This window comes from Simochromis diagramma, unplaced genomic scaffold (assembly GCF_900408965.1).
Source record: "Simochromis diagramma unplaced genomic scaffold, fSimDia1.1 OVJJ01000344.1, whole genome shotgun sequence".
In the NCBI taxonomy this organism is placed as follows: domain Eukaryota; kingdom Metazoa; phylum Chordata; class Actinopteri; order Cichliformes; family Cichlidae; genus Simochromis; species Simochromis diagramma.
In genome coordinates, this window is record NW_024387375.1 from 10,969,775 (window position 1) to 11,038,605 (window position 68,831).

General features: G+C 39.1%; 7 protein-coding genes across 15 annotated transcripts in view; 2 read left to right on the plus strand and 5 right to left on the minus strand.

The window, feature by feature from the left end:
• The first annotated feature begins 1,204 nt into the window (after positions 1-1,204).
• On the plus strand, positions 1,205-7,192 carry LOC120719977 (sodium- and chloride-dependent betaine transporter-like). 2 transcript variants are annotated; one of them, XR_005692767.1, is made up of 7 exons: positions 1,205-1,619; positions 4,712-4,827; positions 4,904-5,041; positions 5,194-5,296; positions 5,459-5,556; positions 5,633-5,793; positions 6,616-7,192. XR_005692767.1 is itself a non-coding variant. In XM_040009535.1 (6 exons), the coding sequence occupies exons 2-6, from the start codon at positions 4,756-4,758 to the stop codon at positions 5,660-5,662; spliced, it is 441 nt and encodes a 146-aa protein (XP_039865469.1). In that variant the 5' UTR covers positions 1,205-1,619; positions 4,712-4,755; the 3' UTR covers positions 5,663-6,571. The 2 variants fall into 2 exon arrangements, 1 of the variants encoding a protein (XP_039865469.1); XM_040009535.1 differs by lacking the exon at positions 6,616-7,192 and having other exon boundaries at positions 5,633-6,571.
• A 1,429-nt stretch (positions 7,193-8,621) lies between these two features.
• si:ch211-132b12.7 (uncharacterized protein LOC564531 homolog) lies at positions 8,622-16,349 on the minus strand. 2 transcript variants are annotated; one of them, XM_040009232.1, is made up of 5 exons: positions 16,066-16,349; positions 14,945-15,083; positions 11,609-11,791; positions 10,809-10,999; positions 8,622-10,681 (listed from the first exon to the last, which is right to left on the minus strand). In XM_040009232.1, the coding sequence occupies exons 3-5, from the start codon at positions 11,781-11,783 to the stop codon at positions 9,647-9,649; spliced, it is 1,401 nt and encodes a 466-aa protein (XP_039865166.1). In that variant the 5' UTR covers positions 11,784-11,791; positions 14,945-15,083; positions 16,066-16,349; the 3' UTR covers positions 8,622-9,646. The 2 variants fall into 2 exon arrangements, with proteins under 2 accessions (XP_039865166.1, XP_039865165.1); XM_040009231.1 differs by having other exon boundaries at positions 8,622-10,684.
• Positions 16,350-17,078: 729 nt separating this feature from the next.
• On the minus strand, positions 17,079-21,374 carry LOC120719441 (cyclin P). Of its 2 annotated transcripts, none has more exons than XM_040008598.1 (9): positions 21,214-21,374; positions 20,560-20,685; positions 20,253-20,328; positions 19,908-20,077; positions 19,651-19,749; positions 18,897-19,052; positions 18,050-18,208; positions 17,783-17,961; positions 17,079-17,642 (listed from the first exon to the last, which is right to left on the minus strand). In XM_040008598.1, the coding sequence occupies exons 1-9, from the start codon at positions 21,292-21,294 to the stop codon at positions 17,483-17,485; spliced, it is 1,206 nt and encodes a 401-aa protein (XP_039864532.1). In that variant the 5' UTR covers positions 21,295-21,374; the 3' UTR covers positions 17,079-17,482. The 2 variants fall into 2 exon arrangements, with proteins under 2 accessions (XP_039864532.1, XP_039864530.1); XM_040008596.1 differs by having other exon boundaries at positions 19,908-20,080; positions 21,214-21,372.
• Positions 21,375-22,056: 682 nt separating this feature from the next.
• Positions 22,057-32,729, minus strand: akt2 (v-akt murine thymoma viral oncogene homolog 2). 3 transcript variants are annotated; one of them, XM_040008594.1, is made up of 14 exons: positions 32,025-32,299; positions 30,594-30,770; positions 30,209-30,340; positions 29,999-30,110; positions 28,969-29,122; positions 28,022-28,153; positions 27,859-27,924; positions 27,686-27,754; positions 27,317-27,439; positions 26,899-27,027; positions 26,394-26,608; positions 25,651-25,738; positions 25,474-25,576; positions 22,057-25,340 (listed from the first exon to the last, which is right to left on the minus strand). In XM_040008594.1, exons 2-14 carry the CDS (start codon positions 30,637-30,639, stop codon positions 25,261-25,263), a joined length of 1,449 nt encoding a protein of 482 aa, XP_039864528.1. In that variant the 5' UTR covers positions 30,640-30,770; positions 32,025-32,299; the 3' UTR covers positions 22,057-25,260. The 3 variants fall into 3 exon arrangements, with proteins under 3 accessions (XP_039864528.1, XP_039864529.1, XP_039864527.1); XM_040008595.1 differs by lacking the exon at positions 32,025-32,299 and adding an exon at positions 32,341-32,729 and having other exon boundaries at positions 22,061-25,340; positions 30,594-30,673; XM_040008593.1 differs by lacking the exon at positions 32,025-32,299 and adding an exon at positions 32,341-32,728 and having other exon boundaries at positions 22,061-25,340.
• Positions 32,730-33,003: 274 nt separating this feature from the next.
• Positions 33,004-40,541, minus strand: dhx40 (DEAH (Asp-Glu-Ala-His) box polypeptide 40). Its single transcript, XM_040008592.1, has 18 exons — positions 40,382-40,541; positions 39,717-39,925; positions 39,405-39,550; positions 39,132-39,251; positions 38,414-38,650; positions 38,214-38,280; positions 37,983-38,114; positions 37,781-37,880; positions 37,605-37,691; positions 37,341-37,523; positions 37,151-37,231; positions 34,949-35,106; positions 34,623-34,737; positions 34,392-34,500; positions 34,210-34,304; positions 34,036-34,105; positions 33,714-33,942; positions 33,004-33,213 (listed from the first exon to the last, which is right to left on the minus strand). Exons 2-18 carry the CDS (start codon positions 39,886-39,888, stop codon positions 33,092-33,094), a joined length of 2,223 nt encoding a protein of 740 aa, XP_039864526.1. The 5' UTR covers positions 39,889-39,925; positions 40,382-40,541; the 3' UTR covers positions 33,004-33,091.
• A 22,682-nt stretch (positions 40,542-63,223) lies between these two features.
• Positions 63,224-67,253, minus strand: LOC120719442. Its single transcript, XM_040008599.1, has 10 exons — positions 66,914-67,253; positions 65,603-65,929; positions 65,329-65,427; positions 65,155-65,226; positions 64,505-64,603; positions 64,202-64,387; positions 64,057-64,104; positions 63,899-63,961; positions 63,759-63,788; positions 63,224-63,667 (listed from the first exon to the last, which is right to left on the minus strand). The coding sequence occupies exons 1-10, from the start codon at positions 66,984-66,986 to the stop codon at positions 63,609-63,611; spliced, it is 1,056 nt and encodes a 351-aa protein (XP_039864533.1). The 5' UTR covers positions 66,987-67,253; the 3' UTR covers positions 63,224-63,608.
• A 1,509-nt stretch (positions 67,254-68,762) lies between these two features.
• numa1 (nuclear mitotic apparatus protein 1) overlaps positions 68,763-68,831 on the plus strand; it is a 15,318-nt gene continuing 15,249 nt past the window's right edge. For 2 of the 4 annotated variants that reach the window (XM_040008591.1, XM_040008589.1), the window contains exon 1: positions 68,763-68,831. This exon is cut by the window's right edge and continues 289 nt beyond it. The gene's annotated coding sequence lies outside the window, so the exon portion shown is untranslated. The other 2 variants (XM_040008588.1, XM_040008590.1) reach the window with 1 other exon arrangement.

Sequence of the window (68,831 nt, forward strand, 5' to 3'; positions counted from 1 at the left end):
CCAGTGTGTGAATGTGAGAGTGAATGAATAGTGGAATTGTACAGCGCTTTGAGGGCCCTGAAAAGCGCTATATAAATGCAATCCATTATTATTATTATTATTATTATTATTATTATTATTATTATTATTATTCAAGGTTCCAAGATTATGAGCTTTGCCATGATCTTATCTTTAAGGTCAGTTCCTGTTGTACTCAAGAATCCTTCTGTCGTACTTGGCGCTTGGTACCCAATCTCGGATGGGAGGGGTGATGACAATATCTCCCCCCTGACCTGTCGTGCTGGCTCCCCCTTGCCATAGTATTTGTGTTTTACCTTGTCAACCTCCAGCCATATTAAAGCAGTTCCTTCTTCCGAATGATGTAAGACTAAGCTACAAGTTGTCAATCTGGATTCTGTGTATCAAAGACCCCATACGTCTCACATCCTATTCATGTAACCGCTTCTCCTGGGGTTACTTGCTTAGTAGCATTCCAACAGTGCCATGTTGTCTCTTGCCCACTTATGCCTTCTTGTTCCAACATCGCAACAGACTCTGTCCAATGAGAAGTGTGTGTGATTGTCTGTCCTACCGCACTGTTTGTACAGCAGAAGATTGCAGTCCATCAATGTGTGAATGAGTGTGTGTGTATATGTATATGTATATTGTCTCCTAGTATCTTGGGTTTCTCAATGGTGCTACTGGGTAGGGATGTATAGAGACATCCAACGGTGGTGCCAGGAGTGTGAGCGATGCCAGTCGGCTAAAGATGCACCAACCCATCTTAATGTGTGTGTGGGCCATTTGCCCGCACCCCAACCGAAGCAAATCCCTGTAGCTGATTGGCGTAAGACGCGCCACGACCAGCAAGCCAAGGATGCTCCCCTGCGAGAAGGTCAGCTGGTTTATCTGAAGAAAGTTGGGCTCAGAGGTCGTGATAAAATTAAGGGTGCTTCGAGTTCAGTGGTGTATAAAGTGCTTAAGGCCCCTGACCAAAATGGGTCCATGTATACTACTGCCCCAGTAGAAGAACCGATGCAAGGTGGCGAGTGTTTTTTATTGGTCTCTGAACCTACTCCAGCCCCAAACAGTTGCCAACCAAGACCAGAGAATCCAAGCCCTCGTAGACCAGACGAGCTAGAACCCTCAACATCCCCCATGGTGTCGGCTTGCACTGATCAGCTGCCAGTTATGGCTGGTGTTCATAACAATATAGCCCCTCTACGTAGGACTACCCGTGGTAATGCTGGGACGCACTCGAATCTGCATCATTTGCCCCAGGTAGCAGGAAGTAGAGCAATAGGGGCTGGGCACTCCCAGGCACCTGTGCCTAATACAGTTACCCTGTTTAGACCTTGGCAGTGAGTGTCAATCGTCGGGATGATGATTCAAATCCCGGGGGTAGATTGTAATGAAGTTGATTCTGGGGTAGGATTTTACATGATGTCCACAAACGCACCACTGACATCCACGCCTTCCCAGCCGATAATTAGCAGGCTTATAAGAAACAGCTGCACTTGACTACCAGAGGAGGCATTTGGCAGTCTTGTCCATCCAAGGTGGCTGAGAGCATTAGGCAGTTAAGCGCTGCAGATCTCTCAAGGAAAGCTACTCAGTTTAGTATTGCCCTTTAGAGAGTGGTAAGTGGGACTCTTGTGTTCATCATAACGTGGCATATAGTAGGGTGGACTTTGACAATTGTTTCCCTCTTTGGTTGCAGGTTTGCACTATACTGCTGCTGTCTTATCATATGCTGTTTTGTTTGTTATGTGATGCTTTTATAACGAACAGTACTTTGGGGTGTATGTGTTTTATGTAGATCTTTTATTAATGTGTGTAATGTTTTATGCTTTGTTTTATTGCTTTAGTGGAGGTGCGGCCGCTTGCTGAGGGGCTAGGCACGTGAGGTGGAATCCCCTTCCCGATACATGCGAGTGTACACACCGGGCATAGGTAGATTGCACCATTTAGAGTTTAGTGTGAGTGACAGTGAGGTCTGCAGTGAAGTTACACGGGTGAGTAATTGGTGGCACCCTTGGGCACTCCTCCCTGTAGGTTGCCTCCTCAAGTGGCCGGTCTCCACTACTTTGTTTAGTTATTCTTTTATCATGCTGTGATTGTTTTAGGGTAGCATCGTGGTAGGGAGTCTGGTCATTTTAATCATCGTTTGTTAATAAAGTGTTTTAATTAACTATTTTGCTGTCTCAACCCTGCTACCCTAGGTGCCTTCCTGATTTTATAGTTATGTTTTTAGTAGTTCCTCTTAATAAATTCTGATTTGTAAACTTCCTTTGTCTCACCTCTGCCGTTAATAACGAGTCTGTGGGCTTTGGTAGCCAGTGCAATACGTACATTGGCTAGAGAAATCTTTCCTGGGGTGTAACGCCCTCCCCCAGGTGGCGTTGTCAATATCTTAGTTGCCATCCCCGGTTATTCCTCATCGCGACATCACATAAGGAAGCAGCATAAAGTCTCCTTACAATTATTTCCCATAAAACTATTTTCAGCTGCTCTAACCATCTACAGCTTTTCACAGGGTAATGACTTGGTTAGCGATCTAATTTGCATAACTAAAGTGCATTTCAGAAGCTATGTCCTAATTCATAGGCCGCATTCTTCCGAGGACCCAGGCTTTTCGGCCTATGTGGGCCGGGTCCTTTGAAGATTGAGAAGGCCGGAAGTGCGAGGCTGTGAAATGGGACGATCTAGCCTTCAGATTTGCATCACCAACTGTCTCGATGGAGTTTAGCAAACTCGTCTGGTCTTCGCTCGCTAATATATATAACAGGACATTGGAGTAAATTCTCGACCATCTCACACTTCTGTTTAATCAGTTTTCTGTTTGACATTTATTCAGCTGTGTGAAAACTTGAACTTTAATCACAGCCAAACCGATTTACTCACGAACACATAAAACACTGAAAAAAGCCAAACTGTAACATTTTTAAGTTATGTAAGTGACTTGTATATCACGTTAAACCAGAGTAGCGAAAGACCACGGGGGGTTGAAAATGATGTGCCAGGAGTAGAGTGGGGCAATATGACCATTTTTGGTCATATTGCCCCGCAAATTGGGCACAAATTGGATGACATCTCGGGGAGGCACACTGCAGTGAGTTCTCAGAATCGGCTCCTTGCGCACAAGAAATGACAACATCACAGAACACAAGTATGGCGAAGCTCGCGGCTCTCCAACGAGAGATTGAGAGACCAGTGTTGGACTGTAGAACTGCTTTGAAATTCATATGAGCTGTTCGCACTAAAGTAAAAACCACCATCACTTCATGCAGATACACTCTCGGCACCAGCTGCGGTCTCAAGGCTGGAGCCGAACAACAACACCCTGATAACAACTGTGTTTAGTCTGTTCCTTCCCATTCCATGCAAGGCCACCTGGGTTGGCTGGAAGACTGTTTACTTAGCCTAGCAGAGCGAAGGACAATATCTCAGCTGAACTATGGACACGCGCGCATGCACAAACTCATCCCCCGTCCCTTTCCAAACGCCTTCGATGCTTATTCCCTTCTGATGCTGCACCCTTTACCCACCCCTGTTGCTTGTCATGTGTTTCTTTGGTGTATTAAGAGTTTTTTTTTTTTTTTTTTTTTTTCATGTGCTATGTGCAGAGGTGTGGGTTTTTTGTTTTGGTTTTTTTTTTTTTTTTTTTTTTTTTTTTCCCTGTTCTCTCCCTGTTGGAGCTCAGTCTGGGGGAGTTATTTTTCTCCTTATCTTTCCTCATGTGGTGCATTTTCCATTGTTATACCTCTCTGACCTGTCTTCCCCATGTGATGGTTTGTGTAATGTATGTATGGTTGGAGGGTAAGATGGCGCCGCCATTGCGTGCAATAGGTCGACAGCCTTATGAAATTTCCCCTTGTGGGACTAATAAAGGTATATCAATTCAATTTAACCACTCATGTGTCTAATTAGCCACATTTAGCTTACCGCTGTCGAGTGGGATGCTCAGTGTTTACGTGACGCCATGGCTCAGTAAACTCCCCGTTTTCACTCTGTACTCTACAACAACCAATGCAAAACCATACTTGGTGAACAATATCAATTTAAATGGTATTTCACTTGTTAGAGGTTATTTTCTCCAGCTTACCAATAAAAAAAGTTTTAGCCCGTCTGCTGTGCTCGGCTGTAGAAAGCAAGAGACGGAAAATATGGGAGCTGGCGCTGAGGGAGAAGAACTGCCTAGAGCTTAAACAAGAGGAGTGGAATAAAACAATAGGCTCTCACCAGAGCTCATCAACACTTGGAAAAACTTAACTCTTGTTTAGCCAAAACACACATCACATATAAATCTGTGTCCCTTTCATGCTTAAATAAATATATTTTGTTTCACTGTCATTAAAGGACAGTAAGAGCAGAAACAATGAACATGTTTATTTTTTTTATTTATTATTTTTTTTTTTTTTTTTTAAAAGATGATTTTTAGGAACTGGTTAACGGTGTCCATGCTTTCTCCCCCCCCCAATGGTGAAAACAAAATTCCATACAAATCAAATCTCAGCCTCTTGCACCATCTTGTGGACAGTCAAACATGAGTAGCAAAGTAATATTTGTTAATATAAGCAGGCACAGGTGGCTGTTCAATTTACTGCATTGCTGCTGTCATATTTATGCCATTACACACCACAAACTGTCCAAACTAAAACACAAACATTCAACACTGGCTGGCATGTTTTATATAGGAGCTCCGTTTTCTGGCATCATGCTGTTGTGTCAGGTCCAGGCCTGGCGTTCATACCAGGATACCCTCAGGCTGTAGCCATGATGCCCCTGCCTCAACTGTGGTCCATCTGTTTCTTTGTTATGCTCATTCTCTTGCGTCTTGATTCACAAGTAAGACACACACAACTTTGAAACTTTGCATTTATGTGTTGCTATTTACTAAGTGTTTTGTCCATTTTCTGCACAGTTTGTTGCCATGGAAGTAGTGATGACGTCCTTTGTCGATATGTTTCCCAAAGTGTTGCGCAGATCCGGCCGAAGGGAGATTTTTCTCCTTTTCTACTGCCTGATATGTTTCTTCTCTCAGCTTGTCATGGTTACTGAGGTCTGTATGTAATGTATCACTGCCAAAAAATGTTTTAGAAATGTGTGTGGGGGGTCTGAAAGAAAACATTTAAAAATTATATATCCTAAGTTCCTGATTTTAAATTTAAAACTAAACACATATGAAATAAATATCTGTGTCATTGTGTCTAGGGAGGAATGTTTGTGTTCCAGTTGTTGGACTACTATGCTTGTAATGGAGCCTGCATCCTCTTTCTATGTGTGTTTGAAACTCTGGCACTGGGTTGGATATTCGGTAGGTGTGCTCTTCCATATCGTTCCCTAGTGATGTCGTGGTGATGACATGATCAGGGAAATTTTCTCAGATTTATCTTTTGGACACTATAGACATTATAGTGCCGTTTAACACAAAGTGTGATCAATATATGTTGTTTATCTTGTTTGTTCTCCTATTAAGGAGTAGATCGGCTGTATGACATAAAGGACATGACAGGAACACGAGCCAACTACTTCTTTAAACTCTGCTGGCTCTACCTCACACCACTGGTCTCACTGGTGAGTTGGGCTTTAAGTGTTAGGATGTCAGCACTCAATTCTCCACCAGCTAAACCATCTCCTTTTGATTTCTCAGGCTATTCTTTCATTGAGTACCAGCCTCTGACCTTTAATCGGTGGTACATCTACCCATCCTGGGCATATGTGCTGGGGTGGATACTGGCCCTCTCCTCCATCCTGCTTGTTCCAGGATGGGCCCTGTATAAGCTGGGCACTGGGACTGGGATCCTCAGTCAGGTGGGATGATTGTGGTATAAGATTAAATACAGTGTGGGAAATAATTTTATCTTCTTCTGAATTTGAAAGTTTGTTCACTTAGAAAGAAATGAACAGGCTTTATTTTTTATGGTTGTTTCATTTTAATAAAGACACAGAATATCAACCCCAAAATTAATAAAATAACGCATTATGTGAAAGTTATAAATGATTTGTATGTCACTGTTTTAAATAAGTCTTTGATCCCAAAGCAAAAATGGGAGTATATTGTTCGTGGCAAGCAAGGTGATTGAACATTTCTTGTTGGTAGTCACCAGATTTGCACACTTGCCAGGAGGGATTTTGATCCACTCTTCTTTACAGAAACTCCCTAATTCGTTTAGATTTAAAATGTGCTTATTTAGGTGCTGCTTTGTTACCTTGGAAGTATGTTTTGAGTGACTGTCATGTTGAAAGACCCATCTTCAGTGTTCTGGCTGAACGAAGGAGGTTGCCGTCCATGATTTTATGATACATGGCTCCAGCCATTGTCCCCTCAATACTATGAAGTCATCCTGTAACCTACCTTACGGTTTATTTCTTTGTGAGCAAATTTTTAAAATTCAAATAACTATGTACCCCACTGTATATTGTTAAACAAAAATGTATAGCTTACGTGCCTACACTGTAATTTTTAATCACAATATGCAGCCATCCAGCTAACTAAATGTAGCTGCCTATGACAAGATTTTAATGACTCACATTGCAGCTTGTTATGTTGTAGCCTTTCAGAATTGTTATTAAACTTTAAGTATGATACTGTCACAAACAAACCTGTTTATGTATACTTCCTACATTTTGTAGCGTTTCTATCATCTTTGCCAACCAAATCTTGAAAACTCAGCGAACCAAAGGAAAGAAACTGGGGAGCAGAGCATCAGAGAAGAACTTCTGCTGTAGTTCAAACTCAACTGAGAGGAAAAGGTCATCTGGTCCTTTGGTTTTTGCTACAATTTGGAGCTGAATGTGATGTGGCTTTCCCTGTTTACCTTTATACAACTGATTGTATAAAAGATAAAATGTTAAAATTTGAATTGCAAATGAGATTGATTTAATGGTATCCACCAAGAAAAGTGTAAAAAATACAAAGAGCTGATTGAGTTACAACTTTAGTTTCGTCTGAAGCACTTAGAGCAAGAAATCAACAAAACATAAAGGCCCAGATGTGGACCCTATAAAGAAATTTAAGTTTTCATTTTTATATATCAGTCCTTTTTCATGTATGCCTTGTTCCAGTATCCAATTTATCTTCGATGAGAGATATTGACATGGACCTTGTTAAGCCAGGTGATGTCTGTAAATATCACACTCATGATCCTCACTCATAGGTTTGGGCAGCATGGGGGGCACAACCTGGGGACCCTTACTGGATCCATGCTCTGGCCAAAACCCCTGACCAACTGTTCGAAAGACTGTGGTGTTGCCACTACACTATCGAGCTGCTATTTTTAATTCCAAAGTGGTTGCAATGGTAAGAAGAGCATTAGGAGTTGTAACCCCAGAACTGGAAGACTGACTCCAACACATTCCAGGCACGAAATCAAAGGTCTCTGTGGACAACAAATTCCCAAACTCGTGAAGATTTCTCACACATCTCACACGCACAAAATGGAGGACATGCAAATCAATTTAGGTTACTTATACTTTATCTTTTAGTAGGGTTAAGTTTACTGGTGATTCTAAATAGCTCCTACATGTCTCTCTGTGTTAGCCCAGCAACAGACTGGTGACTTGTTCAGGATGTAGCCTGCCTCTCGTCAAATGGTGGTTTCGATAGGATCCAGCCTATATTTTCTCCCCATTACAATAAAACTACCATAAAAACCATATTTAGTATGATGCCTAGCAACCACCCATTTAATATAGATAAGAACCTTAAGAAGTCTAAGCCATTCCTGTGTGCCAAGTATGATCGCTGAACTCCAGACTGTGTAGGAGCTGGCAGTCAAAACAAAATAAAAAAAAAAAAAATAAAAAAAAAATCATCACACACAGAGACAGACTTCATGTGTTATGATAAGATGGTAAATAATCGTTTTCATATAATTTGTAAATGATTAAGTAACTAAAACATTCAGGCCACATAGAGACCATTTTAAGCTTTATGAAAGCGCCATGCATATGCCTAAAATCCCATCCCTGGTACAGTGCTTAGACCCTAGAGGAGTAAAATAATCGAAGGGGGTGCCACATCTGGTCTATACTTTGATTAAATATCAAGGACCAATAGTATAAATTGCTCACTCTTTCCAACGGCCTCTGTACATAGTGTACTTTTCATATGTCAGAAACCCTAGCTGATTGGGACCCACACCCAGTTTCACACCTTGGCTCAGGCGATTAGAGGATCATCAGGGGGTCCTTTTGTCCCTCTTTGGGGGGGGATACTCCCACTAGGTTTAAATCTGGGACTCCCCACCATTTGACCTTAGAACTGAAGAAGCTTCTCGGATGAGAGGTGAAACGTCTTCAAGCAACTTAAAGAAGTCCAGACGCTTTTCTTTCCAAGCTCCTTTGACTACAATGACCTGGATGACTGAGAACCTTCACAGACATATGTCAGCATGTTATTTCATTAGAAAAAGAACACAGTGTAGACAAGAGTTACAATCCACACAATCCAGCAAATGGAAAGGAAACTATTTCCATGGCTTTCAGGAACCAGAGACAGTGCTGCACTTCTACCACATGAAGCATCCTGTCAGTTTCCATAGCAGCAGCTAGAATAACTCAAGGTTAAGTAAACATGTGGCACAAAAACACAACAATAATATGAGACTCACCTTGAAAAGCTCCACACTGAAATAAAGACCATTTTCCCATATTGTTTTATTTAAATAGCTTAATTATGAAAACTTAGCATTAAAAACCACCTTAAGTTTCACAAATGTGTTCATATGCAGAAAGAGAGAATAATCTTGCACATACCCCATGCATTAAAAAAACAAAACAAAAACAACAGCGTTTATACTCAAATTTTTACATTTATAAACCAAAGTGTGGTTTTCTACGAGCAAAAACAAATGACCATATAAAAGCAACAATTAGTGGCTTGATCAAAAAAAAGGAAAAAAAAGTAAGACCAAAGTAAAAAATAAAGCGGCTACATGAGAGGATGTGGTATGACTGGATACATAGAGCTTGTTGCAGAATTGCTTCCATTATCATGAGATGTGTGCTGTGTTTGTAAAAGAAAGAAAATTGTTATAACCAACAACAACAGCATGATAGCCTGTGATGTAAATGTGCCCCTGTTTAAAAAAAGAGAAAAAAAAGCTTTAAGGCTTTGTGGAAAAGAGACTGGACAGAAATCCACATGTCCAGTGTAGTGTTGAGCCGTTTATATTTTGAGTCTTTAGCTTCAGCTGTGCTATCAAAGGCACAGAATAATCACACCGATGTTGGTGATACAGGTATAAAAGAACTGTTTCTATTCATCTTTCCCTGAATGTGGTTGGTTTGAAACAACAGCAAAACAACCAAACTTGATAATATATACTGCAGATGTCACCACTGCATGAAGTGCCACTCCCCTTCCCTTCTCCCAGGGAAACACGTTTTTTTCTCTTCTTTAAGTGCATCTCAAGCAGACACCGTACCATCATCTGTCATCAGATGGTGAATCTGGTCTTTGATTGCACTCAAGTGCATTAAGCCATTAGTTAAGTCCAAAAACTGTGACATGCACAGTAAGAACTAAAGCTACGTCTGTGTTTGATTTCCATGGACCTACAGAGATTTTCTGCATGACTCCTGTAACGCTGGGTTTAAAATATTCATAAAACTAAATGTCCACAACTAAAACTCACCCTTCAAAAAGGCACTGCCAACTGGGCTAACCAGTAGAACTGTCAGGAGGTGTAAAGCTGGCTTTGTCTAAGCATGTCTCACTGGCCTTGAGCTTCCTGTCTTGTTTTGACTGTTGTTGTACACCACAGTGTTGCTCTGGCATGGTGCTGAGAAGGCACATTGGCAGGGCTTGTGTGGTCTCAGCAGCTTGTGGCCTGTTGGTGTCTCCTTTGGAAATCCTTTCTGATGGACTGGCAGAACCTGGCACAGTTGAGATTTGGATATTCTGCAGGATTTTAAGGTTGGGATAATTTCCTGACTCAGCCATAGCTTGATGGAGGTGCTCCCAAACAGTGATACCATTTAGATTGAGGCTGGGGTTGCTGGCAGCCTGGCACAGCAGCTCTGTGTGCTGCCGCAGCTGGGAGAGGTCCCTCTCTGTGGCGTTGCTCTGACGCATCAACTCCTTTGTGTGCAATGTAATGTCCAGCAGACCGGACTGTCTGAGGATTTTTACTGTGTTGAGAAAACGTCGGTGGCGAATACTGGTGGTGGCATCTCTGTTAAGTCCAGCCGAACTGGTTGTGAATAACGAGTAGCTGGTGTCCTGACTGGATACAGATGGGGATCTCTGGCTCATGGAAGTAGGGGTGGGACTTGAGGCAGACAGTTGATCTTGGGGTGGAGAAGAACACGGCATGCCAGTCACTGAGAGTGCCAACTTAGGTTGTTTATGAAGGTGCTGCTCTGGCAGATTTCGGGTCACAGACGGGCCATCACTCTTTTGTTCTGAGCACACCCTCTTGCTGAGACTCTGGGATTCGTGGATCGAATATTTATCCGGTGGTTTCTTGCTGGGATGTGGCGCTATGCGTGGGTAGGAGTTCAGAATGGGTAAGTAGGAACCAGGTATTTTCCTTTCTGAGACATTAAACTTTCGGGACAAGGGCTTTGATAGCTGGAAGGTAGCAGGCAACAATCCTGGCTGCTGGAGAAGGATTATTTGACGAGAACCCGAATGGTTGATGTCAGTGACGCTGTTTCTCCAGAGAAGTTGGCCTCTTTTCTGGGTCACATCTGACTGCTGGAACAAAACAGGAAGAGAAAAGTCAATATGACACACTGGTGAGGAGCTCCACCGTACATCTGATGTGAACATTATTTTTCTTTCTGAAAGACTATCCTGTGTTGGTTGTATCCTTCTTTACCTGGTTGAGCATCGTGTTCTTGATCATGTAAACAGATGGCTGGTCATGACCATCAGGCATCACAGAATGCTTTCCAAGATTCCTTTGCATACGTTCTTGGTTTTGTGACGTTTCTGCATGTTCACTGGCTCTGAACTGGCTTTTGTTTCTCTTCTGGTCCTCCACATCTGCCTGTTGCCAGTCTGAACCATCTGCAGAAAAGTTATTACAGGAAGAAATGCTAACAGCTGAACACCACATTCAAGAGGATAGTTGAACTTTTTGTGACACAAAGCAGCAGAAAGATGTTTTTTCTTCCCCTCACTACCTTATCAGGCAGTACCAAATCAAACTAGGCAAACATTTGCTTTATTCTCACAAAAGGGAAGACAGGAGAGACATGCATGCTTTCCTACAGTCAACACTTCTTTTGTGGTATCAGTAACACAGTGTTCGTATTTCCGTTTTATTTATTTTCTTATTTGTATTTGAAATTAAAAAGAAGTGCATTAGATGCTCTTAAATGACTCAAGCCACACAAGAACATCCAACAATACTCATTGCATTATGATTTTCTTCTAATCAACTTTCACCGTGTCCCTTAGGAATGTCACATAGATGAAAATCTAACCCCAAAAGCTAAAACTATATATTTGTAATAACCTTTTCACTTTGAATTCAAGGAGATGCTTTAGACATTATTCCAGCAAAGTTGAAGTGAAGGTATCAATGCTTGCACTGGCTTGTATATAAATCTAAAAAGCATGGTGAATAGCTATGAAATAAAATATGAAACGTTCGCTATATCGACTTGGACTCACCAGAGAAGCCAGAGTCCTTCTCGGAGCTGCAGTGGGAGCCCCTCCTGCTTGAGTCATCTTTGTCTTTAATGTCACGTATAGCCAGTAGAGCTGTATTGTTGCTCTTATCTTTAACTTTCTTGCTGGGTGCAGCACAAGGGCTGTGCTGATCCAATGGAGGCTGTTCCTTTGGCATACTGGACCCTATCAAGAAAATCAGAGAAATTTAGATAGCTCCTCTGTGCTAAGATGTAGGAAATAGTAACCCTAAACAGGTTTACCATATATATAATCCACAAATAAACAGCAATATCCTCATACTTCATACTATAGGAAGGTAACTGTTTCAGTTTAATTTGTAAAATGGAATACTCTGTTTCAGTTGATGTATGGTTAAAATTCCTTAGACAGCAACATTAACCACAGTGTTGAACAGATGGTCCTAACATCACTCACTAAGACACAGTTAGACAGATACTTTTTAAGTCCTAACCATAAACCAGATCTTGACATACATTTAGGACTCTATTAAGCCATGTACATGCCCATATGTTTTTTTAATTAATTAATTAATCAATTTAAAAAAAAAAAAATCACAAAACTGGATTTTAAACAATCAAAGTGTGATTGAAGCACATACTCTCAACTTTAACAAAAATGTTGCACAAATTCAGATTCAGAGGCTCAGAAGCAATTGGACAAATCCCTGATGCCAGGTGCGTCCCAGCCCTGTGTTTTTTTTCCTTGAGAAATTAAACAGATAAACAGATCCATGGTTAATTGCAAGAGCTGTTTTTCACAGGGTGTCCTTTCACTGGAATGAAGGTCCAAAGAGAGAGTGTTGCAAGTGAGGCTGGAAAAAATGAAATCAAATTAAAAAAAAAAAAAAAAAAACTATTAGAAGGATAGCATACAATGTTTACCAACAATTTGGTAGATTCTTGCACGGGTCAGTGTTTCCTGAAAACCCTCTCCTGTCTGATCATTTCCTGATAACATTTACATTTACAATAATTGATTACACAGCAGTGGAGAGTAGACTTTATCAAAGCAGATGTCTTTCTGAAAGCGCTGTAATTAAGTTTCTAAAGTTAGAAATATCCTGTCTCAGAGTGACGCTGAAAAACTAGTTCATGCATTTATTACTTCCAGGCTGGACTACTGTAATTCATTATTATCAGGATGTCCAAAAAACTCGCTGAAAAGCCTTCAGTTAATCCAAAATGCTGCAGCAAGAGTCCTGACAGGGACTAGAAAGAGAGAGCATATTTCTCCTGTTTTGGCTTCCCTTCATTGGCTTCCTGTTAAATCCAGAATTGAATTCAAAATCCTGCTCCTCACATACAAGGTCTTAAATAATCAGGCCCCATCTTATCTTAATGACCTTGTAGTACCATATCACCCTATTAGAGCACTTCGCTCTCGCTCTGCAGGCCTACTTGTGGTTCCTAGAGTATTTAAAAGTAGAATGGGAGGCAGAGCCTTCAGTTTTCAGGCCCCTCTTCTGTGGAACCAGCTTCCAGTTTGGATTCGGGAGACAGACACTATCTCTACTTTCAAGAGTAGGCTTAAAACTTTCCTTTTTGCTAAAGCATATAGTTAGGGCTGGACCAGGTGACCCTGAATCCTCCCTTAGTTATGCTGCCGGGGATTCCCATGATGCATTGAGTTTTTCCTTTCCAGTCACCTTTCTCACTCACTATGTATTAACAGACCTCTCTGCATTGAATCATATCTGTTATTAACCTCTGTCTCTCTTCCACAACATGTCTTTTATCCTGTCTTCCTTCTCTCACCCCAACCGGTCGCAGCAGATGGCCGCCCCTCCCTGAGCCTGGTTCTGCCGGAGGTTTCTTCCTGTTAAAAGGGAGTTTTTCCTTCCCACTGTCACCAAAGTGCTTGCTCATAGGGGGTCATATGATTGTTGGGTTTTTCTCTGTATCTATGAAGCGCCTTGAGGCGACTTTTGTTGTGATTTGGCGCTATATAAATAAAATTGAATTGAATTGAATTAAAGACGACTAAGGCTAAAAGAAGATGACTAAAGACCATGATGACATCATTTCCTTGGTTGATAGGAACTTGACAACAGCTAACCAGGTGAAGAACAGAGGAAATAGGTGAGGCAATCATTGTCAAGGTAACAATCAAAAGACACATTTAAGAATGGAAATACAGAGCTGATTACACTCAAGAACAGGAAAACCAGATAAGACTTTACAAGAATATACCAAAGTTAGTCTGCACCACAATGTTGAGAAAAGTATTCTCAAAGACAAAAACAGTCCATGAACCAAAGCATACTACATCATCTGTCAAATATGGTGGAGGGAGTATTATTCCAGTGGAACTAGGTCACTAGGATTTCTTGATGAGATGTTTGCTGATAGAAGAGGCAAGAGGAAACGTCTGTCCAGATTCTGCACCTCACAGTGCAAATGGATACGTACCCAAAGCCTACTGCAAAAGCAACTCAACAGTTTCTAATGGCAAAGAAATATTTTCTTCAATAGCCAAGTCTGTCGCTTGAGCTCAGCTCAACAAAGCAATGTTCGATCATTTAATGCAAAACTGAATACAGAAAGGTCCCCAAACAAGCAGTGGCTGAAAATGGCCGCAGTAAAGGCCTGGAAGAGCATCTCAATGAAGGAAAAACAGCATTTGGTGATGTCCACGGGTTCTAGACTTCAGGTAGTCATTTAGTGTGAAGGACTTTGGTAAATAAATAACACAAATAACAATTCTTATATTTAAAATTGTTTGTCAAATTATTTGTAAGTCTCTTGTAATAGTTGTAATTCCTAAGTAGTAAATGCAAATTGCATTTAATTTTTGCATGCCTTCAGCTTACTCCAACCACATATTGACAGTTTGATTTATAACAAACTTCTACAGAGGGAAAATTACAAAAAATTCTTTACCCAGTAAATTGCTGACCTAATTGTATAAAGCCCAATGCCTTTGGAGTTAGTCTACAAAAAAAGTACTGTTGTTTGCACCACAGTACTCCATGGTGCAAACAACCAAAATTTCTGCCAAAGGCCTGTGAGAAATACCATCAAACAGACATAAATGTTAGTTGATGGATCTTTGCTAAATAAATAAAAATAATTTTGTTTGCAAGACACTTACTGACAGGGCAGTATATGTGTAAACAATAGTTCAAGATTATAGGAAAGACAACAGAATTACATACCAGCATGACCAAAATATCTGATCTTGTTATTCAATTAGGACTCAACTGTACCACGTATCAGCATACAACTACATATAATTATATTAGGAAGTTAAAGAAAAATTGGTTTCTGGTTTTCTAACTTTCCAACAACACATTTCACACACATGTTTGCAGCTTACCTGCTTGACCCCACACCACTGTCTGCTCAGCTGTGATGTGTACTCTGCTTCATGTGCTGCAGACAGTCACTCAGCTGGGAAAAACTATGTGCCAGCACCATTTCTAAATTGCCCCAAGCATGTCACCCTGCATTATGTTCTGTAAAACAAAACGTAAAGGACGAAACAAGTAATCATATCAATTCATACTGTACAACGCAGGCACCGAATATAAATAAACTGACATGATAAAGCTCGGCTTTAATGAAGATACTAAAATGACTTACAATTAGGCTGTAATACACAGAACTCCTCATGTTGCCCACAAACTGTAGCTACAATCTGATATTATCCCTCTGTGCTCTCTACTGTGATTTCTCTGTCTCAAAGATGAGTTGAGATGATAACGATTTAACTACAGCAGCATGCATGGTTGTGCAGTTGAAGGACTTGTAACTTTAATGGCTGCTCTTTAAGAATTTAAAGATATTATCCTACCAATCGGGTGGGCTTGACTGATGACATCATCACAGCATTTATGATATTATCGGGCTGGTTCCATGAAGGCACCACAGCCCGCTGTCAGCTGAACAACACCACTCCTCCCCCCACCCCCCGTGTTATGTAATACCCAACTTTAAGTCCGGCCCTCTTCTTACATACACTTCCTCTCACACAAACAAAAACATAAAAAATACATTTAGTATCCACGGTGGTGGCAATATAAACGCTGTGTGTAGATTATCTGTTGACATAAGCTAAACGTAAAACCTCTGTACGTAAAACAGCCAATTATACCATTCTAAGGCTTGTTTTCTAGATTCTCTGCTTTTTTTAATGCTGTCCATAAACGCTCAAATGTTGTAGCTGTTGTATATCCAGTATGTATATTTTATTATATGTGCTTTGTCAAATTTGACGTTTTAAAAAAAACTAGGGTTAAAACGGTTTGAAATTAGGCAACGTCCATCAAACTGTTTAAGTTGAACGCCATATGCGATAAATTTCAAAATAAAACGCTCAGCTTTAAAAAAAAAAAAAGTAAAAAGACGCGGTTCTGTGAATAGTATCACATATTTTATACACTACTCAGTGCAATATATAGTTGTTTGTTGAGTTTAGGTTCTTCCGTCACTACTTACCTGTACTTTTATCCAACCGGACAAACTGCGACGCTTTTGTTTTGAAATTACAGTGGCTAAATTTTTCCTAGCTTGACGTCGCCGATCCCAGAAACGATCCGAAAAAGTGAAAAAAAAAACCATAACCAGTGTCCGCACGCTATCACTCGAGCCTGTAAGTATGAACAACACTGTGGGAGGACAGCCCAGCGGCGACACAATTAAACGTGTGTTCGTCCTGTTTTACCTTAACTGAACCCACAGCTGCCTGTTGGACCACCTACCAGACACACACGAAACGAGCTCTCTCCGCCAGCTAAGCTCCCATTGGTCCGTGACACAACTCCAAGAGCCAATCATAGGAAACACGTGCGCAGGAAGGCAGCGCTTGTGCAGGAAACCAAGAGGGTCAAAAGACACATTTGCGAAAGGACAGTTTTCCAATTTCATTGTACTACTGTACTATGTATGACTGTGCAATGACAATAAAGAGTTCTCTTATATATACACAGATGTAGTCAGGATGATTCGACAGTAAGTGTTTAATTTATGGAATAATGAACCTAGAGTACCTAGGTCAGATGATCCCAAACACTCTGCTAATGCAGTGAAAGCATTGATAGTGTTCCATTGTGTGTGTTGGTTTTTTTGGTCTTCCTAGAGTTTGGGATCATCTTGACAGAACAGAACAAAAAGACAACCAATATCCAAAGATCGCTGCATATCCGTCAATAAACCATTCCTGAAGACTCAAAGAAATTAAGAGTGTTCAGGTTGTGTTTAAGAATAAATGTGGTCAAAGCAAACATTGACAGACAAGTTCCAGTTTCCTGTACATTGGCACATGGCTCGATACGTCTCTGCACCCATTTCCACTTTTTCTAGCAAAATATAAAGAAATTAGAGGTGGCTTCAGACTTTTACACTTTTTTTATTAAACATTCCTGTGCCACTGAAAAGAAACACTTTCCAGGTGCCACTGGACTTAAATTTATTCCACATTTATACAAAAATGAATAAGTCGGATGTCAATACTCAGCACCAGACACTTTATTTTTTTTTTTTACATTAAAACTTTCTCAAATAACTTGGCATTCAGACCACATCCTCTCCACAAAATGGCAAGACAAGGACACATCAATACAGTTCAAATATATATTTCTTAAATCAGCTACAAGATAAGTTCATAAAACAGGTGTGCTGCAAAGTTGGTCAGTACATATGTCTGGCAACAAATCTTACTTGTTTCTTTACCCAATTACATGTCAACACTTCATGATCCATAGTCAAGATGATACTGCTTTGGTTGCAAGTTTTTTGTCAAAGGAATGACATTCTTGAGTTATACTAGTGTAGTATAACTAGTTTAAACTAGTTTGCACAAGTTTAGCACCTTTGAAGCTCAAGAATGTAATTAAGTTGTTTCAAATCAGGTATGTCAACTGCATACACCCAGTAGACTGGAGGTATTTTTCAGTCCTGGGTGTCTACTGACATGCATGGTTTCTGGAGATGAAAATTTAAGAAAAGTAGCACAGGTGTGAGCCTTGGCAGCAGCACTGGCTAGAATATGCATGATCTTCATAAGAGTAGCTTCACTGAAAAGAAAGAAAGAAAAAAACAAAAAACAAAACAAAACAGCACAGACATTAAACTAACCACTACGAAAGTAACAAAGCTTTGTATAGATGTAAATGTGGTAACTAATTAATTTGTGATGAATAAATGTGTTGCCGACCTGCCAACATGAATGCTGGAGACTAAACACCAGGCAGCCTCTCCCTCTGGTGTTGTAGGCTCCTGCACAACTTGGCGGGCCAAACAGAGTGCGGCTCCAGCAAGCTGAGCGGGCAGAAACACCACACACTGGCCCTCCAGGAGCGACAGCTCCAGCAGATAACGAGCCATCCACACCACCTAGTGCCACAAATAACAGGATGGAGTGACACTGGATCTTTCTGATCAATGTGCACAAAACATCTTGACAAAAATGTTGTCCATCTACCATGGCACTGCAGTGAGCAACGGAGGCAAAAATAAGCAGGAAATGAAGAGGTTGAGAGTAGGATAGCTCAAACTTGAGGCCGGAGAGGACTTTGCGTTCCATTCGCAGAAACTGATGCTTAGTATAGGTGTGATCCATCAGGGAGCAGAGTCCAGACACCTGGAGCAATCACCACAAGATAGAACAGCTTTAGAAAAAAAGTTTGTCGTCTTAACTTGAAAGATTAAAAATAGTAGTGAATCTCAAAAGATCATAAGGTGAATGGTTTTTTTGTATTCAACTGAAAAGGTAAAACTTTCATATATTCATTACAAAATGTGAAATATTTCATACACTTCATTTTTATTGTTATAGCATATAGCTCGTGAAAAATCAGAATTCCAGTATCTCAAAATAATATTTCTTAAGATGAATACCAAAAAAAGAATTAAAAAGTTGAGCTTCTGAAGAGTATGTATATACACTCAGCACTTCGATAAGGATTATTTAGCACAAACTAATGAATCAGTGCTGGATGGCATGTGGGTGATCAGCTTGTGACACTGCTGAAATGTTACTGAAGCCAAGCTGCTTTGATAGCTGCTTTCAGGTCATCTATGTTTTTGGGTAGGATATCATCTTTAGGTAGTTTGTTTTCACCTTTCTCTTACACAAACAAACAAACAAAAAATCCTATGCGAGCTTCAGGCCAGATGAATAGGCTGGCCAATTAATCACAAAAAACAAGAGGACATAAAATATATTTATGAAGGCATGCCAAATTACACTGTATTGAACATGCTCACGGCTTATTTAGAGATCCAAGGATGCTGTATCTGTTCAGACATGGAGTGCTGAGGCAGCATACCTCAGGGAGAAGACACTCTTCTTTCTTGGCAGCAATGAAGAGACAAACCATGCCAAGGAGCTGCAGATTGGCTGTGGTCACCTTGATTAGTCGCAGTGAGTGGTTGAGGAGGTGTATAGCCAGATAAAGGGTCTCATCTTGAAAGTGCATAATTTCCTGGGAAAAAAACAAAACAGGACCTTCATACTCTATATGGAAGATGTACATACATAACCACAGTGATGCCATCCATTAATTTGTACACTACCAATTTAAAAGCATTGCTGTTTAGCTTTTCACATATTTCCATCTTGGCCTTTTTGGAGTTGAACATGAAGTGCAGGTTTATCAGCTAATGCGAGCAAGCTGTATGAAGCCTGCTTCCCTCAGGGAAATGCTAAAGATGCATCAGCACAAAGACCCACAGACTCACAGAAAAGAGTTTTCTTCAACTTCTACACGCACCGATAACACAGTCCCACCCCTGCCCCCCAACTTTCCCCATTTCCCTCTAAACCACCACTGTGCAATACCAAATTCTATGTGCAATAACCTGAACTGTATATAAATAACACCATTTACATATTTACAACTTACAATATGTATGCTCATAGTTTTTTTTAGATATAGATTAACCCAACATTATCCACTTACTTTGATGTGTTTTCATGCGTGTCCTGTGTGCCCAGTACCCATTTTACTTTTTACAAACAACCCAACAAAGGGATACAGTCTTTGATTAGCTTAAAAGTAATATACTTTAAAGGGGACTTACATGAACCTGAATGAGCCAATCCACCAGAATACCTCGAGTGGCATTAGTAAAATACCTGGGGAGGTCAGCACTGGGAAGAGAGTTCTGTGTTTGGGTTCGCTAAAGGATGAAAATAGACAGAAGGCACATTAAAAAATAAAGGATCAGAGTGCAATAATAAGTGTGTGAAGTCACATTACAAGTGACCTGTGCACACAGCCCGCTTGAAAGACAAGGTTAACTCAGATAAGACATTAAGGGGTTTAATGGTGTCTCACCATCATGTCTAGAAACATCTCCCAGGCATATGTCCGGTCCCATATGACATCTAATTTCTCTAATGCCTTCTCTATTTCATGGCGCAACAAACTAGGAACCAGCACTTGTAGGCTAGGAAGACCCTGCAGGCCACAAGGATAAAGCAGCACAGGATCTTCTACACACCCTTCTGCTATACAGGACAGCAAGAGAAGCACAAGTTTATAAACGTTGAGCAGATTTAAAACGATATTCCCTCTTATGAGCACTGACAATTCAATTTTATTAACCATTCATCCTATATGTTGGCACCACGTGGTTTTATGGCTCTGATCTTTCAAAACAAAACATACAAATTAATTTACCAGGTGACCATGCTCTACTGTCCTCATGAAACCCCATGATGATGCCATCACTGGTTTGCAAGGACAGCCTCCTTTCCTGCAGAGAACACATTTGATCATTGCAAAATGCTGCTTAATTTGCAACTCTTATGATCATGGCAAGGAAGATAAAAGCACCAATTCTAACCCAGACTTTTTACTCCAAAGGAGAGGAACTTTACATCCACACAGAATTCCTGCAACTATTCTACACTTAGCTGGCAAAAGAATACATTAAGTCACTTTAAGTACATGAAGTCATGTTAGTGTTGGGAGACAAAAAGCATACCCATCTGCGTTCTGGTTCCATTTTAAGCAAGTTCATCCTGGACTCGTCTGCTTCTACAGGCTGCCAGCGATCTATAGGCCCAGAGGCATTAGCCCAGGTTCTTAGTGGGGCTCGCCTTTCATCCGCCTGGAGGGATCACAGACGGTAACTGACTGACACTTTCTGATTCTGACATTAAAATTGAATGGCTATGCATTTCTCCCCCCCCAGTACAGTTTGTGAGACAATCTGCTGACAGTATATCTCTGCAATGATTTGTTCAAAAAGCGTGTCTCACATCAAGGTCCTGTTATAGCCACATGGACTCATGGCAGGTGAACACAATCAGTCTAATAACAGAAACTTGTAGACTTTGAGAAAGGTGACTGCAGTGCAGTAAAAAAAAAAAAAGTTTCAGACTCATCTATTTATGTTGCTGTGAGATGATAACGGGGTGCAATAACAAAGGAATGTGATTAATGAGGTAAAGGTTACTTTTCCTTTTTCACTTCTCCACCAGCTTGCCCAAATTCTCACCGCATTTGAGCAAGCACACCAAGGTTTAAGGCAGAAAAGAAATGAAGCATGGAAACTGAAGAAATTTCCATGCTTCATTTTAACAGTTGATTTTAGAAGTATATCACATATGTTTAAGACTGGGTCTCTGGAGCAAACCTTCTTGTGTAAGTCCAGCAGAGGCTTGGTGTCGCAGAACCCAGTCCTGGCCATGGTCACAGCCGAAGACAGAGGTCTCATGCACGGCCGCTGCAGCTACTTATCCACGGGTGTCGACGGAGGCCTGGAGCAGAGTCGTGCAGCCAGAACAGCCATTAATAAAGACAGGTGAGCCCACTGATTGGGGCGGGGTCAATGGTGTGATGGGCAGGTTAGAACTTCCGGTGGATAGCCAGATAGATGGATAAATAAACAAATGGAGATTGCGCAAAAATGCATATTGTAGTGAAAACGTCAAACCGTGAGACATTCATGGGTCCTTAAAAGCTCATAAAATTCATCTGCGTAGTTCAAGGAAAAAGATGAACTTTAAGTCTTAAATGAAATGTTTTGTCCACCGCGACTTACGTTTTAGTGAGATCGAACAATGCTAACGGTTATATTATACTCTCATAATTGGGGCATTTTATGCAACCCCACGAAGGTCAACGCGAGGCCATGTTCCTTCACTAGTTTTATAATACAAACAAAGCTATCATAGTGCAATCGTCGAATTACAAAATGATGTAATAATTGAGTTGCTAGAATTGGCTTGTAGGAAATGTCCTTTCTCAAATAATTGCACAAATGGTATTTCAAAGCATCTCATGGCTTCAACTAGGTCTGGGTTGAATTTATTTCTGGCCTAATATGCATCAATATTTAAATTCTAATAAATAACACTCATTGTGTAACATTAATCTAAACGTACAGTCCCTTTAGTTGACAACCTTATCCAGGAAATGGAGTGCATGTATATGTAGCTTACACTGACCAAGTTCATGAAAGAAAAACACACACAGATTTCTTCAGTAAAAATGTTTACTGGCACATTATAGTTGCAAATGTTATAAGCTACCATACTGTAGCAGGTATCACCCGTTACATTGTAAAGTCTTGCAAAAGGGGGCTGGAAATGCCTTCCAGGACAAAGTCCTCCCCTTAGAGATTGCTTTTTTTCATTGCCCTCTGAGCCTTAACTAACAGCAACAAGCAAAAAAAATATCTATATTAAAAAAAAGGGGGGGGAAAAATCTTTTATACCGGCATCAGGTGTGACATTCCTGACTGCTGATCACATTCAAATATACAAAGAAGCAAGATAACCATAGTAAAGCTGCAAATCAAACACTACGAAGCTGCAGGCCTCCCCTTCTACTAATGCTGCATTCCCCATCTAACTGCTTCTCTTTTTTTTTTTTTTGGTATTTACAAAATAATAAAGAGGCACTTGTTGTGCCCGTGTACGCCTACAGGAGAGGTCAGGGGTATTAACTTGCATGTTTAGCATTGAAGCATTGCTTAAAGCGTGGCCAGCAGCGAGGTTCAGTGTATGGCTTCACAACCAATATCAAAAGAAGTCCAGCAGCACCCCCTTATGGCCGTGACAGCAATGAAGGCAAGTCCACAGTGGAGTCCATCAGTGCAATGGTTCTGATATCTGATCCTGCTGTTTCCAAAACGCAGGACGCTAGGCTAGAGTATGATGGCTGTGCCTGAGCCAGTGAGAAGAGGTGCTGGAGTTGTGAACTGTAAATCAAAGCCATTTGATCACCACATAATCATCATCATTTGAGGAGCAGGGGCCTTTAGATTCTTGTGTCCATTTCACCACTTTCACTCACAGGCACGCTCTGTCACACCACAACATTCACACAAACTTAAAATTGAAGAAATAAAGATGTGACATGACACGAGGGATGTCCCAGAGAATGCTGATTTGTTGCAGAAAATATTTATATACACAGTAAGTTCAGTCAAGTGCTGCTCTTGGCTTGTTCACAATTAACCCATTTTGGGGCAAATGTCTCTTTAAGTAAAAAGTGACAAACTTCCATTTTTTCCCTCCCCTCAAAACTATTCTAATATCAGCTTATTATTATTATTAATAATAAAACCATTAAATTCATTTTTGATGTGTCTGATGTGACAATGCAAGTCAAATTGCTACATAAGCAATCCTCACGTGGAATCCCCTTGAAATGAAGAACTTAAAAGAAAGTGGTTTAAAAAAAAGTTTAATATATATCTTATATAACGTATACTCAAACAAGACAATGTGTCTTCAAAGGTTTGAGAAATAGATGGGGGGGGAATGAAAAAAAACCAAACAAAAAATGATGACATACAAAAAAAAAAAACCAAAACAAAAAAAACAATAGTTTTGATGTTCCTTTAGTTAAGTTCAAAGAGCAACCAGCATCCTCTTCCAGCATTATGGAATACACGTTCATCAATTTGAGTACTCTTTCAATATCATGTTCAGGGCTTTTATTATTTCACCATCAGCGCTCGCGTTTCCATCAGTTCCTCCTCTTTCGCAGGCTGAAGGTCGGTCAAACAGCTCACGCAGCTTTTAGTCTGATTGTAAACCTGCAGACTGTTGCTCCAGATGTACAGCTACACAGATTTAAGTGCTTCAACACAGAATTTAAGAAAAGAAAAAAAAAAAACCCTAAAAACACAAAGACTAAACATCAAAGGTGGAATCATGTGAAGTGTTTAACAACTCAGTCAAATTTTGGCCTCTTACCAATGATTGAACGCTCATTCTCTAAATACAGGGGAGACACCCACAGGCTAAATTTAAAAAAAAAAAAAAAAAAAAAAAAAAAAAAAAAAAATTGGTAATACAGATTGAAAATAAACGACTGGTACCAAATTCTCCAGTGAGACAGTGAGAGCAGTAGATGTCTATTCTCCTCTAGATTGGTCTCTGTAGACAGGTTGGGGGGGGGGGGATTTCTTTCTATTCCTACTGCTTCAACATGGAAGTTCGGCTAGCCTGAAGGAAAACTTGCTTAGACTTTCAACTGGCTACAAGTTAGTCGCACACTTTGGATGCTAAGAGCTTGTCTGCTGCATCAAGATAAATTTAATGCAGTATTTTAAAGCAAATGTGAGCCATACACACGATCCCAGTTTATAATCCAGACTGATTCAACTTAGCAGTAAGCCAGCCAATCATAAATGACATGCCTGTTCCCTTAAGAAAAAACAAAACAAAAACAAAACACCCAGCGTGTTTAGTGTGCTCGGCGGCGTCCTCTCTTGTCCATATTCCAGCAAAAGTTCAGAGTTAAAAACAAAACCAAAACATCGTGCATAAAAACAGACACGAATGGATGGCTGAGACTCAAAATGGTTGTTCATACATTCTCTTGCACCCTATATGCACATACGTTCACACATCTGCTCGACCATTTGCATACACACACGCACACACACACACGCAGTGCAAACAGTAATGGCAACCCCTCCTTACCCTTCTCCTCTTCCTTATTGCCCCCCTTTAACCCAACTGTAGGGAAAATCCCACTCTTGATTTGTAACAGCAAGTTCCAGAAAGAGCACTTGTTAAAAAAAAAAAAAAAAAAAAAAAAAAATGCAGAAATATGGCTTTACATTTAAAACCGTAACAAGTGATGAAATCAAACTTTGTCTCCCCCATCATCAAATTGCTGTGATTTTCCCAATCTTGATTATACTGTACTTGATAGAGTTTGTAAAACTCTATCAAGTACATTTATGCAGTCTGTGCATGAGTTGGTAGATTTTGGTGTGTGTTTATTTGTGTGTGTGAAGCATGGAACAGCTGGTAAAGAGGTGTTACTTGCTGGCATAACCTGGTTTTCAAAGTGTCAAGGCTCTGATGTGTTGCAGCAGAGGTCCCGCAGGGAAGCCTAACGCAAGCCCTGAGAGGACTTACAGAGACAAAGCTGCCAGTCTATCCACACCAACCTGCTGAGGTCAGTCATTCGGGGTCTGTGTGTGTTCATTCCCTACTACTATGATCTGTGTCTTGTCTGATTTGCCAGTATGTGTGCGTTAAAAACAGAATGAAAATGTGTCTTGTGCCACTTTCTTTTTCCTTTATTTTTTTTGTTACTTTTTTTTTTTTTTTTTTTTTTAATTGTTGGTGTCGTTCAAATTTCCTCAGCAGTGCAAGTGTGTATGTGGGATTGTGATCGTGTGTCAGCCTGCCTGCTCATTCAAAAGTCTGAGGGATCATTCCCGTATGCTGGCAGAGTAGGAGAACTGAGGGAAGTGAGTACGCTGATCTGAATCCTCTACGTCTAAACTGTCATCTGGAGGGGAGAGAAGAAGATGATACAAAGATGAAACTAGACATAAAAAAAACAAAAACAAAAAAAAAAACTTAGAGCTGCTTAGAAAAATAAATCCAAGCACAAAGAAAAGCAGCCACTTAAGTGCACTTACACTTGTCTGGAGGAGTTATTGTAATAGATTGTGCTGTGAACTCGTCGTCAAAGTAGCGCGTGTCCGTCTCGGACGTTACGTGTGGCTTGAAGGGTGGAATAAGCTGAGGAGAGGAAGGAAATCAGTCAGTTCGCATGCCGGTCATCCAGTTTCCCCCATCGTTTGTTTTCATCTCACCTTTTTGTCAATGACATCCTGCCAGTTTATGGAGGTGAAGAACTTGTGGCTCATCACTTCTTTGGCATCGTCTGGACCACCTCCGAGCCTGTAAACACAACAAAAACACCATCATCGTCACCACCACCCACACACTCACCAGCTACAAATAAATGTACAAAACACAGTCATTAGATGGGCACAACAAGCACTTGTTGTGTTGGTCTCCACTGACTTATATTTACCAATTTGTAGACAAATTTATTTTTCATTTCCTTACCATATACAATGTGTTAGTAAGCCTGCAGGCAGTCCTTAATGTGCTAATATTAGCAGTTCTCCAACTATTACCAGAAACGCAGTGCTTGGTCAAAACAACAACTAATTACATTCCTGTTTATGGCCATTATCCTGAGCCAAAACAAATCAAGAAAGAACATGGGCTTAAATAACATGGTTACTCCTTTTATAGCTGAATACATGGTGCCCCTGAGCACAGTGGAAGATTCAGAAAACTAACAGAGTGCAACAAGTGCAGCTGAACTGCTGCCATGTATCCATTATGCTGCAGATAAAGTTCAAAACAATGAATAAATATTCATGTATTCAAGAATTTTAAGCTTTAATCAAAAACATATTTTAGGCGGTTTATTTTTGGTTAAGTGGCTGTAAAAATCTTTAAGGTTCAACTTAGCCATTTAATTCTCTCTAATTATTCTTCATAATATTCATAAAGTAGTGCTTATTGTGATGGGACAACTTGCCTCTGTTTGGGATCTTTTTTAAGCAGGCCTGCCAGCAGGGCCTTGGCCTCAGGAGCCAGGTTCTTGGGGAAGCGGATCTCCTCCATTAGGATAAGCTCAAAGAGGCGCTCATGGTCCTGGTTGTAAAAAGGCAATCGGCCACACATCATCTCATACATCACTACACCCAATCCCCACCAGTCCACTGCTCGACCATAATCGTTGTCCTCCAGCACCTGACAGGGTAGAAATGAAAAGTGTTGAGAAAGAAACCAAACAATGAAAATAGCGGTGCAGGAATATCAGTAAACATTTTTTCCATCACAAAAGAAAATTGGGAACAAGGTGGCAACAGACATCCTCTGATAAAATGGCCACTTTGAATACTGTGACTGGTCCTTTTATCAAGGTAATATTGTTTATCATCTATCCCACTTGCCTCATCCAGCTCTGTGTCACTGGTGCCTTTTTACATCATACTGTCCACAAACCACCCTCATGACAATAAAAGCAACCACTGAATTACCTCTGGTGCCAAGTACTCCGGGGTTCCACAGAAGGTTTTCATGGTGGCACCGTCTGTGATCCCTTCTTTACACAAGCCGAAGTCTGTTATCTTTATGTGGCCGTCCTTGTCTAACATGAGGTTCTCCAGCTGTGCGGGGAGAAATTCAAATTAGAGTCAAATCAGCCCACAGCCATGCTGGGAAAATAATTTACAATCGCATACTTATTGTACATATTAAAAGTGCTTATTTGTTGTCCTGTTGCAGTGTGACTGCAAAACTTGGATGTTTTGATGTGTTGCATCAGAGATGCTGCATGGAGTAATGATGCTATCAAGTCATTACTCCCTTACTAGCTAATCCCTATATATCCCTCCCATCCCTCCTTAATATATGTATACATTACTGTTATACAGTCAAAGCCAGAAATCCTCCTACCTTCAGGTCCCTGTAAACTACATTGCGTGAATGAAGATACTCCAGTGCTGACACTATTTCTGCACCGTAGAATCGAGCCCTGTCTTCTGTGAATACTCTGTCCCGGGATAAGTGAAAGAAGAGCTGCAAGAGAATTAAAAACAGGAATGAGCTCAAAAAAATATTCGTAAATCCTCTCAAGACATTGGATTTCCTGAAAAGAAAAAGGCACATTGGAATACATTTCTCAAATCAAACCTATTCTTTTTTATTCATTAATGTGACCCAATACTGCAGTGTCCTCTATGTTTTTGCCCTTCTGCAACTAGCCATTTTCCAAAAGGTCACGCAAAGAAATAACACAACAGTAAGAGAAAGAGGAAGACTTACTTCTCCTCCATTTGCATACTCCATCACGAAGCATAGCCGGTCGTGTGTTTGAAATGCATATTTTAGTGTCTGTAAAAGAGGGAAGATGAATTACTGACTGTGTTATGCTGATGAAAGTCCAGTCATTGTAGGAAAGCAGAAACTGAAACAACAATAGATGCACCGTTACCCACCGTTAGAAAAGGATGCCGTGTGTTTTGGAGAACTCGGCTTTCTGTAACTGTGTGTGCCACCTCATCCTAAATATAAACACACATTCAGTACTTGGAGTGTAAACAACACCTAACTACCTGCTCAGAATTCTGCTACTACACATATTGATGTGACAGGACTCACTTTAGCAATGATAACTTCTTTGCGCAGGATTTTCATGGCATAGTACATCCCTGTGGCCTTCTCCTTCACCAGGATCACTTTACCAAATGTCCCTTTGCCCAGAAGCTTCAGGTAGTCAAAGTCACTCATAGTCTGAGAAAACAGAGGTCAAAGATCAGCCGAGACAAATTAATGGGTCTACGAGTGCTCTTGAACTCAACTCTCAAAGATGCCACCAATGTTTCATCTTCGAACTCTGATCGGACTGAAGATGTGTTCTTATGTATAAATACATCAGAGCTACCTCTATCTAAAATGTAAAGTAACAGCTACTGGACACTGCTGATGTATCCTAGCATGTTGATTTCTCGTGTTAATGACAGGCAACATGTTATGAAATGATGTAGTTCAAAATATTGCTAATTTTTCATACTGCATGAGAAACAAAAGCAACAAGATGGACTCATATTCATTTCAAAGAATTACTTCAAAGACTTGTGCAGGCCTCTGGTGTACAGAATGTAAGGGAGGTGACAAGGAGGCAGATCACAATTTGAATTATATCGCACAAACACAAAGTAAAGCAGAACACTTCAACTGGGATAAGACGTGATAGGAACACTTTTACCCCATAAATTAAGACTTCTTTACAGAACAACAAACTTGTATTTGATCAGTACACATTAACAGCTATACATGTTATATGTTTTTAATACTCAATAACAACCTCACTGGTTGTTATTTTCAACAATCTTCAAAATATATTGAAGTGACTTAGCAATGGATAAAATATATAATGAAATGTTACCCTGAACTCCTTTAAAGATTGCTTCATCAAAACCAAGGGAAAAAAAAAAAGCTTTGAGAAAGAGGCTTAAAGTTTGAACAACTTGCTCAATAAAGATGAGCTTAGCTGGACAAACACAGCATACACTCAGCTGCCAGGCACTGCTTGTGCAAATACTGACCACTTTTGTGTGGGATTTGGACACAGCAATCTCCATGTCCTCCATGCCACTGCTGTCACTCGGGGAGCCAAATTTGATCTCCATGGGCTCCTCATCCTGCTGCTGACTCTTCAGGCTGTTTGCTACCGCCTGGATCGATCGCATCCATTCCTCCCTGATTGGAGCAACACACACGCATCAAAGTAGTCAAAATTTAAATAAATCTCAGTGGGAAAATCTGTAGTCTAGCATGCTAAGTTTAGAAGGTAAAGGATAATCCGTGTACTAGTCATCTAGGGGCTGCTGGGATTTGCTACTTGGCAGAGACGATGTAAACAAAGCCCAATGACGAATGCTTGGGTTAGAGGTGAATAATCAGGCCTAATCTGGCCCTGAATTCTCTTTAGATTATGATGGCTGCTCATACTTGGAAACTAAATGGCTTTCAGTGAGTGTGGTTAACAATGACCCATTTATCGACTCTGGATTAATTCTGGTCCATTCTGTGTCTTTCCGTTTTTATTCTTTTAAAGCTGTTTTAAGATGTGATCAAAACTACATACTAAAATCAACTTGGTTACACAAAGGATTTTGTATCATATAAATTAAAAAACATATTGCCAACATTTGGATACCATGGCAACGCTATATAAAACTCTGCTGTTGTTTTAAATCTGTAATCTCCAAGACCACACATGTATGATCAGTTCACTTATTTAAACTTGTTATGTATCTGAAACAAAAGAAAGGGCAAAATCCACTTCAGAGCAATTAAATAATAACTGGATATAAATAATAAATAAATAACTGGAGTCTGGTTCTAGTGAAACAGCGCTCTGCAAATGATGATAAAGAAAACAAGGTTTATTGAGCTCAAGCAGAGTTTATGTCATCTCTGAACAATATTTAAGTTCATTTTTAGGATATTTATGTAGTATGGAGAGACAAATTACAGACAAAAGCCATTTTCACAAGTAAACTGAATTTTAAGATGCACCAGCCTAAAGCCACTGTGATCGACACTTTTCCCACAGAGAGTGGGAAGTCTTACCTCTCCTCATTGCTGTCTACATGGAAAGTCCGCTCAATAACGGAGGTCCACTGCAGACACCGAATGACAAACGTGTTGGGCTTGGGGCGCTCCGTCTTCATCAGCTGGCACTCTGCAAAAGCACAGACACTTCAGCTGAAGGCACCAACAATAAAACAGAGTTTAGATATTGCACTGACTCAAGTTTGTCAGCCAGAAGGGAAAGCTGACCTGCGACAGAGAAGTTGTTGAGTGGTGGGAGGTTGTGGTCACTGGACACCTCAGGCTTCTCTTTGTAGCCAATGAAGGAGCCATTGCTCTTTAAGATGAAGTAACGAGGACGCCATGTTTTAATATATTCACCTGAAAAACAGATTATTTATTTATTAATTTTTTTTTTTTAAAGAGAGAGGCCAGTGATTATATATATAGTGACTTTCCTATAGATGTACTCGAACATCATTACACTGGGAATCCAATAAGGCTGTTACAGCTGTTCTCTGTCAATAAAGTAACCCCTGACAAGCTCATGAGAAGTAGCTAATACTTAAAATATAAAATTATGTCATTTAATGCAGACTCAGGTGATGGATGTTGAACACAAAGGTCCCCTTACCTCTCTTGTGGAGCCATCCCTCTCTCACAACACTGACTTCATTCATGCTGGGGCAGAAGACTGTCTGGGTAGGGAGGGGGCTGCAGACAGGTTGGTGGAAATTGTGCAAGCTGTTCTTATTGGTCAAGTGCCTCACTGTGGCTCAGATAACAACAACAAAAAAAAAGAAAGAAATACCTGGAGGAAAGAACCAAGCACGCCAGTTAAATTGAGAATAACCAAGAAGAGCATGAAAGGTAAAATACAACAAAGCCAGTTAAAAAGCCAAGTTAAGTAGGTTATCTACATTCATTTAAATAAGAAACACGCAGAGCTGCACAGGATTATGGGAAAAGTGTAATGTTAGTTGTCGATAACTACTAAAAACGTTCCATGAATGGACAATTCGGTTCCTCACTTTGAATAGGAACACATAGCCTCAAGTAATTGTTTTTAATGTTCACTAAGGTGCAGGGGAACGAAAATGAATACGAGAAGACACTGTGCCTAAAGGAAGCAAAACGGTGAAGACAAACTGAAACTGACACACATGCACAAAGAAGAAAAAAAAGTGTTGCTCTTGATGCCTATCTGACTGCTGTCATTGCAGCAATGTGCCTGAGTAAACTCTCCACCTTCTGCCGCTTTGAAAAGCAACTCCACAACAAAAGAAAACTGCTGCAATTTGCACATCATTATCATGACCACTCCAGGTGCCGTCATCATTATCTCATGCAAATCTCTGACAAATCTTTACCACCCCCCGGTGGGTTTTTTTGTTTGTTTGTTTTTTTTACTGTCACGTTATAGCCAAACGTAGTAGATCCTCGTATTCGAGCAATGGCCAAGTGAAAGTGATCAGGAAATCAATGCCGCTCATCTAACAGTGAAATGGCTGAAACGCTGTGTAATATCAAAAAGCAACAACGGCTCTTGTTAAATGTTTGTGGAGAGGCCTTGGTGATCCAGGGTCAGTCCTGAATCAACAGCTTATGTTAGATAATAGGTTTACCGGAATTTCGCAGCGTTTCGGTGAAAATGAAGGGGTTGAATATTACAGTGCGTACAGTCACAAAGACTGTTTGAACTGCCTTGTTTACAAAGATGAAACAGATAAGGCTCCCCTCGACTTCAGACTTTCTTTTTTTTTATGACTATCCTTAGTTATCACAGCTTGGCCAGAATAATAGGTAATTGCTCTCTGAGATAATAAACAAGGAGGACATTTCCTTGTAAACTTACACCCCTTTGTTTTTACAGACGTGACCTCTCCTCCCAACACTACCAGCCAAGCGTTAAGGTTGTTTTTTGCCCTAAAATGCAGCAACTCTTAAAGAAACGGAGGCAAGCCGACATATATGCTGCTACTCTGTCGGAAAATATAATTTAATTCAAATTTAAAACTAAGCACCGTACTCAGCGCGACCACAAGCTGCCAAACGTAAACATTACCGTAACGTTAACACGTCCACATCCTCCAGTGGTGTAGCTAGCTAACTGAAACAAAGTCAACAAATGCTACTCCTCCAAGTCCAAAGCGGGCTCAAAGCTTCTCTAGCTTATGAGTAGAGTAGTTACAACACTCCCAGCTAACATTATAGCCGATGTGCAGCTAGGCCAAGTGGCGCGTCAGGTAGCAGCGAGGACACTGACCGTGACCGCATTACGACCAAACAAGGCAGCTAGCCAAAATATCCCTCAAGCTAGCAGCTAGTTAGCATGTTAGTTAGCCGTTTGCGGTATTTCTCGTTACTCTGGTTGTTCTTACCTCGGCTTCAGTGACAACGAAGAAGTCCCAGCCGTCGCTTCTTTGAAAAGGCTCGGAGCTACGCTATCGCAGAGCTACCCTCAGATATCACTGGAAGCGTGTGTGTATTGAACTCTGTCAATGATCACACAGCTTAGCGGACTGCTCGCCGAGCTTGTTTTCTTCTCTGACAACAACAGCGGTAGCGGCGGCGTGCTTGCTCAAGTCGCTGCTGCAGTGCTCTGTTGAAACGTGTGTGAACAGACCAGGGAACCGATTCCACTAAGGTGCGAAGTGCTGGGCAGGTAAATGCGATGACAAGTAATTAAAAAGAACAATCCAGGAGAAAAGAAAACGCCTCTTTGGAGTTTAATAAGGTTAGCACTGAAGCCCTCCGTCCCAGCCAGACAGTACAGCGGCCCCGCAGACTCACACTAAAAGGAAGTGACGTACGAGACCAGAGAGGGGTCCACTGCACCTGAACGGTCAGTGTGAAAGTACATCAAGTGCTTTGCTGTAACCTTAGCCTGAAAGAGCTGGACTGAGTGACAGGGAGGCAGTCGTGTGAAACAAGCCAAATTAATGTTAATGGATCAAGTCAGTCAGCTAGGAGTTTTAAAAGCAAACAGAGTCACAGCTGCAGTGTAGCATGTAAAGTGGAGGGATTAAAGAAGACAGAGGCGATTTTATTACCACTACACATTTTATTATTTAAATGTCTTCTAAAACTGCTCCTTTGTATTATAGCGTATGAATCACTTCCTTAAAAACATCAGAGAGGTTTACTCTGCTGCCTTTGCTGCTTTCGCTGCAGGTAGCGAGCACGAGCTTCGCTCACTGTGGTTTCGTCGTTTCGCTTCTCCAGCTTCTTCATTGCATCCTCATCAGAAACCTCTGGAAGATTAAAAAAAACAAACAAACAGAAAAGCACCGCACAGGTTAACCCTTTTAAATTCACCCTCTTTGAGCTATTTTTGATGGTATCTGTCAGTAATGTGAGTACAGACCAAGAACCACAATATTTATAACAATAAATAAATACATACATCATAAATACATATTCTGACAATTCAGTTTTATCCTCTTCAATTTAATATAGTACCAAATCACACCAACAGTTGCCTCAAAGTGCTTTATAGTGTAAGGTAAGGACCCTACACAAATACAGAGAAAATCCCACGACCCCTTATAAGCAAGCACTTGGTCATAGTGGAAAGAAAAAACTCCCTTTTAAGAAGAATAAATCTCTCGCAGAACCAGAATGATTACTTTTAGAGTGGTGTTTAACACATGGTGAAAAGAGGTGAGAGAAGTCAAATCCAAACTGGGAGTTGGTTTCACAGAAGAGGGGCCTGAAAGCTGAAGGCTCTGCCTCAGATTCTACTTTTAACAACCTGATTGTCTTTTGGCGGCTTCCCTGGACTCCCATTTTGTCATTTCCTCGGCTGTAACTTCTTCTCTCGCCACACTGCTCAGTTCATAGGCGTCCACTTCATGGAGTTTGGGTAATAAATCTTTCACCCATTCATATCGAATAGGACAAACAGTCCGGATGTACACCCGTGATGTCGCCAGCACATCATGGAAGATGACCCAGTTCAGCTCTCCCTCCTGGTCAAATAGCTTGAAGCCACAAGAAAAACTCAGAGTAAGTTTATGTTGCAGTTTGAATACGGAGAATTATTTAAAGCAAAAACATTTTTAAAAATCATTTACAGATGAGGATGGATGAATGTGAACCATTGATCCATGGCCATCCATTGTACAAAACACCTTTCCAATAGACCTATGTGGGATGGGAAAAGGAAAACATCAACAACCACCGTGAATTTATTATCTTTTATATATAATGAATCCCCAAATGAGGCCGCATAGCATCATTTCAGATACCTTCTTGCAACGTTAGTGAAGTATCCTGTGCAGAGGCATCGCCTAAAGAGTTCACTCTTGTTGCCATCAAATGTTTCTACAGGGAAATCTTTTTTCTAGAAAGCAAGCAGGCAGATCCACAAACAATGAGAAGCAATATGAACAAATTAGCAGAGCGTCGCAGTGATGTCAAAAAGCTTTACCTGCTGGAGTCGGTGGAGGATGTCTCGTAGCTGAGTCTCCACACTAAAGGCTGACTTCAGCGCCCTCCAGTGGATCCAGTTCTCTTTACACCACGCTGAAGGTCGATCACTATAGAGCAAATAAGAGGCTCACACAGCGGCTCACAGATAAAGTCATGCAATGTGAAGTTCTAGAGGAAGAAGTGGAAAATAGAAATGCATCTTGTAGTACTAATCGATTATTTTCTTCACCTGGATTTGCAGGACTGAAAGACACTGAGAAGTGTGGCAAAGTCGTTCATACTGCCAGTCTTTGCAGCCAGCGCTCGGTGCTTCTTATCTGCCTCTTTCTGCTTATCAGGGTGGCCTGAGGGGAACAAGAGATCAGCCAACACTTTGTGAGCCGAAAGCTTTATTTCATACCATGTCACCTGCCTTCCCCATTTGGTAGAATGTGAAATACATACACAAATAAAACAGCATATCAGTAAATAAATGGACTGTATTGTATGTATAGCTTATTGTCTCTGTTAGAAGACATTTCCTTTAAATTATCAACATTAAAATTTACTGCGGACCTGGCCTGATGAAGATGTTCTCCACCGACAGCATGGCCGCCACAGGAAGCAACAGGTCTTGGCAGCCGAGGGAGGCAGCCTTGAGCAGGGCCCTGGTGAGGCCTGGGTGTAGGGGGAACTCCACCATCAGCTCCCCAAGCTTTGTCACATTTCCTCTTCTACAGCCCAAACATCAAAGAGATAAGAAGATAAGAGCTCATGAAATTTACACGTCTTGTGTAAATTTCATGCCCCTGAAAAAACAACAATACACTGGATTTAAAAAGTCTACACATCCTTGATAAAATGCCATGGTTTCGTGATGTAAAAAAAAAAAAAAATCACAAGACCAAGATAAATGATTTCAGAATCGTTTCCACGGTTATTGTGATCTAGAATAGTGGTCTCCAACCCCCGGACTACGGACCGGTACCGGTCCGTGAGTCGTTTGGTACCGGGCCGCGAGAGTTGAGGCTCAGGTGTGAAATGTATGGTTTTCAGGGTTTTTATCGGTTTTATCGTTAACTCTGTTTTCCTGGGTCTTTTCACGTGTGTTATGAATAAATCTTCTTTTTTTTGGTACCGGTACTAGTTTTATTTTGTTGTATTTATCCGCGACACCTTAAAGGCCGGTCCGTGAAAAATATTGTCGGGCATAAACCGGTCCGTGGCGCAAAAAAGGTTGGGGACCGCTGATCTAGAACACATATAATTAAACTGATAAACAATATAAACTTAGATAAAATCAATTTTAAAGTACAATAATCTAGTTGCATAAATATGAACACTAACACTTTGTTGACGTTTTTGATTTTAATACAAAATTGAGTCCTTTTTGGGTAGGAGTCAGCACAGCAATTGTTAACTTGGTAACTTGCCAACTCTTCCTTGCAAAAGCGCTCCAAAGCTGTCCAATTGCAAGAGCGTATCCTGTGCACAGCCCTCTTCGGGTCACTTCAAAGATTTTCCATTGAATTTAGGTCTGGGCTCGTGCTGGGCCATTCTAAAACTTCAATCTTCTACTGGTGAAGCCATTACTTTGATGATTTGGGTGTATACTTTGGATTGTTGTGGTGAAAGGGGAAATTCCTCTTCATCTTTCTAGCAGACACCTGAAGACTTTATGACAAAAATGACTGATATTTGGAACTGTTTGTAATTTCCTCCCACTTGACTAAAATTCCAGTCTCAGCTTAAGAAAAACAGCCTCTAAAGCATGTTCCTGCCACCACCATGGTTCACCATGGGTATGGTGCTCGTTTGGTGATGTGCAATGCTGTTTTTTCTGCCAAACAAACCTTTTGGAATTATGACCAAAACGTTCAGCCTTGGCCACATCACACTATAACATATTTTCCAACACACTTTTGGGAGACTTCATGTTTGTTCAATGTATGCAAAATTTAGCTGGGATCAGATGTTTTTCTCTATCAGAAAAGGCTTCCATCTTGCCATCCTTAACCACAGGGACTGCTGTCACATGTAGTGCACAACCAGCTCTTGCCAGAAGTTCAGGCAGCTCCTTTAATGCTCCTGTAGTCCTTTTCACAGTAATGTCACTATGGCTCAGGCAGTAGAGTGGGTTATCTACCAATCAGATGGTTGGTGGATTGCTCCGACTCCTCCAGTCCTGATGTCGAAGTATCCTTGGGCAAGATGCCTAACCCTCAGTTGCCCTCAGTGCATCCGTAAAGTGTATGTGAGTGTTATAAAGCACTTAAGTAATACATAAAATCACTGTATGAGTGCGTGTGACTGGATGAATAAAACTTGTGGTAGAAAGCACTTTGAGTGCTCATTGAGTGGATATTTACAGAAGTAACATTTGCACAATATTTTCTCCACTTGTTGATGATAATCTTTGCTGTGTCTTGTGGTGTATTTAATGACCTAAAGTTTTGTCCTTCCAACGATGATGCTTTCTAAGCTCTTTGTGGACCAGCTTGTAAGATGCAACTAAAGTAAATGTAAGCAAAATCCTACAAGAACAGCTGAACTTTAACTGATGGCAGATTGGTGATTGGTGTGTTTTGACCATAGTCATATCACTTATTATAAAAGAGTGTACACACTTACGCATTCATGTTTGTTTTTTTAATTGGGTGGCACATCTTATAGTTAACATTAAAGTTTGGAAGTGATTTATCTTGCTGTCATTATTTTACATTGCAAAAAATCTAACTTTTATAGAGGTGTGTAGACTTTTAAATCCACTGTACTCACCTGTCGATGGCATCAAACTGGTAGAGCTGCTTTAGTGCTTCTAGTATGAACCTTTCCTCTGGACAGTCCAGATAAGGAAACCTTAAAAACAAATCAACCTTGTTAATGAATAAATCGGTGACAACAGGAAGGCAAAGTTAGTTAAACTACACTGAATAAGAAACTGAGACAGAATGAGGTAAAAACATACCTGATGACATCATGAATTCCCAGGCACTTCAGCGTGAGTATCACAGCGGTCAGACTCGTCCTCTGGATCTCTGGAATTGTGTATTCAGGCATACACTTCTCCCAGAATTCCTTGGTATAGATTCTGAAACATTTCCCAGGTGAAGTTCTTCCAGCTCGACCTGCTCTCTGCTGCGCCTCACTCCTGATTACAAAAAAAGATACATCAAGTCTCTGTTAAAGCTGTACGCAGGTCTAAAATGACTTAATTTTTTCAGAAACTCACTTTGAAATAGGCACAACCTCCAAGATATCCATGCCCACCCTCGAATTGTGGTTGAGCTGCTTCACGAAGCCGCTGTCCACAATGTACCTAAACGTGGACAAGAATGGCATGACGATGTGTTTGCAAAAAGGTGTGAGAGAGACTGTTAAACCACTGGACCCACAGTCTTTACTCACTTTATGCCATTGATGGTGAGAGAGGTTGCAGCAATGTTTGTAGCCACGACACACTTTCTTATTCCTGGAGGTGGTGGCTGAAAGATCTGCCGTTGTTGATCTAAGACAGGAAAAAAAAAAAAGAAAGAAAAGAAGATGACATCACAGTAACACCACACAAAGCTGACACTGGCTTCAATCTGACACAACTGTGTGCGTTTACCAGTCGGCATGGATCCATAAAGGGGCAAAATGAGAAGGCCATCCACTGATTGGTCTGTTACATCATAGCGATAGTCTATGCACTCGGCTTTCTCAAACAGCATGTCACAGGCGTGTTCAATCTCAGACTGACCTGTCAAAAAAAAAAGGAAATAATGTGGCTGACTATCAATATTATTTTTAATGAGTATGTTGCAGTCTTGATATTTGATGAAGACTAATCATTATTTGCCTGTCAAAAACACCAGAATATCCCCAGCCATTTCACTAGTGTGAATGTCCAGAGCCACTTTCACAACCTGTGGAGCAGAAGGTGTAAAATCTGATAAACACCAGCCAAACACATCAATCTACAACATATCTAAGCTTACCTAATCACTAATAATTATTATTGGCTGAAGCAGTGCCTGATTTCCAGATGACCCTGAGTACCTCTTTTACATAACCAGTGCTTTCCAGATCTTTAGGTCCAACAGCCGACCCAAACGTGCAGGTTACAGGAAACGTCCTCCCAGGAATAGCGAAGACGGGGCAGTTACTAAGAAAAGCTGATAGTTTGTCCGTTTCCAAAGTGGCCGACATCACCACCACCTTCAGAGGGAAGGATCGGCCCTTGGTGGCCTTGGCTGGGTCAGTGAAGACTTTCTTTATTAAACCCAGGAGAATGTCCTTGTAATAAAACACACGGAGAAACAAACTTAAAAGGGGGAGAGAAAAAAAACTTTCACCAAAAGGTGGCAGTGTTTGAATGGATAACTTTAGTGCAGTTGTTTACCCCATTCAGTGTTTCAATCTCCTATGTTGTTTTTAAATCATTTTGTATATTTGCTATCTTGAAAGATGAGTTCTAACTAATCTAATGTTTCTATGTTGTTTTAAAGACTACACAGTGCATGCTCCTCTAACTACCAAAACATTTGAGTACGATTGTAGCAGGAGCTACCCATGATGGGTGCATGTAAACCTTGGCCCACCACAGATATGACGTCACAGAATTTGTTTTGTTTTTTTTAAAGGCTGTAATTCAGTTTTTTGTTCATTTGTTTGTTTGTGTTTGGAGGTTTTGGTTTAAGGTAGTTGATAAGCTTTGTTATGTGTCAGTGTCCTAACAACATGATGTTAATTACTCTGGGTGAGGAGGGTGACTCACTGTGTTAAGGCTGCGTTCATGGACTTCATCCAAGATTATAACACTGTACTGAGAGAGTGCAGGGTCTGCCAGCACCTCCCTCAGCAAACAGCCGTCTGTCATGTACTTCACCACCGTGTCCTGGCTCAGGCACAAACAAGTGTGTGTCAAAAAAAATACTGAAAACACGTATTTTCTGCAGGGGATAAATTATTATATATTATTATTATTATTATTATTATTATTATTATTATAGGTAGTAGTAGTATTATAATTATTAGATTTTTTTTTTACCTGTGACGTGCAGTCATCAAAGCGGACCTGATAGCCAACTTCCTTTCCCAGAGTGCACTGCATCTCCTGGGCTACCCTCTGGGCAACAGTGATGGCAGCGACCCTGCGCGGCTGAGTGATGCCAATTTTGCCATCTTTACAAAAACCTGAAAAAAACAAACAGACAAAAGTTGGCCATCGTTTTCATTTAATGGTCGCCACACCAACTTCGCACTATTCAGACGGTTCAGTTCAGGTACACTGCATGTATATGGTGACTTTACGTGCAGAATTAGAGTATGTCTGTGTGTTTGACAATAAAAGTCAGCTTACCTGCTTCATGCAGGTACTGTGGGAGTTGTGTGGTTTTCCCGCTGCCAGTCTCACCGGTGACCACCAGGAAGCTGCTGTCTCTGACAGCTTGAATTAGTTTGCTTTTGTGCTGATAGATGGGCAGACGTTTTGACCCGTCTTCTTTTGGGCTCCATTTCGCTGATTTTGACATAACCGACAAAACTGAATGTGTTGAGCCGTGCGAGGATTTAAATAGTGATGTGACGTTCTGTATCGAGGCTTCGAAGCGTGTGTCGAGTAATGGAGGGGGCGTTTCCGCGAAGCGCGTATCGAGGCTTGCTTCATTTATGGGAGGAGCTGAAAATGATGACGTCCGAAGCCTCGCTGCCCGGCTGTACCACGTGACTGGTTCAGGAAGCGGTTCGAACTTTGCCGCAAATAATCATTTTCCATACTGCCAGCATAAATATACACAGTATACTGCCATCACTACAATATACATGTTTTACACTCTCCTTTTGTTGTTTACATTTACAGGCTGTGTGCAAAATGCCACACTCTTCAAATTCATGCCAACGAATATTTTTACGTCCAGTAGGTGTCCTGCTAGAGCAAATGAAGCTTCAAGAAGCTTCGCGTTGGGGTGAACCAATTGGATGAAAAGCTTCAGTGCTTCATGAGGCTTCATCTGCCCATCACTAGATTTAAACACGTGAAACACTGACCTTAACAGCGCCGAGCACACTTAAATTAATGTTTGCGGCCAGAGTCTTTATAAAACTTTACAGAGGATCGGCTTATTTAAAAATTTGGTCCTCTCGTTTCGAAGGCGACACGCTACTTCCTCGGCTTCCGCAAACTAAACTCATTCTCCATTTTTATTGGTCCTTTTTTGGACACATGACCTAGGCACCTTCACAATAAAAGTATATGGATTTTTTTTTTCTATTTTTACTTTTATTGAAATTAAAACTTACTGAGAGGGAAAGTTGCCAATCCAACCATAAATCTATATAAAACCTTAACCCCACCATGTATTAAAATATTTTCTCTTTACATTGCTCTTTATAAAAGCAGTAACGGGATCTCTTACATACCACATTATTATAACAACCTCTTATTAAATGTAAGCAATATACATTTTTACCGCAGTGCTCTAAGGATCCATTTCTGGATATGATCACGACGTAACTCATTTCTATCTAAGACAATGATGATTTGATGAACTTCAATAAAACCAATCCCATATGTGCAGTGCATTTTACTTCCTTTGGGGAGTAAAATTTATACAGTTAGTATGCACTATGTATCACTTTAAAGAAGTCAAAAACAAACAAACAAAAATCCAGAATTATTCCGTCTCTAATATATCTACAGATCAAGTCAGGACTTCTCTTGGGCTTTTACTCTTCTCGTGACCTGTTGGAGTGGAAAACAGAATTGTTGTTTTGTGTTGTTTGTCACATAGTGATAAATAATTCTGAATATTTAGGATAAAACCTTGGCATTAGTCTGCTACCGTGCTGATTATCTTTAAGGTGGGGATACCATGACTGTGACTTTGACATGAATGTCCCAAAATGGGGTATCAGAATCAGGCACAGCAGCTTCCTTTGACAAAAGCATGACTGCAAGGACCTGATGCAGCTTGCTTTCTCTCCCTATTCATCTCCTGAACCTGAAGGTATTTCAGATGTATTATTGGCTAAACACAGATATGAGTTAGTCTTAAGGAAAAGCGTACCTCCACTGATTATCGCCGCTAGATTTTTTATTTAATATGATAATAGCCTAAAACATTATCAGGAAGTCATTGATGGTATAAAATCAGTGTGTGATGTTCATCATGTGACAAATGATGACTAACAGCTTACTGCAGCAGCAGGATTTTATGTCCGTCTGCGTTCATAAGCAGCTGAACCTTTTGCTTTAAAATGAAGCCTGTAAACTGGCTTTTGTATTATCTGCTAACATTTTACTGAGTATATAATTACATATATGCTCCTCCAATTTCCAAGCTGCAGCTGAGGTCTTTAAAACTAAAAGGGAAAAGATGACACTAGACTACAAATTTGATTAGGTCTTTTTGGGAATGAATAGTGAAGTTAATAAGGTCTGTGTATGTTTTAATTGAATGTAACGTATACATTTCTTTTACTTATCTTAGTATTTTTTATGTTGTAGTGTCAACTATGATTGCTGTATTTTTACACACACACACACACACACACACACACACACACACACACACACACACACACACACACACACACACACACACACTGTGCAAGAAAGTTGGGTCTCAATATAATATTAAAGAGTTAGAGCTATGCATAAACCACAGTTAGGTGTGAAAGCAACTATATCTCATTCCAGAGGTGAAGAGTACTAGATGTTACTTGTTACACATGTATAGAAAAAAATGACATTAAATGCTGTTCACCTTTACTTTATAATTATACAGGGAAACAGGAAGACATACAGGGAGTGCAGAATTATTAGGCAAATGAGTATTTTGTCCACATCATCCTCTTCATGCATGTTGTCTTACTCCAAGCTGTATAGGCTCGAAAGCCTACTACCAATTAAGCATATTAGGTGATGTGCATCTCTGTAATGAGAAGGGGTGTGGTCTAATGACATCAACACCCTATATCAGGTGTGCATAATTATTAGGCAACGCCCTTTCCTTTGGCAAAATGGGTCAAAAGAAGGACTTGACAGGCCCAGAAAAGTCAAAAATAGTGAGATATCTTGCAGAGGGATGCAGCAGTCTCAAAACTGCAAAGCTTCTGAAGCGTGATCATCGAACAATCAAGCGTTTCATTCAAAATAGTCAACAGGGTCGCAAGAAGCGTGTGGAAAAACCAAGGCGCAAAATAACTGCCCATGAACTGAGAAAAGTCAAGCGTGCAGCTGCCAAGATGCCACTTGCCACCAGTTTGGCCATATTTCAGAGCTGCAACATCACTGGAGTGCCCAAAAGCACAAGGTGTGCAATACTCAGAGACATGGCCAAGGTAAGAAAGGCTGAAAGACGACCACCACTGAACAAGACACACAAGCTGAAACGTCAAGACTGGGCCAAGAAATATCTCAAGACTGGTTTTTCTAAGGTTTTATGGGCTGATGAAATGAGAGTGAGTCTTGATGGGCCAGATGGATGGGCCCGTGGCTGGATTGGTAAAGGGCAGAGAGCTCCAGTCCGACTCAGACGCCAGCAAGGTGGAGGTGGAGTACTGGTTTGGGCTGGTATCATCAAAGATGAGCTTGTGGGGCCTTTTCGGGTTGAGGATGGAGTCAAGCTCAACTCCCAGTCCTACTGCCAGTTTCTGGAAGACACCTTCTTCAAGCAGTGGTACAGGAAGAAGTCTGCATCCTTCAAGAAAAACATGATTTTCATGCAGGACAATGCTCCATCACACGCGTCCAAGTACTCCACAGCGTGGCTGGCAAGAAAGGGTATGAAAGAAGAAAAACTAATGACATGGCCACCTTGTTCACCTGATCTGAACCCCATTGAGAACCTGTGGTCCATCATCAAATGTGAGATTTACAAGGAGGGAAAACGGTACACCTCTCTGAACAGTGTCTGGGAGGCTGTGGTTGCTGCTGCACACAATGTTGATGGTGAACAGATCAAAACACTGACAGAATCCATGGATGGCAGGCTTTTGAGTGTCCTTGCAAAGAAAGGTGGCTATATTGGTCGCTGATTGGTTTTTGTTTTGTTTTTGAATGTCAGAAATGTATATTTGTGAATGTGGAGATGTTATATTGGTGTCACTGGTAAAAAATAAATAATTGAAATGGGTATATATTTGTTTTTTGTTAAGTTGCCTAATAATTATGCACAGTAATAGTCACCTGCACACACAGATATCCCCCTAAAATAGCTAAAACTAAAACAACTAAAACTACTTCCAAAAACATTCAGCTTTGATATTAATGAGTTTTTTGGGTTCATTGAGAACATGGTTGTTGTTCAATAATAAAATTATTCCTCAAAAATACAACTTGCCTAATAATTCTGCACTCCCTGTATGCCTGTGCAAATTTACGCTGATTTGTTTTCTATTTCTTTTATAAACATAACGACGTTTGCTGATGACACCACCATCATAGGACTGATCGACAACAACGATGATTCAACCTACAGAGCGGAGGTTCAGCATCTGAAGCAATAGTGTGACAACAACAGTCAAGACCAAGGAAATGGTAATCAACTTCAGGAGAACAAGGCGATCTGAGCACTCTAGCCTCTACATTAATGGTGAGGAGGTAGAAAGCTTTAAGTTTCTCGGAGTCCACATCTCGGCCAACCTTACCTGGTCCACAAACATTTCCCACTAGGTAGGGAAAGCACAATAAAGGCTGTACTTTCTCAGGAAGCTTTGTCAGGCCCAATTACCCCAGAGACTGCTAGTAAACCTCTACCGCTCCACCATCGAGAGCCTTCTGACCTACTGCTGCACACTCTGGTTCAACCGCTGCACTGTAGAAGACAAGATGAAACTGCAGCAGGTGGTGAGGGCAGCAGAGCGGGCAATTAGCACTTCACTAACCCCCTTCAGAGACATTTGGCAGACTTCAGTGGAAAGCCAGTATCATCATCAAGGACCCCTTGCACCCTGGACACTCACTTTTTTCCCCCCTTCCCTCTGGCAAAGGCTTCAGGTCCATCAGGTCAAAGACACCTTTGAGACTTTTTACTCTTCAAAAAACAGCAGTTTGAATCATCCACAGTGCAGGTTATAGGGATCATACAAACTCACTATTTTTGCAGTCTGAAGTATTGAAATTTGCTGATCTAGTGAAATTCCAAACAGCACAAATTCTATTCAAAGCAAAAAAGCAAAAAAAAAAAAAAAAAAAGGAACTGCCAGGTAATATTCAGAGTATGTTTTTTTTTTTTAAAGAAGTTATAATGTAAGGGGTTTTTGTAATTTCAAAATAGGGAAGGTACGTACTACAAGAAAAAGCTTTTGTGTTTCTGTGCATGGAGTGAAACTGGAACAATTTGAATATGGAATCGAAGCAATGTTGAAACAGTTCAAAGAGAGTTAAAAAGATATGATCTTCTTGAACCTATAAAGAAAGAGAAAATGTAGAAATTAAGTAAATGTCTCTATCTAGAAAATTTCATGATGTGATATTATAGTATATATTATAACAAAAATCTGTTCGGTATTTTTATTACAGATTATATCAGTAAGGAAGCTGACTAAATATTGACTGATAACTTATGGCAAAGAGGTCAGATTATATATGTGTGTACTTCTTCCCATTTCCTTTCGACATGTAACTGAATCAGAAGCAATATTGAAATATATTAATATTATTCTGTATAGTATTTTTTTCTCTCTTGTTTTATTTGCTAAATGTACCTGTATATTGTTTAAATGATCGAAATAAATGAACAAACAAACAAACAGACTCAACAGAAGCTTCTACTCGCAGGCTGTCAAACATGCACTACCTCCACCCTGATTGGAGGATAACTGCACTGCCAACACTCATGGACATTACACTTTATTTATGAACTATAATCTTTAAACTGTATTTATTATAACCGTACTTATAGTAGCCCCCCCCCCACACACACACACACTCAATGTGCAATCTCACTGATCATACTGCACCTGCTCCTCACATGGCATTTATGTGTAAGCATGTATGTGGAAATATATGTGTATATATATATGTGCGTGTGTATATATATATATATATATACACACACACATATATGATGTATATGTGTGTATGTATGTACATATGCATGTGTATGTATAACTTGTATATATCTTTCTTTACTTAAATTCTAAATATATGTTAGACATGTTAGACAATGCTATGAAGCTCGTGAAAAATATAACCAAAAATATGCAATCAAAAGAATAATGTGCAATATATAGTTAAAAAGGTAATGTTGTTGTTGTAGTAGTATGTTTTTTCCTTTAATTTTTGAGCAAAACTGATTTTTGTGACATGAATTTTTATTAGCATGTATTCACACTTTTTAAAGGCTTGAAAAAAGCACTTACTATTTGGAGACACACAGATGAAACACAGGGCAAAAACGAAACTCCACTCGGCAGCGTGCATCTTCATCAGCTTCTCTAACAATGTAAGCTGCTACCTGCAATGCTTTAGTAAACCCTTTAAGCTTCACAGAAGAAAACCACAAAACCAACAGTTTCATGCATTTAACAGAATGCTTTGCTCTATTAAGCTTCACACAACAGCTGCCAAATGTCTAAGTAAGTTCAGGCAGTACTTTTTAAAAAAAAAGTTTTTACAACACGTACAGAGAGAAAATAAAAAATAAAATAGCTTTTGATTGGTTCTATCACTGATGTTTGGACTGTGTTTGCCTGCCAAAACCCCATTTTAATCCTTGAATAAAGAAAAACCTGAAGCCAGTCCAAAGTGGCAGACTAGAAAGTAGAGTGGGATCTCAAAATGCTGTGTAACAAAAGAGGTGTGAATTTCATTCTTTATTTTGGATTGTTGTTGTGTATCCCGTTAACTAGTGAGTACAGGTGATATATGGAAATAATTCTGTAGCATGTTTTGTTCAACAGCGTGTCCTCATTCACTTTCCTCCTGAGCTCGAGGGTGTCAAAGCTACACTGTAGGTTATATACAAACATGATTAAGGTTTAATAGATGTTGCAACTCCATTGATCATCATCCTGCAAATTTCTTCTTTGATTTATTTGATAGTACAAAACAGTTCAGAGAACATAATAATGATACAACCAGAACGTAAGGCACAACGATGGTACACAGACTGATTCAATTATTTCTTTTTGATTTTTCTTCATAAACACAGTTCACCAAGAAACTTTCAAGGACAAAACAACCACAAAAAATTAAATTAAGTTGGATTATTTACAAAACTAAAAAGTAACGGAGCAGAATTAACAATGATTTTTTTTATTTTTAGATGTGAATAATTTATTTATTTGTAGAATTTATTCATTATTATTTCTTTGCTAGTTCTTTTTAGGCTTTTTTGCTCCTCTTTTACATTTTTTTAAGTTTTTGTTTGTTTTCCCCCCTCTGCTGAAGAACATGAGTGAAATCCCGTGGCACTTTACTGTTTTGTTCCTGTACACAATCAAAGAACAGATTTTATTTTACACTTCCCAAACAAAATCATTATCATTATGTTTCTGCCTGAGTCACACAGATTATTTAAAATACACATAAAAATATTGACAGTCACATCATTATATACAGGAAGCTTACAATATTGCTTTATAATCAACGTTGTAGGTAACTTTGACCCACTTAGCAATTCAACCACCCAGATTCTTTTACCATGAATGACAATGTCAGACATGTCAGGTTCTCACCTATGCATTTCTTGCAGGTGTAGCCGCCAACACACAGCAGAAGGAGAGCAACCACACAAGTAACAATAGAAATCAGTGGCTGGAAGCCTTTGCTTGAACCTGCATGATGAATTGTGGTTTAATAAAATGTCTTCAACAGGCCCCGGCTGTTGCTTCATGTTGAATAAAGTTAAAAACAAAAACAAAAAACAAACAGACACCAATTTACTTAGGTCTGTTTCTGGCAATTGCACGTGTAGAAAGTTCCGCCCACAGCGGTAACATCTTAGGTCTGATATTTCAAGCTCATCAATTCTGATGGAGTAGTTCCCGTCTGAATGCTGGTTTGGAAAGACTTTGACTCGGCCATTTCTGGGATCCAGGAACTTAACATGCCCTTCAGATGAAAACTGGACCATCTCTGCCTGCCCTGTGGTTGCGTGGCTCCATGTCACCCAATTGGAGCCAGTTGGTTGAAGATGACACGGTAGGAGCACAGACGAGCCAAGTGAAACGCTCAAACTGAGCTTCTCACAGAAGTCTTCTGTATCCCCACAACATTTTTCATCTTAAAGAGAAAAATGAAATACAGTCAAGTTTTGGTCATTTCATATTAAAATGACCAAAAAGCCATGACTAGATCCTCTTTTTCATCCCCACAGCAGGTATTCACAACTCTTATGTTTTCAAATAAACTTTAAAAGAGTACATTTTTAAAATGTAATTTAATTATTATGACTGAAAAGAATTCAACAGGTGAGCTAAAATAAAATGTTTCAATGATAAAGCTGATTTAGGTCGTTTATATGGCCTGCCTACATAACAACAAAAAAAAGCCCTGTGATACTATATAAAAAAAAAAAATGCATTTTTTGTTCGTTAATTTTTTTTATTGAGGAAAAATGTTGAAATATGTATACAGTTTAAAATATTTTCTAATAATTTCTGCACACCTCAGAGCTCACACTAATAAAGACAGCCGTTGCACCGAATAAAGAATTTTTAATCACTTATTTACACAAATGACTTTAAGTTTAATTTCAGACTAATTGTAAATGCTGGTCTCGCTACATGTTTATTCTTCCTATAAAGTTTAGACAATTTTGAAATTATATCAACTGGGAATACAAGATGAAGGTGAAGATCAGATTAAAAACCAGACAAAGCAGATGCGGTTCTCTTTTTTGCTATTGCTTTGAACTACAATTTGAACGGATTTTGGTTGTCTTCAGGAATTTTGACAACATATATTCAAATTCTAAATATATGTTAGACATGTTAGACAATGCTATGAAGCTTGTGAAAAATATAACCAAAAATATGCAATCAAAAGAATAATGTGCAATATATAGTTAAAAAGGTAATGTTGTTGTTGTAGTAGTATGTTTTTTCCTTTAATTTTTGAGCAAAACTGATTTTTGTGACATGAAATTTTATTAGCATGTATTCACACTTTTTACTTTGACAAAAGCACTTACTATTTGGAGACACACAGATGAAACACAGGGCAAAAACGAAACTCCACTCGGCAGCGTGCATCTTCATCAGCTTCTCTAACAATGTAAGCTGCTACCTGCAATGCTTTAGTAAACCCTTTAAGCCTCACAGAAGAAAACCACAAAACCAACAGTTTCATGCATTTAACAGAATGCTTTGCTCTATTAAGCTTCACACAACAGCTGCCAAATGTCTAAGTAAGTTCAGGCAGTACTTTTTTAAAAAAAAGTTTTTACAACACGTACAGAGAGAAAATAAAAAATAAAATAGCTTTTGATTGGTTCTATCACTGATGTTTGGACTGTGTTTGCCTGCCAAAACCCCATTTTAATCCTTGAATAAAGAAAAACCTGAAGCCAGTCCAAAGTGGCAGACTAGAAAGTAGAGTGGGATCTCAAAATGCTGTGTAACAAAAGAGGTGTGTTGTTGTTGTTGTTGTGTATCCCGTTAACTAGTGAGTACAGGTGATATATGGAAATTTCTTCTTTGATTTATTTGATAGTACAAAACAGTTCAGAGAACATAATAATGATACAACCAGAACGTAAGGCACAATGATGGTACACAGACTGATTCAATTATTTCTTTTTGATTTTTCTTCATAAACAGTTCACCAAGAAACTTTCAAGGACAAAACAACCACAAAAAATTAAGTTGGATTATATACAAAACTAAAAGTAACAAGGCAGAATTAACAATGATTTTTTTTTTTAGATGTGAATAATTTATTTATTTGTAGAATTTATTCATTATTATTTCTTTGCTAGTTCTTTTTAGGCTTTTTTGCTCCTCTTTTACATTTTTTTAGTTTTTGTTTGTTTGTTTCCCCTCTGCTGAAGATGAACATGACGAAGAGGAAAATTCTGTGGTCCATTACCTTTTAGTTCCTGTACACAATCAAAGAACAGATTTTATTTTACACTTCCCAAGAAAAATCATTTTCATTATGTTTCTGCCTGACACACAGATTATTTAAAATACACACCAAAAATGTTGACAGTCACATCATTATATCCAGGAAGCTTACAATATTGCTTTATAATCAATGTTGTAAGGTAACTTTTACCCACTTAGCAATTCAACCACCCAGATTCTTTTACCATCTCTACTGAATGAGAATGTCAGACATGTCAGGTTCTCACCTATGCATTTCTTGCAGGTGTAGCCGCCAACACACAGCAGAAGGAGAGCAACCACACTAACACAGATGTAAATCGTCTGCATGTCCCTCCTTGTACCTGCACGTGATTCCACAACATATTAATAATAGGAAACAGTAGCTTATTCATTTGTCTTTTTGTGTATGTTGAGCCTGAGGTTTGTGACCATAAAAAGGAAGAAACTGCAGGGTGCTGCTCAACTTAACTTAAACAAATAAAAATCCACTTACCTACTTCAACCATCACCACTTGAAAACAGTGGTGATGGATGTTATCATGTATACAGGAGTAACATCCAAGGTCTGTTAACTCAAGATCATCAATTCTGATGGAGTAGTTTCCCTCCAAGCCCTGAAATGGAAAGGTTTTAACTCTGCCATTTCTGGGGTCCTGGTACTTAACATGTCCTAAAGGTGACAGGTTGACCACCTCCCCTTTGGGAATGTGGCTCCATGTCACCCAGTTGGAACTGGCTGGCAGAGCAGTGCACGGTAGGAACACAGATGAGCCAAGTGAAATGCTCAGTCTGCTCATGCTGCAAAATTCTCCTAAATCTTCACATGATTCTTCATCTGAAAGGGAAAATTAAATATGAGAATAAGTTCAGGTTACCCGTTTCATATTCAAATGACTAAAGAGCAAGCAGAAGAACTTATTTCTCCTCCTTACAGTAGATCTCCAGACTTTATTTCTTCAAGTAAGCATTAAAGGATGTGAATCTATTAAATATAAATCTTATTTCTCTGTATTGCTCAGTATTAAAAAAATCTTGAAAGACAGTACGGATATATAGTTAAAAATGCAGAGAAAATATTTGTATTATTATTAGTTTGGTATGAGCAGTGATAAAAGTTTCTCCTGTATTTTCTTCAAGCTTCGTGACTAATCTGTAAGATTTCGGTTTGATTCTCCAGGATATCATGACTATAGTCACGATTTTGAGTTCGCTTTCTAAATGCTTCTTCATACTTCAGAGTGCAAACTTCCTCCTACAATAAACAAGATCACACAACATTGGACAAAAAAGTTTCTATTTATTTTGTCTGTTCACATTCTATTCACGTTTAGACATGTTTGAAAGCAAAACTGCGGAAGACGCAAGATAAACAGGTTGCAAAAATCCTGGAAATTCATCCGCTTCGAATGTTATCAGTGACAACATCTGAAGCGGGTGGAAAATTCTCACTGAGTTTATGTTATGTGCTTTATTTCAATGACAGCTATGGTCTGAGAGTTCTGCTCTGAGTTTTTTTTAATCAAATGGTAGAGAATTTAATGCGTTATGTCTCATGAATGTTAGTTGATAGTTTAACGATGTAAATACATTAAGAGTAACTTTCATCAACAGATTTCTGAACTGTTCACCAAGTTTAAATAGTCAATCAAAAGAACTTTAAAAAGCGTGTTTTGATCAAAAACGTTTACTGATTAGACCTTTTTTTTTTTTTTTACACTTTTCACAGAAGCACTTACCATTTGAAGACACACAGACGACCCACAGGGCGAAAAGAAAAATCCACCTTCCAGCGTGCATCTTCATCTGCATCTCGTTATATAAAATCATCCCGCTGGTGATGGTACGTCTTTAGACAACAAAACTACGAAGTTTGGGTTTGGACCGCCTCCTTACTTCAGATTTCTTCTTAAGGCCCTTTCACGTGGGACGCGGCATGCGCAGCGCTGCGCTCCGAAACCCATTCTTTTTTTAATGCTTGGGCCGCGTAATAGCGACCCAAGTGACCAATAGAAACGAAGCTTAGAACCGCGCTAAGTTCAACCACACAACGAACAAAAACATTCTGTGCGTACCCGAGGCTTAGAGTGGCATGGGAAACAGATGGGGTGGCAAAATCAGAGGCATTTCTTTACACATCCAGGTGTTAAGTGTTATGTGATATGTGGTTAAAATACAATAAATGCAGCAAGTAGGCTATACACGTTTCATATATGGAAAGTTTGTAACTTTCTTATTGACTTTAGCTCAAATAATTAAACACTTCAGTTAAAAAATGTGAATGTTGATTCTGTGTACTATATATCCTATGTAATAAACAAGCATGTAGCCCAATAAGTATAAAATTCAGAAGGCTACACAACATGAGGTGGATCTGTCAAAAAGTTTCTCTTCTTATGTCATTGTTCCGGGTCAGCTGACCCGGCATTTTGAGTTTATGCTGTTTTGTGATTTCTTTGTGTTAATGTTTTAGTTTTCTGTCATTTAGTATTGAGTTTAGTCCTGGTTTTGCTTCTATGTTTAATTATATTTCTGTTTCCATGTTTTTTGCATATATGTCACTCCCTGTTTCCTATTTGAGTCTGTCATGTCACATCATGTCCATATCGTGTCTCCCATTTCTGTTTCCGTGTTCCCCTCGTACTTCCATGTGTGTTCTCCCCAACCCATCATGCTGCTCGCTCTCCCTTATTTTTTATTTTTTGACACCTTAACCTTCATTACAAAGAGTATAACAATCAACACCTTTTGAAAAGCTCTTTTCAAAATTATAAGAGCGATATAGATACCCTTTGTCCCTTTGGTAAAATCGTCCCAGAGACTTGCTAGTTTTTGTTTTCATCTTGTACCTTTACACAGACTTTATGTAAATCTGTGTAGGAATTTTTTTTAAAGATGTGCCGATTGCCAAATTGCCCAGCAGGTGTCACTGTGAAGATGTGTTTTACACTGTTTCAAAATCTCTATACAACAGGTGTTGTGCCAGAAAGTGAATTCCAGTATTTAAACTGCTGTAAATGATTTGTTGGCCCATAATATGCGAAACATATGTCAAATGCATGAATGATAACGAGTCATCATGAGCCACAAACAACATTCCTGTGACAAGATGGAAGCTGCAATCAGTTTTTGCCAGAGTGACTTTTGTATAAACTTTATCTATCAAGTTAAAAAGTGTCACTGACAAATGTAAAAATGTATTCTTTGAGAAGGATCTGTCTGACATGGTAACTCCCTAGAACTTCCATTGAAGTCACGGAGTCACGTTAGGATTAAAGTTGTTTCAAGATCTTTGGAAGAGACTGACCTTCTTACAACAAGGACATTTAAATCCTATCACAACTTTTAAAAAAAGAGTTTGCAGTAATTCATTATTAAAATGACTAATGTGAAAACTGCTGTTCACAGTGGACAATGAACCTGGTAAAGGTCAGCCAAACAGAAAGCATTTGAAGCTTTCTGAAAATGTTGAAACAAATGAATGGTTTGAAACTCAAATGCACAGTAATAAAGAGATATTGCGCAAAATAGGAAAGTGGCTATTTGATGTCAAAAACCAGTACAAAGCCTATGATAATCATGATAGTGATAACAATGGATGTTGTGATAATAAGGTTGCCAACTATAAATGTGGGTAATGATGATGTTGGACTAAATGACAGCATTTCCATAGTTGTTGTTAAAACATGTTTGTCAGCTTGTCGTTACAGTCTTGGGTCTTCATAAGCATGCCTTTGCCTATACAGCCAAATGTTGATCAAAGCAATTTTAATGAATGAAATGAATGAACATCATGAAAATGAATAAGACTGAAACACAGTTTCAAAATGGTCTGAACAGCAGGAAGGGCCAGTCTCCTCAAAACTTAATTCAGACAATGGCAACCATCAATCCATCTTCTTCCGCTTTATCCGGGGCCGGGTCGCGTGGGCAGCAGTCTAAGCAGAGAAGCCCGGGTGAGGGTAGGGACGTAGATCAACCGGTAAATTGAGAGCTACGCTTTTACACTCAGCTCCCTCTTCACCACGACGGAGCGGTGCAGCACCAATCCGTCTGTCGATCTCCGGCTCCCTTCTCCAATGACAACCTTCTCCCAGAAATCACAACCACATCAGCTCACCACTGGATGTCTTTTAAATTCCCAATCCGGTGCACAGGGACAAACTGGTTTTACTCATAAATCTTCTACTTCACAACTTCTATGGAAGCGATTACCCTTAGTGACTGCTATTAGGGTAATGATCCCACGTATTCACTGCTGCTTCCTTATAAAGCTGCCCAACGAGATCATCAATGTAAGTGTCTGATTTCCATCAGGTGTTTGCATCAGAAGGCATGAAACTCCTTTGCTACTTCTGTGGCTATTGTTAATTCTAGAGCTGCAACTCAAATAAAAACAAAGCGAAATCTGCCTGAGAAGCAAATTAAAGTATCTTCTATACTGTGTGAAGACAATTATAAATTGGAGGCCACCCCCCCTTTGTTCTGGATAATCCGTTGCAAAAAAAACATGCATATTGAGTGTATAATCATGTGTCAAGTAAAGTTAATATGTTTGAAATATGTATAACTTTTAATGCGTGTTTGCACATTTCAATACTGCTGCGCCTAATTCCAATTTCCCAAGCAAAATATGTAGAAATGAGAGTTGGTCTGAGACTTTTGGACAGCATTATCTATGCATTCAAAATTGTCAATAAGGCATTCTGCCTTATTAAGTAAATCGTTTTTTCTTTGCGAAGAATCCTCATTACATAAGATTACCTAAGTCGCATGGCTCCCATACATCAGTGAACATCGAGTATCCACGGCCCATTAGTGGAGTTGATGAGCCTTAGAGAGGCCAATTGTGTCCAAGCACCCCAAGAGGAGGAATTTAGCAGTTTAGTCCCCCTCTAGACTTGTTGCACCATCTTACAGGCGTTTCATCGGTTTGGTTTTTGAATGGTCATGTCAAACTGGGAAAGTGATGAATGAGAGAAAGCTTTAGTGACAGATGACTGAAGCAGTCAGTCATCGTTATTGGCGTAAAGCCTCAAGGACAATGGATACCCAGAAACTCTAGTTCTGACGCTCTCAACGATCACTGAGTTGTTTGCATAATCTAGATGAACAGTTACATTAATCAGTGTGGCATTTGGGGAGCCTGTTGTGCTCCTACCATGTTCAAACTCTCTATAAAGCCTTTTATTTCTGATTAAAATAGTTTAGTTTGTTGCCAGGAGTTCAACCCCCTTAGCGTAATTATATTGCATCTGTGCAAAGTGACTACAACTGACTAATGCCTCATCAACAATTTTGATAAATAACCAGGAAACTAAGCCAAATATTTATGCCTTGCTTTTAGTAAATATGTGAGGGTTCGCAGGTTTTTGATTCAGATTATTTTAGATTAAAAGTAGTCGGCTTGTTTTGCACTTATGCTCTTTGAAACTGTAATGAGCATATTTCCCTATTATCTAACATTGATATGATTAATTTAATAAGATGGCAAATCAAAGACTGAAATTCATGAAAAGTCATAGAAAAACAATGGTTGGAGCTCTACACCTTTTAAACTTCCACAAAATTAAACTGCAGCCGTTAATGTTTTACGTCTGTTTCCTCCTTTTTCATTGTTCTAATGTTCCCCTCTTCCTTATCTTTATCTCCCTCTCGCTCTGTTTTTATCTCAACTCCACTCTGTCTTTTTGCTGTCTCTGTCTTGCAGGTGTTATTCTAACACCCAAGCTGCCTCAGGTGGAGTTCAGCCTCGGTAAGTCCTGTTAACGCCGTAATTCAAGGGTCATTTTATTTCAAGGGGAAGCAATGAAAATGGAGACATACCACTGTTTTGGCTCGTTCGCACACATATTAGATGACGTTTGTTGCCTCTTTCCCGCCATGGAAACGCAATAAAAGTCAATGGCAATCATCCCTTTTTGCTAACATACATCCAAACTTACAGTAACTCTTGTTAAACACACACATGCTGACATTTCCATTAACGCATTAAAAGTATGTACAGTGTATATAAGCCAAAAACACAGGTGGTGCAATTCTTGGTTAAAAGCTTGAAAGTCAGTATTCAGCATGATCGCCTCTGTTCTTTAATACAGCCTGAACTCTCAAGCAGAAAAAAAAAAAGAAAAAAAAATGTATAACTTGCATATTTCTTTTCTTTGCTTGCTATATTTTAGTAAACAACAGATAAGCAAACCTTCTCTTTTAGAAGCCAATGCAATTTACACGTGGATGCACACACTGCATAAATGTCAGGTTTCTGTAAGAGTTTAAATTAGAACCATAAGCCACAGTGGGTTGTGAAAGGGAAGTGTCCAAAAAAAGTAAAATAAAAAAAAAAAAGTAAAATAAAAAAAATCAGCATATATGCATCCAGTGCTGTGAAGAAGTGTTTTTCCCTCTTCTTGATTTCTTTTTCTTTTTGAATGTTTTGTCAAACTGTTTCAGATCAAACACTTCAATATCACACAAAGGTAACCTGAGTAAGTATAAAATGTAGTCGTTAAATGATGATTTCATTTATTAAAGGAAAAAAATGATCCAAACCTAACTGGCCCTGTGTGAAAAAAGTAATTGCCTAATAACTGGTTGTGCGGCAGCAGCAAAACTTTCAATCAAACCAAACAGTTGTGATAAGGAGCAATATCTCTTATTATTGAATCATGACCTCTGACATTAACTGAGACAAGTGAGGCCTGCAGTTCATGAGATGATGTTCTGTTTTCTTTTTCACTTCCTAGATGAGGTCAATGTGATCTTGGAGTCTTCTTGTTAGGCGGTCACTACTGGGAAGGCTCACCACTTTTCCAAGTTTTCTCCGTCTGTGGATAATGGCTTTCACTGTGGTTCTCTGAAATCCTGAAGCTTTAGAAATGGCTTTGCAACCTTAGATGTCGTTAATTGCAGTTAGTTCATGAATAATTTTATTTATAGAATTTTGTAATTTAGTAACTTTTCAGTATTTTCATTTTTGCTCTTCTTTTTCTCTTTTCCCTCTTCTGAGGATTGATTATAGAAGGAAGATTCTGTGGCCTCTCACCTGTTTTCTCCTGTACGAAAACAAACAATACATTTTATTTTAGATTTCACATTTGTTATTCCAGTAGTCTGACATTTATTGTTTTATTTGTTTGTGTTAAAAGTGCTCTTAGCATTATGCTGTCCGACAACAGATTATTTATTTTGGAATCCTTAGCTAATTTATTACGGTTTGAAACAACTTTTTTTTTTTTTTTTTTTTTTAAACTAAACAATAGGTTAATTTAAAAAAAACAAACAAACAACATTTTTCTCTGTGATACAAATTCTACAGGACTATAAACATGGGCTATCTTGCAGTTTGGCAGTTTAATGATTTTTTGTCTGGTACAATGGTTCTGTGACCAATCCACCCTCCAAAACAATCACTTGACAATCCAGTCAGACACAGCAAGTTCTCACCTTTGCATTTTTGGTAGCCATAGTGGCCACCAACACCCACCACAAATAGAGCAGTCACACCAGCGAAGATGTAAATCACCAGCCAAGGGATTCTTTGTGTACCTGCATGAAGAGCAGCGGTTTTACTAGATATGTATCAGAGTACATCATTGTAATAGATTATTGATTTGTCCTTTTGCCTGTCAGGCTTTGAGATTTGTTATTCAAAATGAAGAAACTCTACAGCTCAAAATTAAATTAATTTAAAATCTACAAATAAAAATCCACTTACTTATTTCATCCAGCACCACTCGAACACATTTTCCCTCCTGTATACAGTGGTAAAATCCTATGTCAGCCTTTTCAAGATCATCAATTCTGATAGAGTAGTTCCCCTCTGAGCCCTGGTTTGGAAAGGCTTTCACTCGGCCATTTCTGGGGTCCAGGAATGTAACGTGCCCTTTTGATGAGAGATTGAGCAATTGCCCTGAGCCACTGTAGTTCCACGTCACCCATTTGAACTTTCTTGTTTGAATGTTGCATGGTAGAAGCACAGATGAACCAAATGGAGCCTCCAGTCTGTGCTCTTCACCGATTTCTCCTAAATGTTCACAGGAGTCTTCATCATAAAGGGAAAAATGAAACAAAATAGAAAGTTTAGGTTACTCATCTCATGGTCAGATGATCAAAGAGCCAACAGAACAACCTCTTACCCCTCCATACTGCAGGTATTCAGAGCTCATGACGTGTTCATTTCTTCAATAAAAGTGAATGATTATGACAGGGAAGAAGAAGCAGGAGTGTTTGGTTCATGTTCTGTTTTCCGGCCTCAATAAAAGGCGCAACTTTTGTTATAATCCAATTCCGTTTCCACGTTTTGTTAATCTGCATTTGGATCCATTACTTTCCACTCATCATGGTCTGCCTGCACAGACCTTGACACTAACAATCTTGTACAACCCAGCTACACAGTGATAAAAATAAAGTTTTAAACATATTTAAACAGTATAACAATCATATCTAGGTAATTAAAGACCCAAAGTACAATTATACATATGTCTGTTTCAGTGCATTAAACAAGAAAGTGTCAAAGCAAGTAGTAGGTATTTAAAAGGTATTTTAAAGACACAAACACTGTATTTTACAAGAAAGATCTCTGGTTACGTTTCAGTAAAACATATCACAGAAGTTTCCTTTGTATTTCCTTTAGGTTTCGTGACTGTTGGATTTAGGTTTGATTGCCTTTTATCAGTTGGATGGTAAACTGTGAGTTAGACTTGCTTTCTAAATACTTTTGCATATGAAATTCACATTTCCTTTAATAAATGCAATTATAAATAATAAATGCAAAAATAATCAACCTCGTGAATGTTAGTTGATTAGTTTAATTAATATATCTTAAATCTAATTAAAAATATTTTTCTGAACCATCCACTGGGTCAGAAGTCCAAATATTCGGCCAAAATATTTCAATCCGCATTTTGTTTTTATTTTTTTTTAATTGATTAGAGTAGTTTCATACTTTTTAGACTTCCACAGAGTCACTTACCAATTGAAGACGCACAGTTGAAGCACAGACAGAAAACAAAAGTCCACCCAGCTGCGTGCATCTTCCTCAGCGTCTAGTACAATGTGAGCAGCACCCTGGTGATGGTGTATTAACCTGTTTGAGCATCAGGGTACACGCAAGACCACAGGTTCTATTTAAAGGGTCCATCCGGAAGTATATTTGGCACTGACAAAAAAAACGGGTGGGTGGGCCTAATTCAAACACAAATCAAATCAAATCAAATCAAATCACTTTTATTGTCACATCACATGTGCAGGCACACTGGCACAGCACATGCGAGTGAAATTCTTGTGTGCGAGCCCCACAAGCAACAGAGATGTGCAAACACAACAACACAAACGAGCAAAATACAAGAATGGCCGACCTGAAACTAATAAATATATGTACAATATATAATAGTGTATGCATTTCTGGATGTGTATACTAAATATTTTCGTGTGTGTGTGTGTGTGTGTGTGTGTATACACATTTTTACAAATTAAATAGTAAAAAAAAAAAAATAATAAAATAAAATAATAATAATAATAATAAAATATATAAAATATACAGAGTTGAATATGTGCAAAACAAGTGGCATTTATATACAGTGTGGAGTGCTTTCAAAATAAAGGTATTTTTTCATTGGTGCAGTGTGTACAGAGAAAACAGCCAAACAGAGACGTACTCGTTATGCAGTGTAGCCTTTAGTGGACGATTTTAACTTCTTTTTTTAACTTAACTTTGTCTTATGTATCCTGTTATGATCTCATTATGCATCATATCCAAGCTTGCTTTTGCAAAACAGAAAGCAGAAGAAACACATTAATCAGTAAATTACTTTTTGCTAGCAGGACAGAAAAGACCATCAGTTTGTCATTTTGTTCAGTGTGCGATGTGTGGTGTTAAATTTAAGGTGAGGGAGCTCTTAACAATTAGTGTTATCATAATAATCTACACCAGTGTCTGCATTATGGACGGGCTCCAGGGGTCCAGGCTGTCCAAAAAGGTCACTTTTCCCCATCAGCTGAATTCTACTGACCTACTTTGACAGTTATAAGTAAAATTGAGTAGATTTGGTAATAAAATGTGTTTTTATTTATGCATTTTTTAGGTGTGCTGAATCTAATTTCCCCTGTTCAAGCAAGTTACCCATCCAGTCCATCTGCTCTGGCGCTGACCCTGCACAATACAATTAAAACTATTGTTTAAAATAACACATCATCATTCTGCATGATATGGCTGATTAATGAGTCTGTATCAATGGTGTCAAACCAACATAATTTTTTTAAGTTTTTTCGAAGTTGTTGTGTTTTTTCCCCGTTTTTTTTTGTTTTGGTTTTGCGCTTCATTTTTTTTTTTTTTTTTTTTTTGTGCTATGCGAGGTATGGAGTTTAGGTTCTTGCTTTATTTGTGTTCTGGTTACCATTTGTTGTTTAGGGATTTTGAATGCTTGTGAATACGATTAAGTGTCTCATCTTAAACCCTTAAATTCTAAATTTGAAGCTCTTGAGTGTAGTTTGTTCAGTCTTACTCCATCTCTGATCTTTTCTTTGTCTAAGTGTTCGTGTAAGTGCAAGTATACTGGGATCCATGTTTAGATGATTTTTGAGGTCGATTCCTGTTGTACTTTGAAAGATGTTATCTCTGGTATCTTGCTGTGACTTTTACTTCCTGCCCACCCCCCTCACTCACTCTTTCTCCATGAGCAGCACTTGATCCATTATAAAAAAAAACATGCTTGTTTGTTTAAACCCGTGCACAAATGTGAAGATTCGCAATTTTAATTGAATTTGAATGGATATTTTCAAATTGTACTTTTTCATTTGCTTCCACATGACGTCAGCTGTTAGCGGATGTAGTTCATTAGAGATCGATTCTAGTACAATTTGAATGAGTCAAACAGATTTACAGAACAAAAGCTGACACTGTTTTGTAGTTACATAAACAGCCATTTGTTTGCAGCAGATCTATATTTATATCAGATCTATATCAGACACTGAAAAATGTTAATGTGCTAGCTGACATAGGGCGACATCTGCTGGTCTTTTATGGTAACTACTCGTAACAACAACACTGCTGTTCACACAACATCTGCTCCTGGTGATGGAGAAACAGGTTTACCTTTTAGGTGACAAATGAGTTGAAGGGAAGTTACGAACCGTTTCTGACAGTTGCTGACAGCTGGTAACTGTACTGGGGCGGGTCTAAAGGTTTGCCTTGGGTCAGGTAGGGCATTAACAGGGAAAGGGGGGCACAAAGAAATACTTCTTTCTTATTCTCATTTAGAATGTCTAGCTTTTAATAAATAATTATCAAAATCTTACAATCAAAGTGGTCATCTGATGCAAAATATATAGAAATCATACATATATACCAACAGGACAGTGTACACCACTGTCACAAAAGCATTTTTGTTCATTTAAAGGCTTTATGGCTTTTCCTATATTACCTAGTGCGCTGGTTTTTAGTCAAAATGCCCAGGCTGATTTTTTGTCGCAGTCCAGCCCTGCTGCTGACACAAACAACCCAAAGTGACAATAAAGCTGTGCAGTGACTGGAGGATTATAGAATTAAATATGTGATCAAATATTATAAGGAAAACGTCTTTTGGGAGCCAAGGTACAATTTAATATCCATTACAAATTGTACAGTTCTTGGTTGATTTGATTGTCTTAAAGTGATCCAGGAGGTCTTCCTGATTTATGCACTCCCCCAAAACAAAGAAAAACAATCTTTTGTTCACAGTGTTACATGTTAATGTGTGAGATCAGTGTTATTTTTAGATTTATAAGACAAAAGATGAACAGTTTAAAAGTCGATTTCCCACTACTTCAAGGCTGCAGGCTCCCTGGCCCCTTAGAGATCTCTACATTTCAGTAGAAATGCACCTGTAGGAGAAAAAGTACTGTAGCAAAGCTTAACGATAAAATGATACAAATTCTCTACAAATTCTCTTTAACATACCAGGTTTTCAGCTGTTGGGGATTTCACAAAAGAGAAAAGTCTAACCACAAACCACTTGTGAATGGAGGATTATCCTAGTTCTGTACTGGAAACTTGCAGCATAACTGTTTTGTGGCTGTCACTAGCAGCAGTTTCCATCTTTGTTGGCCATCTGAGTCCTCAGTCGGTGTAGCCCAGCTGTCCTCCGACAGCAGAACAAAGTCCCTGTCCTCACGTTTGACTACAAACAGCTCCACATACACGGGCTGGCCACGCTCAGCTACTATTGGATGGTAAAAATGGGAATAGAAAGACCTATATGAGTAATCTGCAGATAAACATATCTGAGTAAGACCCACCACATTTTAATCATGTTAACAAATACAAAAAATATTTTTTACAACAAAAATAGGAATGAAACTTTGACTTTTGGCAATCCTCAGTTCAGTTCTTGTTCCTTTGCTCCTCAGTTTTAGTGGGCGCTCTGACTTTTTTTTTTTTTTTGCTGAACCCTGATGCCTAGTTGAGTCATTTGAGTTAGTGCAAAGCTGCACTGCACAGTGAGACAAAAGGAAAAGGAAACTAGAATGAGTGACAACTATCTTTAAAAAAAAAAAGTGTGAAGTGTGTCATCGTCCACTGTTCAGTACTTAATTTACATGCAATAACTCACACTGTAAATATATAACATTATTTATATTCTAAAGGCTGATGGTTACCATAGACCGAGTGCCACAGTCACTGAACAGAAAGATGAAAGTGACGGCATCAGCTGATCTTTTCTTGGGTTTACAGTTGGGATTTTGGCCAGAGTGAATCCAGACTGTATCCAGATTCAGAGGGAGCATTGTTGCATGCTTGTGTATGGTAATGTTGAAGCCATCTTTGCTGCAGAGAAACTGCTTTGATGACACTTCTGTGGAAAACATGCTTGAATTATTTGATAAACAGAAACTAAAATATATTGTGATATTTCTGTGCATTACCTTTCATCTTCCTTTCACAGATTAGAGGCAAAGACTCAACACTTTTCTGACTCAACTCTGCCACTGCTGGCACGTGCTTCAATGAAAATGGTTAGATTTGTGTTATATTTATGTTGAGTTAAAGAAAAGTTTTGAAAATAAAAGTCCTTTTACTATTATAGAAGAATACACAATGGGTTTATCTTACTTTTCTTTCTCACAAAACATCCCCAGGATGCAACTGTTAAGATAACCAAGCTGTTACTTTCTTGCAGGAAGTAGTGGCGCTGCTTTGCTATAGCAGTGACTTGGTAATATCCGCTGTGGTCATCTGAGTGTGAATCAATAGAAATAGAAGCACAGACACAACAAACATTTCAAAGCTCCACGCACTTTGAAAGCTACATACCTGTACATATATTGACAGCGCATGACTTACCGTAAACGTAAATGGCCATTAAAAAGATCTGTGAATTTAATCTTTGATCTATAGAGAGACATGAACTCCTCACAGCAAATCAAAGTGGCCTTTTTGATTTTCACAGTGTTTCGAAATAGTTTTGAAACAGCCAGGGTTTCACATTTCAGAATAGGCAGTGAAAAGAAAGTAAATGTCACCAGAATAAACTTGGTCTTCACTCGTTGTTGCTGAGACTGAGTGCGAGGGCGCCACTGGTTGTTGTTAGCTTTAATTGCCACCTCTCCCACCAGGAGGGTAAAAGCAACCCAGCAGATCAGAAAGTGATCTGCAAACTGGTGCAACCAGTAGACAGTGAGGTGTCTGCCCACACAACATGAGCATCGCGTTGTCACTCTCTGGTGTTATCAGTTTTTCAAGATGGGTTTCCCCCCAACTTGTTAAAGTTACAGTCACTGCGTGCGTGTGCGTGTGTGTGGGGGGGGCGGGGGATTTTGTTTCTAAGAAAAAACATCTTGAATTTTTCTCTTTAAAATAATGGAAAGGCAATAAAACAGTTTTTATTTTTTAGAAAGTCTTATTTCAATGTCATACACACAGGCTCAATACAACAATCTGTAAGTTTAAACAGCACACATCTCTACAGTCACACAACTCTGTACATAGTGGTAAACATATCAATAGAAGACATTTTTAGTATCATCATCATGCAATCAGTTTATATGTGAAGACACTGATGAACTTTATTCTAACAGCATTCAAGAGAATAGTGGAATGCAGCGCACTTACAGTACAAACAAATACAAAAAGACATGGATCACCTTAAAGGAGTAAAATAGAAAAGAATTCGTAGCCCTCATTCTCAAATGAGATTTAAACTCCTTCATTCGTGCCCTTCATTCTCTACAGCTGGCTGAGCTGTTCGGTGCTCATGTTGTAAATCGGGTTTTTGTATTCACAGTCTGAGAGGGAAAGAGTGGAAAATCGGGAGAGCAGTTCAGTGCACAGTATTATTCCATCTCTAACATGCCCACAGATGAAGTCAGCACTCACTGTCTTTGTTTTTCTTCTTCTCGCGGCCTGCTGGTAAAGAAACAGGTGAGGAAAGAACAGAAGTCAGTGTTTTGTGCTTATTCTCCAACAGTGACAAATAATTCTGATCATTTGGAGAAAACTCAGCGAACACTAACTACCTCTCTTTTGATTCTCCGCCTGCTTTGACTTGGCGTGTTGCTTGCGGAGATCATGTTGGTTTACTGTGAAATAAAATGGATGAGTCAAAATCAGACAGAACTGAAATGATGATAGCATCATTATAAAAATAAAAGATGACTAGAATTGCTCATTCTACCGTAATAATGCTGACTGAAACTTGGTGGCCGTAATCTGCTGAAAAGCTCTAATGGGGTAAGAGAAGATGGTTACTTCACACTGTTACAATTTAGAAGTCACCAATAATGCAAACTGCAGTAAGCATATTGACTTTTTCTAAGCACCTAAATGAAATCTATGTTTGGTTCTCTGACTTTCCACCCTTTCAAAGCGAAACTGATCCAAATTTGGATAAATTCCACTGCTGCTTTGACCGGGCTGTTGAGGCTGGGTCCTGTCCAGATACTGCACAGCTCCGTGTGGATTACTTCTGGTGGGGTTAGCACTGGTTGGGAACTGGTCATCATTTTCTATTGTTTGAGAACATTATATACTGAACTTTTTTTTTCATTTTTCAGTTGTTAAACAATGACTTCAAAATGTTTGTTTAATAGTGAGGAAGAGAAGAAAAAGATGAGTAAACTCACCATAAACAAGATCATGAGTGTAGGGTCTTACTGCCTGTGGTACATGTACATGCACACCTACTGGTATGTTGATTGTTGTCACGGGTGGGGCACTGGGACCTGCAGTGAAACATTAGCAGAGTAACTGAAAGAGCTCTTCTGTTTGGTTCTGCTCAACATGAAGACAGCTTCACAAACAAAAAAGGGATGAATTAAATATGTAAATAACTGTCAAAGAGTGAATAAATGGTTGAAATAGCACCTTTAAAGTACGTTGGTTAACAATTGACCTAACAGTTACTTAATGATATTGATTAAAAACATCAAAATATTTTGTAAAACTATAAATGAACAGCTGAAAGGTAGTACACAGTCTATGATTTGATAGATAAAGACATGTTTTGTAGTTTTACCTCTGTATAGCGTGTTATGTATATTGTTGATATTATAATGCAAATTCACATGAACATTAAACGTAATGGATAGCCATGAAAGTGATACTTGTATATGTATTTTATGCATCTGTCATACAATTTTAAAACAGTAAGAAAGTAGTTAAATGATTTTAAAGCAAACGTTATTCTCTGTGAATACAAATTTCAAATGTCTTCTAGTTTACATCCAACAAATGAACATTACTGGAGTGACACAGAGTTGAAATTGTTGCTTACCCGGAGCAGCTGCACTACTGGGAATGACCGTACTCTTCTCTACTTTGCTGTTGCTTTTGTTGTTACGGATATCTACAACAGAATCAAAAAGTGAGTTCAATATACAATGAGCCTCCTAAACAATCACTAAAACACTCAGCTTTGACTTTAAATTTCAGACAGAACAATTCTCACCTTTGCATTTTTTGTAAGTGTAGTAGCCACCAGTACCCAGCAGAAATAGAGCAGTCACACCAGCACAGATGTATATCACCAGCCATGGGATTTTTGTACCTGCATGAAGAGTTGCGGTTTAACAAGATCTATATCACAGGAAACAGAAACTTATTTATTTGTCCTTTTCCTGTGTGCTGGGTCTTGACATTTGTCATCCAAGGACAGAAGAAACAGTACAGGCCGCTGCTTAATATTGAATAAACTTAAAATCTACAAGTAAAAATCCACTTACCTATTTCATCCAGCACCACTAGAACACATTTTCTCTCCTGTATACAGTGGTAAAATCCTATGTCAGCCTTTTCAAGATCATCAATTCTGATAGAGTAGTTCCCCTCTGAGCCCTGGTTTGGAAAGACTTTCACTCGGCCATTTCTGGGGTCAAAAAATGTAACGTGCCCTTCTGATGAGAGATTGAGCAATTGCCCTGAGCCACTGTAGTTCCACGTCACCCATTTGAACTTTCTTGTTTGAATGTTGCATGGTAGAAGCACAGATGAACCAAATGGAGCCTCCAGTCTGTGCTCTTCACCGATTTCTCCTAAATGTTCACAGGATTCTTCATCATAAAGGGAAAAATGAAACAAAATAGAAAGTTTAGGTCACTCCGTTAAAGGATGTGGATTTCTGAAATGTAACTAAGTGATTGTGACAAAGACTAATAATGTATAAGTGATAACCTTAATCGTGCTTTTTAAAAGCATTAACAATCTTATATGGCCCACCCACAAACAGGTAAAAAATGACCCTGTGTTACTATATCAAGGAGAAAAAGATCTTTTATGCAAATGTTAAAATAAAGTTAAAAATCAAGCAGATATACTCTTTAAAATGCAGATAAACAACAGTTTAGTTAAGTTTAAGCCAAAGTTGAACATTTCCTTTGTGTTTTCTTCAGGTGTTATGAGTGATCTTAAGATCACTTCATCTTTAGAAAAGAGGTTGCTGGTAGACTTTAGATCGCTGAAAGTTTACCTTGTTTCGTTTTCAGAATAGTTTAATAATATTTAATAATATTATTATTTTGTGAATTTCCTCTGCAAATACCTTTGCATGACATAGAGTTCACCTTTTCTGCAATAAACACAAGTTGCCATGTGTCACTGTCAGAAAAAAACACATTGTCCCACCTCCGCACTGAGGTCTGGTTGGAATCCCTCATTGGTCATTCAGACCAAGTTTATTATTTAATTTAACTCTGTAGATGTCTCTTTTTTAAAAAAATCCAATGTCATGTCCCAGTTTTAACCAGCTTGCTCTAAGATAGTTTATAGAAGATTTTACCCTAACATGATAGTTAAGTGATAGTTTAACGGTCTAAATACATTAAGTGTACTTTTCATTGGCCAGATTCTGAGCTCTTCACTCAGTAGAGTCAAATATTTACAAAAAGAAAAGAAAAAGAAAAAAAAGAGAGAATTGGAAGAAAACCTGACAGACTTATGTAGACATATATTTTCTAAACATTACATTAAAACTGGTTATTATTTTTTACATTTTTAACATTATATTTTAAGATTTCTTAAAAAAACAAAAAACTTACCATTTGAAGACACACAAGTGAAGCACAGGGCAAAAAGGAGAGTCCACCTGGCAACGTGCATCTTCATCACCATCTTGTACAGTGTGAGCAGCACCCTGACGATGATATATTAACCTGTTCAAGCATCACGGAACAAAACCACAAGACCACCAGTTTCACTTCTTTGAAGAAATTCTTTATATTAACTGCAGCCAGATTAACGCAACCATTATTTTAACTGAGCAGCAGTCATGAAAAAAACCCCAAATTAAACCAAATGACTAAAAAAACTATCTTTCAAACAGTGATAATGTACTTTTGACAGACAGCAGAAAGGACCTGATGCAAAAGTCTGCTTCAGACCACTTCCTGTGGAAATGATGTTGATGTTTCCGGAGTACGAGACACAAAGAAAGATAAATATATGAAGTGATCATTGTCATGTGCAATGTCACGTGCAGGTTTTCTTTTAATCAACATAAGATCCGAGTGTTGTGTTTTAAGTGAATTGGTTAATCAAAATTTCAGTTACTCAGCAATAAACAAAGACTCTGAGATGGCCCATGCTTTACATCAGATTTAAATTTTCATATAAAAGTTCTAATATTAATCTATTATAGAGTATACTTTAATATAACTATCATGGTATAACATTGTGTAAGTTCACATTTTGTTGGTTGCTTTTGTAGAATTGTTTAAATGTACATTAATACTTGGTGTGTTGTTTGGTAAACTGTAAGTAAATAAAGGTCACTGCCTCTGTCACTCAAATCCACGCCTCTGCAGTGTTTTGTCATGGTTTAAGGTTTCACAAGGTTGGGAAAGTTTCCAAGTCAGTCAAGGTTCAGTGCCACCTCAATTCTAATTTTGCTGATTCTGTTTTGAGAATTCGTGGGTTAGGATTATATTTAAATATGTCTAAGGTGTTTTTCTGTCACTGTGTGGTATGAAATATCAGTCTATATGAATTTAAAGAGCTGGCAAACAACAGATTCACAATTCCAAAATAAAGGGACTTCCATCTATCAGGTCTTAGGTTAACCAGCTGAAGCTATGTGTGTTTCCTTTAGCTGTCACTGGCAGCTGTCCTTAGTTTTTGACTGAAATAAGTCCCACAGGGTCACAGGAGTCCGACCTTAACATAAAAACAGTCACTTTCATCACAGGAAAAGTTGGATTTCAGGCCCTTTTATCAAACATTTGAACTTCTTTGGTACCTCTGGACATCATACCAAAAAATATAAAAATATATAATAGCTAATAGATTAAAAAATAAAATAAAATGTCAAACGGTGTAGTTTAAAACCAGAAGTAACTAAATAGTATAGTATATAGCTATAGTGCTGAGAAATGTGTTTTTACACCTCCCACTGGCTGTTTACTGTAAAAGCTTGTGCCGAATCTCTCATTTAAAGAAAATGTCATGTGAACATTGTCATCATAGTTTAGCCTGCCACCTGCAGGCTCTCAGCTATTCTACAAGTCATAATTTGTCTACAAAATGGAGAATGTAATTAATTCAAAACATAAAAGTTGGGCCAGTACTCCAGTATCTAATTAAATTTCTGCCAGGTAGCATTTAAGTATTTCTGTAGTTCCACCCAGAACTAGCAAAGTGTACCCAATAAAGTGTCCACTGAGTGTATATATTTATTTTCTATTCCATCCATTGTAAGGATCTATGTTTCACTGGGTTTTCCACGTTTAAACAATAGTGACCCAAAACAAAAGTCATCATTTCGTTTTGACAGCTGCGCTTGTAGTCCTTCCTCGGAAGATTGTAGTTTCACCTTGGCAAACGTCATCAACATGAGACGCCGAACGAACGCCGCGGTTCTCTTACGCCCTTACAAATTCTCCTTCGCCGTTTTCCGTAACTCATGTCAGTTGGCATGGAGGTCAATATAAAGTGCTTAAAAATGAGATAGGATGTAATTTA

Excerpts from the sequence above, each read along its gene's own strand:
- dhx40 (XM_040008592.1), bottom strand. The coding sequence starts at position 39,888 with ATGTCAAAATCAGCGAAATGGAGCCCAAAAGAAGACGGGTCAAAACGT. Across the intron at positions 38,281-38,413 it reads GCACTGGTTATGTAAAAGAG|GTTGTGAAAGTGGCTCTGGA; the intron begins GTACTCAGGGTC and ends TCTGCTCCACAG. Across the intron at positions 37,524-37,604 it reads GAGGTTGTGCCTATTTCAAA|GAGTGAGGCGCAGCAGAGAG; the intron begins GTGAGTTTCTGA and ends TTTTGTAATCAG.
- LOC120719977 (XM_040009535.1), top strand. The coding sequence starts at position 4,756 with ATGATGCCCCTGCCTCAACTGTGGTCCATCTGTTTCTTTGTTATGCTC. Across the intron at positions 5,297-5,458 it reads GGCACTGGGTTGGATATTCG|GAGTAGATCGGCTGTATGAC; the intron begins GTAGGTGTGCTC and ends TCTCCTATTAAG. Across the intron at positions 5,557-5,632 it reads TCACACCACTGGTCTCACTG|GCTATTCTTTCATTGAGTAC; the intron begins GTGAGTTGGGCT and ends TTGATTTCTCAG.
- si:ch211-132b12.7 (XM_040009231.1), bottom strand. The coding sequence starts at position 11,783 with ATGCCAAAGGAACAGCCTCCATTGGATCAGCACAGCCCTTGTGCTGCA. Across the intron at positions 11,000-11,608 it reads GAAGGACTCTGGCTTCTCTG|ATGGTTCAGACTGGCAACAG; the intron begins GTGAGTCCAAGT and ends ACTTTTCTGCAG. Across the intron at positions 10,685-10,808 it reads AGAACACGATGCTCAACCAG|CAGTCAGATGTGACCCAGAA; the intron begins GTAAAGAAGGAT and ends GTTTTGTTCCAG.
- akt2 (XM_040008594.1), bottom strand. The coding sequence starts at position 30,639 with ATGAATGAAGTCAGTGTTGTGAGAGAGGGATGGCTCCACAAGAGAG. Across the intron at positions 30,341-30,593 it reads GGGATGGCTCCACAAGAGAG|GTGAATATATTAAAACATGG; the intron begins GTAAGGGGACCT and ends TCTGTTTTTCAG. Across the intron at positions 25,739-26,393 it reads AAAAAAGATCCCAAACAGAG|GCTCGGAGGTGGTCCAGACG; the intron begins GCAAGTTGTCCC and ends TTGTGTTTACAG.
- LOC120719441 (XM_040008596.1), bottom strand. The coding sequence starts at position 21,294 with ATGAGACCTCTGTCTTCGGCTGTGACCATGGCCAGGACTGGGTTCTGC. Across the intron at positions 20,686-21,213 it reads TGCTGGACTTACACAAGAAG|GCGGATGAAAGGCGAGCCCC; the intron begins GTTTGCTCCAGA and ends TGATCCCTCCAG. Across the intron at positions 20,329-20,559 it reads TGGAACCAGAACGCAGATGG|GAAAGGAGGCTGTCCTTGCA; the intron begins GTATGCTTTTTG and ends TGTTCTCTGCAG.
- LOC120719442 (XM_040008599.1), bottom strand. The coding sequence starts at position 66,986 with ATGGTGATGAAGATGCACGTTGCCAGGTGGACTCTCCTTTTTGCCCTG. Across the intron at positions 65,428-65,602 it reads AGTGGTGCTGGATGAAATAG|GTACAAAAATCCCATGGCTG; the intron begins GTAAGTGGATTT and ends CTCTTCATGCAG. Across the intron at positions 64,604-65,154 it reads CAGTAGTGCAGCTGCTCCGG|GTCCCAGTGCCCCACCCGTG; the intron begins GTAAGCAACAAT and ends GTTTCACTGCAG.